The sequence below is a fragment of the Dermacentor albipictus genome, chromosome 1 (assembly GCF_038994185.2).
Source record: "Dermacentor albipictus isolate Rhodes 1998 colony chromosome 1, USDA_Dalb.pri_finalv2, whole genome shotgun sequence".
Taxonomy (NCBI): domain Eukaryota; kingdom Metazoa; phylum Arthropoda; class Arachnida; order Ixodida; family Ixodidae; genus Dermacentor; species Dermacentor albipictus.
Window position 1 is genome coordinate 227,281,043 of NC_091821.1, and position 68,350 is coordinate 227,349,392.

Sequence of the window (68,350 nt, forward strand, 5' to 3'; positions counted from 1 at the left end):
TAGCAATCCGTTTTCGCCACCACAGTTAGTGACAATGTCCAGGACCCTTGCGGTGCTTTACGTAAGGTATGTACAGCGCTGCTTGAAGCACTTTGCATGTATTCGCGCGCTTCCTTTACGCTGGGAAAACACTTTTATGCAGCACGTTTTGACCAACAGAAAGCTGTATCCGAGTTTATCATTTTTCTCCACAATTGTCTCATTGACACTTTTCACCTAATTATAATATTTGAGAGATTGATTAATTAATTAAGAATAATTATCTAATTAGGCGGAATGAACAAAATAATTTGAGTATCTCCAAGCGACGGCAAACAATATTACCTTGGTTCTATCCAGCTACGTGGCATTCGCATATTTTAAAACTCTGGCTAAAGTTAGCTGGGACACCCTGTACATATAGTATAAAGACCACGATTTTTCAAGGGTGCCAAGTATAACTTCGTGGAGAACGTTACCGTATATGCACCTTTGATGTCTAAGAAGGCTGCTTCTACTGCTCGCCGACGCCATCTATTGCTCAATGGTGGACGTCAGGTCAATGGCGTTGGTTACGGAAGATCGCTGCGTCGTAAACGAGTCATCTGCTTAGTGCACGTAAGGCAAACATGGTCATATTGCTACACAGTTTTCCAAATAGACCTTGAGTAATAAATGCAAATGTGTTGTCCTGATCTGCCTTTACTTACTATATATGGTTAAATACGGCCGCACATACGAATGCTGCATGAATTCCGAGCCAACAAGCGGATAGTCTTCTCACAGGCTTTGAGAGGTAATTGAAGCTGTTAAAACACTGAGTAAAAGGGGTCAAAGAAGCCTATCGGCACAAGTCATTGCACCGTTATTTCATGCTGAACAATGACAGTGATAGACTTCGGGTTGCTGTTCTCGTTACCAAATACATAGTCATGGATATAAATAGCCTTACGCAAAAACTATGTAAATGTCCTTAAATGCAAGTAAGAGATATGAATACGTAAACAAGGTGCGAAAACATTACATTAAACGGATAGTTCTTGTGAAAACGGGGGACCGAAGCTTCTTTTAGGTGAAGGTAGGACACACCATCAACAAACCTCAGAAACGGGACTGTCCCAGCTAACTCTGGCCGCCCTAAGCCGACTTGTGCTTTCCACTTACTTTCAAACTTTCAAACCGACTTCTGCTTAATAGAGGCAGTAAGTTCAATGCAGTTAAGCAGCCAGCACGCTTCTATACGTCCGGGTCATCAACATCAGCGAGGCGCACCTGAACAACGCTGGGCACTGATATACTACGTAAGCTCGCGTACGGAAAGTCGGCCATTTTTAAGACCGGCTTGTTCCTTCATTTCACTGCTTCGGAGTAAAACTGAAATCGTTACGTGTGAAGTGGACAAGGAGCAGGGGTGGGAGTGATTTCTGTTCCGCGCCACATGTGCAACGCAGTCGAGCGCGGACGAGTGGCGATCGAAGCAGCGGAACCAAGGCCGGACAGCGGCCGGCGCCTATCGGTGCTATACATAGCGTCCAGCGGAAGGGTGGCGATGCCATAAATTGGGGCCCTTTATCCGGGGTCTTGTTTAAAAGCACATCATTCAGGGCTCCGGTCGGCTCCGCACAGTCCTCTGACGTCAATGAGCGCCGGGAGAAGCACCTTGCCGCACAAGACACAACTCAGGGCTCACGGAGCCCCAGCCGGCTCCCTTCATCGCAAACGGCTTCGTCAACAAACACCAAGGCCCGAAATACACGTTCGACGCGCGCTCACTGGCATGCTTACTTGAACCGCGCCCAGCTCTACTGCTGGTTAGGCCACCAGACAGCTTCTTATAAAGCAACAAGTAGTCCCAGGGGCCAGAGGTCACCGCACAGCGCCGACCGTTTCTCCCAGCCGGGAGTGTGGACCGAGCCCACGTCGCATAGTTGCCACTTTGACATAACACGAACTCGCGTCGAGGACCGCAGTACCTGAATATTGACGCAATCTTCCACGCCCTATGCTGTCCACGGCGCAAAAAGCGGGGGACGCGTTCCATTGGTGCGACGCGATGCGGCGTGGGCATCATCTGTTCACCGTCAGACGACTTTAATCGCAGCACAGCAGCACACTGAAACCACCATCCTTGACTGCTCAAGTACAAGTTTAACGTCGTATTGATATATAGAAATGCTTCTGGCACATGATCGTGATCATGCTGTTGGAACACAAGTCATCATCATCATCACGGTACTGAGAAACGCATGCAAAGCAGCAGTCATGCGAACGCGTCTTGCGGTGGAAATAATGCGTCTGCGTAACCGTTGTTTTACATCTCTCATCTAATATATGCACTCGTCCAACAGAGGTCACTCCAGTACAAGTTGCCTCCCCGATGTCTGCAAGTCGTCAAACAATAGAGTATGTGTCGTCTTCACCGGCGCTTTTTCCCGAGGATCCTGCAGCACGCGGCAACTCCGCACATGCGACTCGTGTTCGCCAGCCGGCGCCTTGGCGGCAGCGATCGGTCCCTGTGGTGGAACGTGTCGTGTAGCCAAGGCGAAGAACCCCTTCTCCGCCCAGGCAACTCTTCCATAGCTGCACTGCACTCTATAAGCACAGCACCGTTTTACTGAGGACTCTTTTCGCCCTCTTATATTCACACCATGCAATAAACGTTGTTTTGCGTCGTTACTCCGAGCCCCGTCCCTGCCATGACATGCGTAACCATTTCACTTTTAGCCAAATTTCGCCTCGTGCTTCTGTCTCGGTCTAAACCTACCTGGGGAGCCATTGAGCCACGCATAACGGCCTAGGCATGGGCGACGAGGCTAAGGTTAAGCATTTACGCTGTCTGGCAAGATAGCAATTACCACCATGCTTCTAGGAAGGTGCCACTAACGTGTACACATCCCGTCTACTGTAAGAACCCGCTTTGAACCGTCCTGCAAACAAGTATGAATCTTTTAAATTGTTTTCGCGCAATTATCCTTGGGCACTTATATAGTGCCCAAGGATAAAGACGACCTACACGATCCGAAGTGTAGTCGAGTACCTTTCCCACCAAAGGTATGGGCGCATCGACGGTCCCAGGGCTGTCGTGAAGTATACACAATATATATATATATATATATATATATATATATAGTCATATAATGAGAAGCCAACACTGACACCAAGTACAACATAGGGGAAATTGCATGAGCTTAATAAATGAAATCAAGTAATGATAAATTAATGGAAATTAAAGTGGATGAAAAAACAACTTGCCGCAGGTGGGAACCGAACCCACAACCTTCGCATGTCGCGTGCGATGTTCTACCAATTGAGCTACCGCGGCGGCGTTTCCCCATCCACTTTCTTGGGTATTTATGTGTACTAGTAGAACCCTGGGAGTGTTAGCCAGCGCCCCCACTCACAAACCTTGGCGGCGGACGTGGAACGTCTTTTTTGCCGCAGGCGTCACGAGAACGTGATCTTTTTCGGGTGAAGGCAACTGGTCAATAAACCCACATATGCTACCTGAAGGCATCAATGTTGCCGGATTCGAGACCCTCGTTATGTAATAAACGAGAAGAAAAGGGGTTAACCGAGGGACCCGATAATTATTAGTCATATAATGAGAAGCCAACAAACACTGACACCAAGTACAACATAGGGGAAATTGCATGAGCTTAATAAATGAAATCAAGTAATGATAAATTAATGGAAATTAAAGTGGATGAAAAAACAACTTGCCGCAGGTGGGAACCGAACCCACAACCTTCGCATGTCGCGTGCGATGCTCTACCAATTGAGCTACCGCGGCGGCGTTTCCCCATCCACTTTCTTGGGTATTTATGTGTACTAGTAGAACCCTGGGAGTGTTAGCCAGCGCCCCCACTCACAAACCTTGGCGGCGGACGTGGAACGTCTTTTTTGCCGCAGGCGTCACGAGAACGTGATCTTTTTCGGGTGAATGACTAATAATTATCGGGTCCCTCGGTTAACCCCTTTTCTTCTCGTTTATATATATATATATATATATATATATATATATATTCTAAGGGTGAAGTTATCCCAAACTGCTGTCCATTTTCGGCATAGTTCAGCATAGTTCAGCTTCTACTTGGGCATCTATTTATAAATTTCTACATCCAAACGTACGCCGTGGGAAAGAAAGTCGAGACACAACTTCTCAATGAAGACGCCAAATTCAAGCAAGGCTGAGTAAAACTGGTGGCAATTTTCTTTTTTACTGCTGCCTGCATGGTGTCCAACGCTGACGTATTAAAGACGATGCTGTTGTGTCAGGGTAGCGAAAAAAGTTCAGCGACGATTACGCTACTCCCTAATGCGAAATTTTAAAGGGCCCCTGAAACGGCTCGGACAAATTTTGTAGACACGTAGGGTACAGCTAAGGTTAATCATTCGCACAATTTGTGTGAAGCGTCTCATATTAAGAGAGCTACGGACGATTGCAAGTTACACTGCTCCATAGTCATGCATTTTCTCCTCAACTCGTTCGCCGAGTGATCGGGACTAAGCTCCACCTTCATTGGCTCTGCGTCATGATGGCACGTCGTGTCGACTTCCGGTTCTCTAGGAGCGAGCGCGCGAAGCCTCTCCAAATTCTCCGCCAGCCGCTTGACAGTCGACCCCAAGCGAGAGCCATCAAAGCAGCGTGCGTTACGAGCATTCTGTCGTAGCGCCGAACGTGTCTGGTATTCCGGTAATCACAACCGAGCTGTGTATTTCGACAGATGGCTGGATGCATAAACTCAAGCTAATGAAGGAACTTTAACGTAGACGTACGTGAGCGGTCTGATCGGTCTGCACGATCCAGCCACTTGTTGGCGCAGAGCTTAACCAGCCAAACAAAGCGCTAATATTGCTCTAACCAAGTGTAAAACATTTTAAACTATTACAAAATGAACGTGTAGATGATTACACTCCTCTAAAAATGTACACAATCAGCAAAGAATACATTTCGTTACTGCTACTGTGTATGATTGAGCTCTGTGCCACCAGGTGGCTGCACCATGCAGGCCATTCACATTTGCGATTCTGCTCATCCCGTTAAACGGCACGTTCAAACGGCCAGGCCCTGTCCCCTTGCGCTTGCGTTTACCCGAACACCAGACTCACGAAACGCTATGGGGCTCTTGCGCTACCCAGGAGGCGCTGCGAAAATGGTGCTAAAAAGCGCCCTCTGTCCTGAACTGGGTAGTACCAAGCTCGGTCGTCTGCTTCGGAAAGCACGTTTACAATATGGGCCCGCCACTTTCGGTTTTGTTGTACCACGGCTTACAGCGAATATCGGGCGCCGAAGATTTTTTCAAGGGTGGCACGCTGCGTAAAGGCAATAAATTATGCAACGCCGAATACGTGTACGCCGTTCCAGAAATAAGCGGCGAAGTTTTAGCGGGGTGTCAATCGCAAGTGAAGCGAGTCGCGTACGAAGTTAACTTCAGGTAAGATTTGCACGCTGCTAGGTTCAGGCGCGCAAACGCGAGGAAATGCTTGCTATAAATGAATTCACAGCAGCGATAAGCAGACATGTGTACGGAACTGCTCTAGCGCACGACGGTACGCACCGCGACGGCAGCGGTCTTTCAGCATGCCGCGATGCACGAACTGCTCGAGCACACGATCGTACACGCTGCGACGGCCCCGTTCTTTCGGCATGCCGCGAAACGGCGGGCCTCCTGCAATCTTTGTTGATTGCATGCCGCTAGACAAGTAGTTATGCCTGCACTGTAGTAGCGGCCATCTGTCCCTTTAGCAACTGATAAATAAGTGATGAATGCATACGAGCTCCCAGTAACGTACGTAGGAATCGCGCTGCAGCGCGAGCTCGTGCGCTGCTCGCTTGATGTAGCTTTTAATGACAGCGCTCGAACATCGATGTACTGCAACCAATACTGCCTTGCTTCGCTGCCTCAATGTGCTGGCTTGAGGTCAAGGATGAGCACATTTAACTCTTTAACCTGTGCTGCTCGTAGTGGTGTAGTAAACTGTCACCGAATCAGCCCGACCATTTGTGGTCATTTGTGCACACACCTGGACACTTCACCACTTCATTCACCCCAGTCGAACTGTTAATTCTCGCTGTGGCCGGGTCTCGAATCGTGGATCTCCAGCCATGCCTGCTGCTATGTCGGTCTGCCACCGGGTCTGTAGGTGCAAAAGACTGAATTTTATAACACAGATAATCAAGCAAGCTTCAAGACAGGCGAAGCAGTCAACATGGCGCGAAGTTTCGCTTAATTACCCAGCGCGACGAACTGCAGATATCCAGCGCGCCCGACGCTCCGCTTCGTGAGGCCTTGAAAGAAAACGGTAGAATCTGATGTTGGGATTCAGGCCTTCTTGTTCATGGCAGCCCACGACGAAGTAACGACGGTGACGTTTTTTCGAGGCTGAGCTAGGTCTCTCCACATCGGCGTCGCCGATTCCTTCTGCTTCCAGCATTACGTCTCACGGAGAGTCCGTTTTCGTTAAACTATAGGCTGCGGCTAGCTCGCAGCGTGGTCAGCGTGGTCTGTGAGAAGTGACGAGCCCTTCCACACTCGCAACAGGGCCGAAAAAAGTGCGAATCGACGCAAAACTCGGCTAGAAACGTGCTTCGCCACAGCCAGGGTTCAATACTACCCAAGCCGGTACTACCCAGATGACGTTTCGCACGCCGCCACCAGGCGCCGCTACTATACCTCAAACTCCAGCGCAAGACGCCCATTGCGGTAGTAATTCTCCATTGTAAAGTGACGGCCGCAAACGCGCAAATCCTGGCGCCGATAGGATGGCGGCAGTCCGATGCGCTGCAACCAGTACGCTCGTCTGCTGCCTTGCAGAGGGACACGATGTCGCAGCTTGACATATTGCCAGTAGCTATGTTTGCGGCCCACAACGCAACAAATTCGAATCATGGTGCTCGCGAAAAAACTGAGACCGACTCGGACCGCGGAGCTCTTGTCAAAATGGAGCACGTTGTAATACAAGCAGACGACGCTTGCTGTGTGCCGGAAGTGCTTAAGTGTAGTGAGAAATTGTACTTGCGCATTCTCTTTGTGTTACTCTTTTTATAGAAACAAATTAACATTCCAACTATTGCGAACATCATTTGTTCACCATAAAGGTGGAAAAATTATCGATGACGCGTCCTGGGCAGCCAATCGGATAGCTCGCCCTACTGACGTCAATTGGGTGATTGACGTCATATGTGTAGGGGCGGCTGAAAATTCCGCCGAGCAGTGTGCTGCGATCGGCGGCAATGTAGGTTTTTAAAACATCATAATAAATTACACGCTTTACGCGGAGCACTTAGATGCGTCAATTAATGATCAGAAGGACCTACTCTAACGACTCGGTACGTTTGTACAAAATCGTCAAAATCGTTTCAGGGTCCCTTTAAGCAGCTCCATACGTGTTTTCATTTCGCGATTGGCTGGCGTGGACAATTGGTCTCGTGCGGCACGTTGCCAACGGAACGAAGTGTGGCGCCACTGCCCCGCCAATCTGGAGATTGCGAGAGCTAGCGCTTGGGGCCAGCGCGTGGGTGACGCGTGGGTGCGATTCACAGAAGCCGCCGCCGACAAACCTCGCAGACGACGCGCGCTACTCTGGCGCTATCTCGTAGCCATCGTCGCCGCACTACGCCCTTCTTCTCACGCTTTCACCGTACCCCCTCCGCTTTACGCCTCATGGTTCCTCTGCACCCTCTCCGCTTTCCTCCTCGCGTTCTCTCTCACCGCTTTTTTTATCACCCATCGCGTGCCGCGTTCGCTCTTTCGCTGTGCTCGTTCGCTTGGTTACGCCGACGCTCACCGCAGGAACAGGCGCCTAAAGCCTACACCACACGTACGCTTGCGGACGTGTGGTGAATAAATGAAAAATGAATAAAAAGATTAAGTGAACTTCATTCCAAGCTCGCACCACCGAGCAACCTTCGGTAATTGTCGATACATTCGCGTGCCTGCAAGAGTGGTTAACTTAGATTATTTCTTTAACGTAAGAAAGTTTGATTCAGCCACTGAGTTAAAATGCACACCATAGCTGTGTGCGTTTTTATGGCTGTAAAAATCGTTATACACACAAAAAAAACACTCCTTCCTACAAAGTGCATTTACAAATTAATGAACGGCGTATGGTAACATGTGAACTGATTAATATTACGAGCTTTAACGTCCTGAAACTGCGCCCGTAGGTTCAGGTATGCCATAGTTGATGGCTCCGGGGGTTAATTTCGACCGCCTAGGTTATACACCCAAAGAGCAATACAAAAGGTTTTCTTTTTTCTTTGCTAATACTATCAGCATTCTTTGGGAACTTCGTCCAGTTTGTGGTATGTCTCTATGTATATCCACGCCCAATCTCATTCCTGCCAACTTGGGTCACTAGGTAGTCCATGGTCAATGTGTGGAGCACCGGGCTGCTGTGCTGGGGGAACCAGGTTCAAAACCAATCGTACAAGCTTGCGTCAGTAGGTATGTAACTCTGGGTATCCGGTGCTCTTCAATTAACCTTTTTGACACCAAGTTGGGTAACTGGGTAGGTATGTGCCTCTGTGTATCTACCCCTCATCAATGGATCTCTTTGACGCCAACTTGGGTCAGACGGTATTTGGCACAGGGTAGGAGCCACTCTTCAATAAACCTCTCCGACACCAAATTAGGTCACTGGGTATACGTCCCTGGGCATCTGCCACCTTTCATAATAATCATTATATAAAACATGTCATCCACAATTACCCATCAACCATAATATACACTGTGAATAGCATTAAAGTTGACAATCATCTCTACAAGATGGATGCACAGGCAATTTCTTTTGCATTTTACATGCGCACACACACATGTGCACGTTTCCTAGCAGCTTCCCCTTCGCACTGCCCTTGTTTTGCCACTTCAGCAAGATGTGTAGAAGCCTATACGTCAGCAAAATAAATGGAGCTCACTCAGACTCATTCAAAAATTATATTTTTTGCTTAGGGACCCCCTTACTTGGACTCAGACTTGCCCAAAATTCTGCTCAGCCGGGATCACTCAGACTCGCTCCCCAGAATCAGACTCGGACAAGTCCACTTGGCCTACAGGCTATCATTAACCCAGGCTTTACCGTGAATTCAACAAATCAAATTTTGATGCACTCAAACCAAAGTAAGAAACCGTTTTTGCATTCTGCCTTCGTTGAAATGTGCCTACCACTACCAGAAATTCGACCCGCAATCTTGTGCTCGGCAGTAGAATGTCACAGCAGCTGAGTCGTCACATGCCTTCTTGGTCCTTTCAAGCTTATTAGCACTTCCAGACTTGCGCAGAAAAACACATGTGCAGTATGCCTGCATAATAACCTCTTAAACATGCAACAATTTATGCAAGCTTCGGTATCGTGACATGGTGACAGCAAGCCACTCTCACCACTTCACTGACTCACAGCAAGTCAATACCAGCAACAAATTTTACTTTAATACTAAACAAGCACGTGTACAGAAATACAAAATCTACTTTCCTGTTCAAATGAACTATGTTTCAGCCCTTTGCTTTGTTCGGTTTGGCTGATGTACCTTCAGTTCATTAATGCCTTTCTGCCTGAACTTTCCAGAAGCAACACGTTTCTTGATCTCCTCCTCTTCCTGAGCAACACGCACGTTTGCTTCCTGGGCATCCTTGATTTCCTTTAAATACCTCACAATGGTTGTCTGAAAATGTAGAAATACATATAATCAGGAGCATGCAACATCTCAACGACAAGATAAAAAAAAATGTCTGTTACATCCCCCACAATCTTGTAGCACCCAACCTTTGCAAGATTAAAGGGAACAATAATAGATAAGAATTGGCAATGAGATCATGATGCAGATGAAAAGCTCAGGCTTCACAGCAGAAAAACAAGCAAAGTGGCTAACTATATGTGAACTGGCAACAAAATAGTACTGTTGAAGACAAGAGGCAGCACTATGGTGAACCATCATAATTTAGTGTTTATATATGTATGACATCATGGCAGTAAGCCCCCTCCTCCCCTCTCTTCCCCTCATTTTACTTTATCTTATGATGACAGCCCTCTCCTTAAGGCTGCCCTGTACCTGCCCCTGCTAAAACCAGGGTAGGGATGCTGGAGAATGTGACAAAAAAAATAACATGTCAAATTCAAGTAATGCCCCTAGTCACGGGACCTAAGAGGTACTACAAAGGTTACTGTATAATCTTCGTACGTCTTGCAAAATTTTTCAAGGTCAAATTCGCATTGCTTCTTAAGAAGTTATTGCCTCACCGCCAAAGCCACACTCACTTCGTCCCAGGTCGTAAGTTTCTTATAATGCACTCATTGCCATCACTCAGATACAAGTGTCGCCTGCACTCTCATACAGTAAAATCAGCAGAGTTAATGGGTAAAAACTATCTGCTGATTTGCATGCTTTTTAAAATAATTGCATTGGGTTTAACTACTTTCGATTAAATGAAGCCAAGGCATCACATAATTTCTGCTGTTACTGGTTTCACATGGCAGTTAAGAACTCCACTGTTCCCATTTCTTTCCACTACTTTCTATTATACATTGCCTAAAACAACAGACTGTGCATGCCTCTTTTCCCATGTCCTGTTTGAACATTTCTTGTGTCATGTAAATGCATTAAAGAGATGCACCAGATACTGACTTCGTGAGATAAATTACACCCATATCAGTCAAATATATTTTATAAGAAAACCTAGTTCCCTTTCCTCTTTGCTAAACTTTCTTTTTAGTCTCGACTTCAGTAAGAAAACTTACCTGAGTGCCACTGCTGTAAATGCACGAGAATTGTAACAGCTGCTGCAACTGTAATGGCTGCTGACATTTGTTCACCTAATTAATTGCATTGCAGAACCCACCACTTGTAGCTCACTTGACATAAAACATAGGTACTCCATTAAAATTAATTTGCCTGCAAATGCCAGAAATTATTTACAAACCCATTCACCTGTTTAGACTCATGTCACTCAGAGAGGTGCTGGTAAACGAGACTGGCCAAGTTTAATCACTAAAAATCTTTCCCCCAAAAAATTTCAAATATTCTTTTACATCCCTGAGGTTTTGCATGCAGCGTGCTCATTGAAAACAATATTACTTGTATCATCTGTTCCTTGTGCTCAATAAAAACATAGAAAAACCACTTTGTGTTGAGCAACAGTTTTTCTCACAATACATAAAAGTCTTCAATAATAATCTCTCAACACATCACAACGAAACAAATGTAAGCTGCAAAATAATTTGCACGAGTGCCCAATCTAACCACTAGGCAGTGAGATGAGCAGATGTGCATCTCCTCATCATCATCAGCAGCAGCAGCAGCGGCAGCCTATTTTATGTCCACTGTAAGACGAAGGCCCCTAACTTCGATCTCCAATTACCCTTGTCCTGCGCCAACCGATTCCAACTAGCACCTGCGAATTTCCTAATTTCATCGCACCACCTAGTCTTCTGCCTTCCTCTACTGCACTTGCCTTCTCTTGATACCCATTCTGTAGCCCTAATGGTCCAACGGTTATCTAGCCTGCACATTACGTGACCTGCCCAGCGCCATTTTTTTCTCTTAATGTCAATTAGAATATCGGCTATACCCATTTGCTCTCCGATCCAAACCGCTCTCTTTCTGTCTCTTAAAGTTATGCCTAGCATTCTTCATTCCATCGCTCTCTGTGCGGTCCTTAATTTGTTTTCAAGCCTCTTTGTTAGTCTCCAAGTCTCTGCTGCATATGTCAGCACCGGTAAAATGCACTAATTATACACCTTCCTTTTCAATGGTAATGGTAAGATTCCAGTCAGGAGCTGACAACGTCTGCTGTATGCAATCCAACCCATTTTTATTCTTCTATGAATTTCCCTCTCATGATCAGGGTTCCCTTGTGATTTCTTGACCTAGGTAAACATAATACTCCTTCAGACTCTGGAGGCTGACTGGTGATCCTGAACTCTTGATCCTTTGCCCGGTTATTCATCATTATCATTGTCTTCTGCATATTAATTTCAACCCCATTCTTTCACTCTCTCTGTAAAGGTCCTCAATCATTTGTTGTAACTCGTCTGCAGTGTTGCTGAGTAGAAAAATGTCATCGGCAAACTGAAGGTTGATAAGGTATTTGCCGTCAATCCTTACTCCTAAGCCTTCCAAGTTTAATAGCTTGAACATTTCTTCCAGGCACGCAGTGAATAGCAATTGGAGAGATTGTGTCTCCTTATCTGACCCCTGTCTTTATAGGTATCTTCCTACTTTTCCTGTAGAGGATTAGGGTAGCTGTGGAATCTCTGTACATATTTTCCAGGGTCCTTTCGTAATGCCTTTTCATAATCTATGAAAGACATATATAGAGGTTGATTGTACTCTGGATTTCTCGATTACCTGATTGATTACATGTATTCGTTCTATTGTAGAGTATCCCTTCCTGAAACTTGCCCATTATCTTGGTTTACTAAAGTCCAGTGTTGCCCTTATGCTATTGGAGATTATCTTGGTGAATATTTTATATAATATAGTAAAACCTCATTAAACCGTACCCGCCTAAACAGTAGTTTCATTTTAATATAATAAAGTCAAATCCCCGACGCAGCGGCCGTTGAACATAATTTGTTTTGTATTCGCATCAACCGTACCAGCTTATGGCGTATGTATCGGTTAACACATAGTGTTTCCACTTTTCGTCACGCAAATACAACGGTGCATCGTCTCCATCGGGTGGCCCAGCAGAACAAGCCTTAAAGATCGGAACAACGGCCTCCAAGCACCCCGTATGTTTGTGCGTGAAGCCGCATCAACATCAACATCATTTCAGCGGTATGCCAGTGAATGTTGTGGAGTCATGCAAGCAAGGACTCACATCATGCCTAAGCTCGGATAAAAAAGACGCCGGATGCTTAGCATAGAAGAAAAATTAGACATTGTTCATGCTATCGAACGTGACGCGAAGAAGTCGGCGCTGGCATGCGACAGGGATCTACTGTTGACTACAGTGTGTGGCATTTGGAATGCGAAGAAGTTGCTCAGCAGCGCTGCTGTGACCGCGAAGATATATTGGCTACAAATTTCGACTTTTCACCATCATTGCTGCTGTTGTTGCCGAAGTGTCATCTAGCCACAGTGATGAGGACGACACAGAAAGCGACAGCAAGGGCAATTCAGGCCCAACAGTGGCAGAAGTTGAGCGTTACGTCAGCCTCATGAATGCAACTGTAGCGACGAGAACAGCACCCCGCAATGAAAAAGGCACCCCGCGATTTCTCCAGCGCTATCGGGCCCGTGCACGGAGAATATGCAATGCCAATGAGGAATCTGTCATGCAAGTGTTTGCCGAGAAGAGGGGGCTGGCTGAAAGGCTGGCTTGCACCTTCAGTAAGTTTGAGGCCGCTGTCGCAGCTGCTAGGCCACCGCGGCATCAAACGAAAAAAACACTTTCGTCGCGCGAAGTGAATAAATACTGCATGTCTTTTTCCCCTTTCATTGCACCCTCTCCGAGTTCCGTTTTTGACAGCTAAGTGGGCGATCTCATGCTATTTCGGTTAAGCGGTACTACCCTTTAGTACATACGTTTTCTGATCTCCGGTCAACTACGGTTTAACCAGGTTTCTCTGTACTGGGAGTAAGCTAATGGGCCTATAATTTTTCAATTCTTTATAATGTCTCCCATTTTGTGGATTAGTATAATGTTTGCATTCTTCCAGTTTTCTGGGACCCTTGCAGTTGAAAGACACTTCGTATAAAGAGCCGCCAGTTTTCCAAGCATTATGCCCCTCCATCTTTGATTAAGTTGACTGTTATTCCATCTCCTCCTACCGCTCTCCTTCGTTTCATGTCTTGCAAGGCCCTTCTGACCTCATCGCTAGTTATAGCAGGAGTTTCTGTACCCTGTTCATTACTGTTTCGAATGGAGTTATCCTGAGTCCTCTGGGTACTGTACAGGACAGTATAGAATTTTTCCGCTGCTTTTACTATACCTTCAAAACTGCTGATGATATTACCCAGTGCATATATCTTGGTTTGTCCGATGCCAAGTTTCCTTCTCACTGATTTCAGGCTGCGTCCATTTATTACGGCTTCTTCAGACTTTCTGACATTATAATTTCGAATATCACTTATTTTCGCCTTGTTGATCAGTTTTGACAGTTCCACAAATTGTATCATATCTCTTGAAATGGACGTTTTCATTCTTTGTCGTCTGTTTATTAGATCCTTTGTTACTTGGGAAAGCTTGCCTACTGGTTGCCTTGGTGCCTTGCCTCCCATTTCCATTGCTGCCTCTGAAGCCAGCCTACTTACAGTTTCATTCGTTACCCATATGTCATCTTAATCTCTCTGTTCTAAGGCTGCATATTTGTTTGCAAGTACCAGCCTAAATTTGTCTACTTTTACCCTTGCTGCCTCTAGTTTGACCTGTTTTTTCTTGACCATTTTTTTACTCTTTCTCTCTTCAAATCTAGGTGAATCCTAGCTCTCACTAACCTATGATCACTGCACTTTACCCTGCCTATCACTTCTATATCCTGCACTATCTGGGATGGGTAGAAAGTATGAATCAATTTCATTTCTTGTTTCACCATTAGGGCTCTTCCAAGTCCCCTTTTTGTTGCTACGCTTCTTGAAAAGGGTGTTCATTATTCTTAGCTTATTGCTTTCTGTGAATTCTACTAGCCTCTCTCCTCTAGCGTTCCTAGAATCAATGCCGTAGTTGCCAATTGCTTGTTCACCAGCCTGCTTTTTCCCCACTTTTGCACTGAACTCGCCCATGAAACCAATGAAAACTGCAGCACAGAGAAGTAGAACTCATCCTTGGCAATATTGGTACAAGGTGCTAGGACAGGTACAGCTTGAGCTAGAAAGCTTTAAAGATTAACAACAGTGACAGAATGTTGTCGGTGCAAGCACCAAAGCGGTTCTTGTTTTTTGCAAAGTTTCTGTTTAGCAACTAATGCCCCCTGGAGAACACTCCCACAACTATCTGCAGATTGTTTCTCTAACATTGATGGCAGGAATGGTAGTCGAACCATGACTAGTTATTTGTTGAACTTGTCAGCACTGTTTTCATCACAGTATAGGAAACAGGCATTTCAGAAATGTTGTATACCCTGGACTCAGCTGTTCACTAGCATAAGTGCCATGTCAGCGTCAACGATAGGCTTACACATCCTGCATATAAATGACAAACAATTAATGCATTCTAAATTATGCAGCAATTCATGATGTAAGTTTGAAGACATTAATATTGAGAGGAAGCCGATGTGAATTTCAGGAAACATTGCAGGATGTTCGCTCAACGTTATGCAACAGAACAAGACAGCTGAGCCTAAAACACATAAAAAGTCCATCATAGATGGCCCATGTCCCAGTTATTTGACAAGTGCAACAATGGGAGGCATTAAACCGTGGTAAACAGTGGATGAAGAAAAGAAGCCTCAGCCTGCAGCAAACATTTTGACAAAGGGCCTTGTCTGCGTCAGAGCGAATGGCCGGTGAAGCGACATATACATGCTCTCACTGTGCAAAATTGTCAAACAACATTGTGATTGTTAACTGAACAGATGGGAAAGCTGCGCACATGCGTTTGTGCAATTATCTATTTCCACAAGGCAGGTGCTCTAAAATCCAACAGCAGGGGAAAGCAGTAGTGGTGATGGTTACTGATTTTCAGTTAACTCTGTAGCAAGCTAAATGTTTTTCCTGGATTGGTTCCTGGTAGCAAGCCCAACTTAGCCAAGTTCTTTCTCACAACAAAGAAAACAGCCAGAAAACAACTAATTTTTCAGTAGACAGTGCAGTCACAGCTGCTGATAAGTGCTCCATTTTCCGAGTATCTTTCTTTGGGGACAGTTGGCAAAACGTGCATGAAAGTCTGAGCACCATGCAGAAAGCAGTTCACGTTTGATCACTCTGGTCTTGGACCTAACACCATCACACATGGTTGCAAGCCTCTTCATTCAAGCCTCATACTACCTTGCCAAATTCCCATGCCTGCTGGCAGAGTTCAAACTAAGCTGAAGGAAGCAAGTTTCAATACTGTGCCACAGTCTCGAAGTAGGTATCTGTGGCACCACGGAAAGGTCAGCATTATCTGGCTGACCACTTCATAAAGATGTTGAAATAATTTTTCCCCCATGCCTCCGCTGTCACTCTGTCCAGGTTCCATTGTGCAGTGTACTTTTTGCAAGCAGCTACAGATTATAATGTTTATCATTATAATCTAATGAATTATTGGTTACAAGCTGGTGTAGCTACGAAAATATGTAAACAGCAAGAAAAAAATGGAGGGAAGGTTGCAAAGCTTACACAATATTCCATCTGCTGGAGATATCGTTTCCTCTGCTTCCCAGTCATTGGAGTCGGCCTTCCATCTGAAAATGATAATCACTCTTACAAAGGAAATAAACATACCAGCACACGCATACTGCCTGAATTCATTACCTACCATACAACACAAAAGATACAGTAGGGGTTTAAGGGGTCAACCAATCCAAGCAGGGGTAGCACAGTCATCAGGTAACACCTCTATGAAAATATGCAGGCTTCTGTGCTCATGGTCAGAGAAGACACACAGCAATGCTACAGTTGCCGGTGCTTGCTGGAATTAAAGAGCAGTGAAGCATTTGCTGCTGCGCCCCAGCAGATTGCAAAGCCATGGAGGATGTGTCACGGCAAGTACAGCATCCCAGCCACCTGCATGTATTCCACTACACTGCCTCGTGCACGAGGACTCTTCTGTCATCGGTTATGGTACATTGCAAGATGCCACCATCGGTGCCAACCAAGGCTTGCCTCGCTTTGCTATGCCAAGAGGGGCTGACATGTTCTGCATCTCAGTGAAAGTGTGACAACTACTTTACTTTTCTGCACCTTGTTCTTAAAACTCACTTACAAATACTCTTGCATCTCCAGAAATTGAAAATAGAGTCATTGTGCAGACTCGGATCCAGCAGTTCACAATTCTTTCATGTAAAGCATTCTTTGGAATCATCAGGCACTTCGAGTGTGTCTACTATCTATCTATCTAGCCTCCTAGGCCACAGGATTGGCAGTGCCTACGAACTTGAGGCGCTAGATACAGTAGAACCTCGTTCATACATTCCGAAAAAAAAAAATGCGATAAAAAACTCACTAACCGGGAAAACGTACAGTCCAAAATAACTAACAAAATTTGACAGACTCACTATTATTGACATTTACGTAATGCGAAGCGTCGCGCAATCGTTACGGCAGAAGACGCCGACGCACATAGAGCTGGTGGTGCTTCCTGCGGCAGCCCAAGACGCGTTTTGTTGTTTTCCTCTTGCATGGTGTTTAAAGAGGGCAATGAAAAACCAAAACGAAATGCTGGGCAGCGCCGGATGCTGCCGAAGCAAAACGTGATGCCCACATCGCACCGCCTACAGCAGGGAACGGCGGTGCGTTGTATTATCGCCTACTAAAATCGTGTAGTATGCTACCAATGTCACTACACACCATGCACTTTAAAACAGATAGGGGAAGATGCTCATAGCAATAGGTTAGGCGGCGATAGCTTTGAATGCCGCATGCGACGACCCGGCCGGAGATTTGCTGGTACCGGAATAAGAAACTGTGCACGCCGTCATTTTCACGTGAGTCAGGCGGCTATATACTGCTCACGATCGCATGAGCCAATGCCTTTTGTTGTTCACATAGGATATAACGGCCAGAAAATGTATGCGATCGCAGTCTACAGCAGGGGAACGGCGGCGCGTTTCGGTTATCGCCTATTAAAAGCGTGCGCTACACTTCCTACGGCACCAAGATCTGTGAAACAGATAGGCAAAGATGCTTATTGCAATAGGACTGGCAGAGATAGCTGTGAATACCACGTGAGACAGCCCCAAAAAGACTTTCTGGTGCCAAAATGAGAAATTGAGTGCGCGCCAGCGTTTCCACGCAAGACGGCCGGGCGAGTATTGCAGTGAAGCTGTTACGGCGGGGAGCTATATACTGTTCTCGATCACACGCGCATCTGGCATTCTAGAGGCAGGGAACCATATCATACGACCGCAATATACTGAACATTGGTGCCGAATAGTCGTGTTTTCCGGGAACGAATGAACCGATAAAAAATGAGTGTGACTCTATTGCGTCCTTTGTGCTCTCGACTGCGAACCTTGGTGCAGAGAAAACATACATAATGGGAACGTATCAACGAGGTTCTACTGTATATGCTCATGTGCACGTTGCCAGCGTGGTCACGGGATCATTGTCATCCCAGCTCCGCCATACGACGCTTGCCTCCAATTCTTGTATACTACCTGTGCCAAGCCAGGTGGCACGCATAATAAGATCCAGACATGTCAGGCTGCAGAACACCAGGAAGTGGTTTTCTCAGTACAAACAGCGATTCAAGCAAGAACAATTCACAAATTTAAACATGCAATACAAAACATATTTTCTGATCACAGTGTGTTTATTGAATGCCTTTAAAGTTTCTTTGTTTAATGTCAATAGTAATGTTATTAATGTTTTATTCTGAATGTATAACTTTTGTTAATACCAGAATATTCTTATTTTTGCTGTGCTGTATTTATTTAGTTACTTGCTATTTGGCAAACGGTTTATACTTTTCAATGTGTTTAAAATCTTGCAGTAAAAAGTTTTTAAGTTTTGTGTCTTATTAGTCATACGTACTCTGTTTTATCAGTAGACTGCTACTTCTGCTGCTCCAGCGAGGAAAAGGCCTTAGTCAGGAGGATTACGCCCTCCTTTTGCCTTACCTTGCGGGCAAACCTTGTATTTGTTGCCCAAATAAATGAAGTGAAAAAAAAAATAAACTGAATGAATAAAGATTCTGCTCCCCATCCCTTACACACTAACCAGCTCCTGACACTCACATAGAACTCGCATAAGTGCACAGCTTCGTCAAGAAGCGAGTCAAGTCGGACATTGCGTTCCTCAGAGGTTTACTTGTACAGCTGGACGATAGCATAGGTAGTATTGGGGTATCATTGGGCGCAGAGGAAGGGGAACGTGTTTGCAATAATCAACCAAACCCTCTTCATGTTTGAGATCCACGATGAGCACCTGCTCAAGGAGGAGGAGGAGTAGATTTTAATGAAGAGAAAGGAGGAGAGGTCAACCTGGAGAGCACGTCTCTAGCCTGCTACTCCTCACTGGGGACAGGGGAAGTGGGAAATACAGGGAAAGGTAAGTGGCAGGTGATTATGTTATGGTACAATGAGATACTATATACATATTGTCTAATATGCGGATGCGCACTGTAGGCACAATACACGCAAGAGTAATTTTGTCCATACAAAAAGTAATCGCGTCACAAAAAGTTATTGCACAAACACATTTCGCACTGACTGCATGTCACAGGTTCTAGAGGCGATCGTCTACTAAACCAGTCTCACTCAGAAAGTTCAAAAGCGATTTTATGGCACATTGGGCATAGTCAACACTCCTCCACGTGCCCAAAAGCTTTTCTTCCGAAAAGGGGTGGGAGTCCCAGCAGTTAACAGTAGATTTGAGTGTTCTTCGTTCGGCCGCAGATTGAAGGCACACGCAAAGTACATGAGCTATTGTCTCGGGAGTGTGACAGAGGCTACAGTCAGGGTCCCGTGCTTGTCCAATCTTGTGAAGGCATCGGTGGGTGTATGCCACACCCAGCCGTAATCAATGAATGAGTGTTACCTGGCCTCTCTGCAACCGAAGTGGAAGCCGGAATTGTAAACCAGCGTCAAGTCTATGGAGGCGCTCTTGCCGATGTTCGGGATTGTCCCAATGTCGCACCATAGAAGTTTTGATGGAGTTATGGAGCAAGGCGTTAATGTCATACCGGGAAAAATGAAGTTATGGATAAAGTCAAGGAGCGGTCGAGGTACACGGCCGCAGGGTCGATGCCATAGCCAGCTACATGCAAAATTCGATTACGACAGTAGGTGGGATCCACATAATTGCCTTTTCTTCAATTTGCTGTTGAGCTATTCATGTTTCTTTCATATGTTATTGTGCACTATTTACCTCAGTGGACAGAAACAGAACAAGCTGGTCCTTTAGAAAACATGGCACAGTTTGTGGTTTTATAAGTTATGTATTAGGGAACAGAAACGTGCCAGGAAACACAGTGTAAAGTTGGGACAAAATTGCCAAAACTTCGAAATAGTGCTTTTATTTCGTAGGCAGTAAAATCAAGTTTCACAGTAATGTGAATAGAAATCAGGTGAACTGCTGGTAATGCAGTATGAAGTTGTTCCTCCATTTTCACATTTTAGAGTTGAACAAGGCACTTCAGTGCATTTTACCTACCTGCTTTAGGCACAGGCTAGCGTAAAGTGGCCATCACGACAGTGCACTGGGAAGCTGACCATTTGCTCAACAACCAACCAGGCTGTCGCTCAAGTTGCTTGAAACCAATGACTGCATCTCATGGTGTACAGTTCCTGAACACAACTGTCCTTGCACACAAAGCAGTGCAACAAAATACATGCAAACAACTGGGATGCCACACTCTCTGTGGCACATCCACTATGAATCTGCCAGATACCAGAAATGGGCAGGAAGAAAATTATTGCTCCTTCTCCTCTATATTGTCAATGCATGAAAGTAGCGGCTAAAAAAGTGCCACTGTCCAGCTTGGTGCCCACTTTGACCAAAGTGTGGCAGCCTGCTAAGTTTACACAAAGGCTATACCAGGCTACATACATAACATCTGGCACCATAAGGCATACCACAGCATTATGTGGAAGATGGAGAGCACAAAAGGGCCTGGAGGGTCGCATGCAGACGAAGTGTTTCAGATACCTGAATTGAAGGATCTGTAAATGTGGTGCACTAAGAGCCTATTTTCACACATTTCAGCCCTTCATGATCTTTGGATATGTGTGCAAGAAGGTGCATACAGATGCACCTTGTTGAAAAAGCTTCTTGCAAGGCAAACAAAAAAAATCTCAGTGCCCTTCCCCTCTGTGAAGAAGGATGACCAGTGAAGCTGTGTACGTGGGCCCCTTAATAGCGAACTGCACCTCTGCCGCGGGTCCGCCCGGCATTGCACTATCTTCAAGATCGGCCCACATATGGGGAGTGCTTAACGCCTGCTTCATTTCCGCCGCGAGTCGGCCCGGCATTGCAATACTGTATCTTCGAGATAAGCCCACGTATGGGGAGTGCTTAACGCCTGCTTCACCTCCGCCGCGGTTCGGGCCGGTATTGCGCTATCTTCAGGATCGCCCCGCGTATGGGGAGTGCTTAACACCTGCTTCACCTCCGCCACGGCTCGGGCCGGTATTGCAATATCTCCAGGATGGGCCCACATATGGGGAGTGCTTAACACCTGCTTCTCCGTCGCGGGTCGGGCCGGTACAGCACTATCTCCGGGATCGGCCCACGTATGGGGAGTTTTTTGCTTACGACACAAAAATTTCCTTGGACGGTAGAGGTATACAGCTTCACTGTAAAAAATTAAAGTCTGACATTTTATGTGCCAAAACCACGATTTAGTTATGAGGCACGCGACAGTGACAGACTTTCAGATTATTTTGACAACCTGGGGTTCTTTTAATGTGCACGCAATGCACGGTGCATGGTCATTTTTGCATTTCACCTCCATCAAAATGCAGCCGCCATGGCCGAGATGTGATCCCGCACCCTCAGGTTCAGTAGCACAACGCCTTAGCCACTATGTCCCCATGGCAGGTTTTGCTTTGATGTGATCACTGGGGTAAGATGAGTATATATTCGATGTGTGCTTCTGAAGAAAACTTGGTTTGAAGTCAGTGCCTACCGCATCCATTTCCTTTCTTAGTCACTGTCTTTCTTGCGCTGTTCATTATGCAACATTACCAATCCACCCCACCTCCCACACTTGTCAGCTGCCAGTGCTATGCAGTACTACATGGCCTATATGCAAGAGTGCTTTAAATAGTGTTTTTTCACTCTACCTAACTTGAGGCGGTGCTATAAGCAAACGGAAAGTTTGAATTAAAAATGAGAACACAGATGAAGTGTCATCCTGTGTTCTTTTTCTTGGTAGTTGTATGGTAACACACCTAAAACACACACACAAAAAGAAAGAATCCTCCTTCAGCTTCTATTGGACTGCCACATCAATGGGAAATAGTGCCACTCAAATTGTGCAGTGCATCGAGAACACTGCAAAGGTTATGAAGGCATAAATCAGAAATAAGTCACGTGCAAGGACAACACACAAATAGTTGCTATGTACCATTGAATGTCCAGTCTGGTGTGTCAGCAAATTCATGAGTTTCGTTCCAGCGCCTGGGAAGACCAGCTCTGAAAAATAAAGAGATGATTGGTTTACTGACATTAAAAGTACCATCACTATTAGCCTCTCTCATCACAGTAAAACACACATGATCTGCCTGGAAGCGATAAAAGTAAATTTGTTGCACACCATTGGCAAAGTAAACTTACACCACTTGCACCACCACAGGAGAGGAAGGTTGTAGCGGGGTGGGGGGGGGGACCTGCCTGTCCAGGCCCCACCTGAGGCATGCCATCCCTTTTGCACTCACATAATTGGGCAGTATTTGCCATAGTGTGGCCTTCAACCACTGTATGAAGCTGACAGGTGCATGCATCAGTAGTTTGTGATACTGTGTATCCACCACTTCTAGTTTCCGCTATGTACCCTTTGGCCTAATTCATGTGCAAAGCTAGACTGCCCATGGCATACATCTTGAACTGGTCACAGTTATAGATATAAGTAATAGTATTGCGTATTCAAAGATTTCACACTTCATACAATGATTACTGGGTCGACAGCTATTCCTAAGAGGTGAAAAAGGAAATAAGACTACCTAATTTTTTTTAATCATGTAACCTACTGGAATGGAACTAGAGATAGCTTTGGCTGAGAACTTGAAATGCAAACTGTCTGGCACTTATCCCTTTATGGCTCAAGAACTCAAGATTGCAAGCTGCACAAGAATAATGAAAATCGGGGTCAGAATTACCGTATTTATTTTAATATAAGGCAATGTTTTTCCCAGAATCTTAGCCTCGGAGTCACTCCCAGCCTTATATGTGAGGCTGACAGATTCAGTTACTGTCTCAATATAGCAGCAGCAGTGCCACATTTCCAGCAATCCAGGTTTTAGCCACTTTAGCAACTCAAATCATTAGTCAATCGAGGAGATAGAAAGAATTGCAATGTTGTGTCTCCATGCTGCCAACACAGACACTCTCTCCCTTTGTGTGAATAAGCATCCAAACGAGATTCCTTTCCTGCCTTCTTCCATACTAGAGCCAAGGGGCCGCGTCACATTTTTATTGTGAGCCGCCACCTTCTCCTTTCTTCTTTTATTCCTTTTTGCTGTACAGTACACTTCCAGTGGCAGTTTTGAACATACAGCATTGCATGATTTATCGAAGTCATGTGCCATGATCGGAGACATTGCAGGCAGTGCGTCTGATGCACAGGCATTAATATCTGCTACCTTTATTCTCTGGCAGGAAATGGGGCTCATTGAGAGGAAGGCCACATGGGCTTTCAGCTTTTCTATGCCATGCAGCGGTTTGATACTTTTCAGACACAGCCATCAGCACATGATCAATACACCATGTTTATCTCTTTGCAATGTCCAAACCTGGAGAGGTACCCTTTATGGGAACTTGCCATCTAAGCAGTATGTACTTAACAAAGGCAATAGTTTCAAGAGCTAGCTATCAAATGAAAATAATTTTTTTAGCACGGCATCATAAAATAAGCAATAAATGAAAAATGATAATCGCAACAATTTGAGATATAAATGCAGCAGCATAGATTATAGGTGCAAGTAGATAATATTCTAATCAAGATTTTTAAAAAGTTAAGCCAGGCATTTCATAAAATGCATAGAACACATAACTTTTGTCCTCCTAAAGTAACAACATAACAGGTGCCAAGGGATGAGAAACACAGTTGAGGGTAGCAGATGATGAGCCAGAATGATGAGGTAGGGGTATATGATAGGTTTGGCTAACACAGGACTGGGGTAATCAAAAATCTTCAGGAAAACCTATTTCTGCACTGAACTCAGATCGGCTAATGATGATCATGATAAACTATCTTTAGGCAGCGGTCACTATACGTTGACTGCTGATAGTTTGTTCAGTAACTTTGGAGGTTTAGGATGAATGCTACAGCCAGGGGCTACATGTCAGAAAATTAACTTCTTGGGAAAGTTAGCATTCGTGTAGCAAATGCACAGAGTATTTATTACATACTTGAGACCATTGGTTTGGGCATGCTTATGAGTATCCACTATAAGATTTCTTCTCAAACCCCTTCTGCATGTATCTATCTTCTGTCCCAGATGAGCAATGAATTAGAGGCAAAGATATGCTATTTGGCACTGTACGCACTATGAAGATATCATGAAGCTTTCAGGCTATGGATTGTAACGCAGCCGCCTAAAATAATCTATACTGCCCTCACCACGAAGCAGCAACAGCAAGCAAGTGGGTTTCATGGTACAAAAGTGTCTGCACGAAAGTATATACGACGGTGAATCAGAAAGCTTTTGCCCCTATTTTTTATTATCCAAAATAAGATACAGGTAATTACAAATGTATGTACTATTCTATGTGCCTTACACTACTTTTCCACATAGTCCCCACACCGGTTGAGACCCCCCCCATTTGTACCATCGCAGCACTAAACTTGAGATGCCCCTGTGGTAGAATTCATCTGGCTGACTGTGGAACCACCATCAGAGCATGAATCGTGAATCGCTGTCCTGCCAGGAGGTTCAGGGGACCGAAAACATGGAAATCACTAGGGGCAAGGTCCAGACTGTATGGTGGGTGGTCCAGACTCTCCCAATGAAACGACGGGAGCTTGTCAGCAGTTCTGATTGCCACATGTGGCCTCGCATTGTCATGGAGTCATGCAAGTCATCACAACATTTTGCGAACTCACACCACCCCCTCACACTTCTCAAAGCGAGACACCTTTCCCCATACGTGGGCTGTATTTCCCTGTGGATTTCAATGGGCATTCACCCCTTGCTCCATACAAAACGAACCACACTTCATTGCTTGTATGCAGTGGACGTGTGAAGCACAACTGTCACCTTCAACTGACAGTAGCGCCGTGCCGCGGAACTACCGGCAGCTAAGGCTGGGTTAGTCCAAGAAAGGTCCACCGCTGAGAATGGATATGTTTACTTTGCATTTACAGACATCATTTAGTTAAAAAAAGATAGAGGTAAATACTTTCTGATTCGCCCTCGTGCATTCTAGTGCCTTCAGAACGAACGCCTCTACAACAAAATGGTGTGTATAACAAAGGAATCACGCTGCCCCGGTTCTAATGTAAGCTGTACGGTGCACGAACTTTACAACGAAGTGACCTGCGAATGATTTCGGAGGCCCTAAGCACTTCTTTATAAAGGCATTCGACTGTATATGGAGCACCACAGATGTGGCGGTGCAATTTAAATGGATATGAAAGAGTTGAGAAAAAAATACAAGAGACATGTTCTGTACTTGTTTCTCGGCGATCAATATGTTCTTGAAGTCATAAACAAGTGTGATCAAAAGATATATGCTGACACTCACGCTATCCTCCAATGATGATTGCGCAGCAGTGCCAGGCATTTCTTCGGCTTGGTACGTGCACCTCGGGATGGCTGCACAACTAGTCCTGAAAAAAAAAAAAAAAGGACTGAGGCAAGTATAACTCTGCAGGAAATATTCATAGCCACATCATTCTATTTCCTCTAAATCACCATGCAAGCAACTGCAAAAGAACTGGTGAATAGGAAGACCCGCTTTTGGTCACATACTGTGAGCAGAAAACAGAAGTACTTGCTTCCTAACATCCTCCGATGGATGTCAAGAAAGGCCGTGATAAAACTGCGGCTGCACCTCATTACGTTTATAGATTCCCAACTACAATTAGAAGCATCTCATAAATCGAAGCCTTTTGCTTCTTGCTGCAGGCGCCTGCAGACGCGGAAGGCTCTGTACCACGGAACCACTGAAATGCGGACACTTCACCGATCATTTCATATCCCGTTTTGACACACCTATATTAGTGTGCTTAAGCACACTAATATAGGTGTGTGCTTCTACGAATAATTGTAGAAGTAGTAAATGTAACCGGCCTGTTCAACGACCGCAACTACCTAAATCATCTGCTTTTGTGATTCTTTTACTAAAACGTTTTCGACGACACACAGGGCTCCATGCGCACGCCTGGGGCTCGCGAGACAGGATATAGCAGAAGCCATCAACATGTGCTGTGCGCTGTCAAAAGATAACACATGGTAAATTAAGCCTGTAAGCCTTTGTCGCTACTACAGCAACAGTTTATTAGTGTCAGTTAAGCAAGGCTGTACGGTCAGCGGAGACTCCAACGCTAAGGTCAGGCAGACAGCAGATAGCTCAAATGAATCAAAATGCACATCGTTTTATAACTGCGTCACATAACAGGCGCTTCCCAACAATAGGTCATCATTTTTTACGTACCTTTCGCAACAGTCCCTTGCAAAATTTGAATGCATTTACCCAATGTACTCCGCGCACGACCACTGATGAGCGCTGCCATCTTTGAGTGCAGGACCGCAGCAATTATTAACAAAACGAATTACCAAAACGTTGGACAATCAGGTAATACATGAACCTTTGCGCCAATCTGCAATTGAGTGTTTACATCAAATGCATAATTTTTACTTACTTCAATGATATACTTGCTACCCACGATGCTAGGCGGGTGCAGGCCAGTCCCAGCACCTAAAGCGTGACGTAAGAGCCATGAAGGCTTTTAGGCACACGAAGAGATGTGTTGTAATTGGTGCAATGAGACTTGTAGAGCTCATGCATGTAATGGTGGAGTATGTTTTGCGTGGGGTATGTGTCTGTTTACTCTGGCCGTGCTCCCAAGCTCACAAACTCCGAACCGGAGAAGCGCAAGTTTGAAAAAGCAATCCGGAGCGAAAAACTCGCTCCCCAACTCTGGGCCGTCCAGCAGGTCCACGACGCCGCCAGGAAACTCAACCTCCCGGTTCCTTCGTGGGAGACGCCCACTACATGAGAGCCCAAAACTCTCGTGGCCTGCAGGACCTGAATAAAGTTGATTTCGTTCCTTCCTTTTAAGCACATCGCAAGCTCCCCTCCTCTCCTTCCTGTAGCTAACGTTGCGGAGGCAGCTAGCCATCGGCGGCAAGAGTTCGACAGCGTGGAAGAGTGCTTGTTTTAGATGCCATTAATGTTTGCAGCGGAGCATAGGTTGTCGTGGAAACAAGTACCATCATTTTCTTTCGGCATGTAACAGCATATGTCGACTGCTTTTAGCAGACAAACGAGCAGCTCGGTCATTACACTACCTTAGGGCAATAGCTGACATTGCTAAAACGCCAAAAAAAACTTATATAAGCCTGCTCATCTTCGCGCTTTTGACTAAGATATAGCTGCCTCTGGATAAACTGCTCCCAGGATAATTAAAATATAAAGCAGAAAACTTGCAAATAAGTACTGCACGTTACACAAACATATGAACCTCCATCCTTCCAAAGAATATACACTCGAGCCCACTAATAACGATCCCATTTAGAGCGAACCTTCAGCTACTACGAAGTTTCTCAACACGCGCACAGTTTCGCAAGACGCCTATGACACAGCCGTCCACTCGTAACAACCCGCTCAGTTCGGTTACAACTAATGGAATGAACCGTGGAGCGGTTCATTCCATTACTGTGTCCATTAGGTGTCTCAATGAGCTGGAGGAGGGGACAGGGCTGCACAGTGTTGCACAGGCAATCACAGCTGCTAGACATGTTGCCTTTTTTTTTCAGTTTTATTGCTTGGATTGTTCATACTCCTGAAGAGCATGGAGCAATTCATTATTCTTCTAGGGGGCTTTTTTACCTCTTGTTTTGGGCTACTGCATTACTACAATCAGTAAACCGCTTTAGTTTCTTTTCTTCGCTCGCAAATGCATTGCGATGTCAGAAGGATGCTCAACATCAAAGAAGAGAAAAGCATTTGGCACCAGATGCAATTTTTCAAAAGTGACCATCGTGCTAAGAATGGCGATCTGTGAAAGAAATACTGATTGTTGAAGTGTACAATCTAGACAAATTCATGAACATGACAGCAAAGGCCATGACGTCCTCAGGCTCTCACTTCTAGATGCCAAAAGACATTGAGGATAGAGGTCAAGCATGTACAAAAAAATGACGCTTTCATTGCACATTGCATGCTGCACATTGGCAGTTCCTTCTAATAAGGCAATGTCTATGAAGACAATGTGTGAGACGTCAACTCAGCCTTGTAGACATGGGCCACCGGTGTAGGCCTTGCCAACTGCAGGCAAACAAGGGATGACTTTGTTACTGCCAACAATAGTGCAGATGTCTCGGAGAGCACCTCTGATAAAGCAATTGTTGTAGAGGTGTGACAACTACCAGAAATGAATGCCTCCAGTGGTGAGAATGACCAGGAAACTAGCAAGCCTCCAACCATGCCTCACCACCGCCCTTACCATTGGTCAGGTGCTTCACCTACGACTATGTTAACAGACTGACAAACTTCAGAGAGCCTGATTTATCCATTTACACAACTTAATCATAACTCACTAATTTCTGCCAGTAGGCACAGTGCACATTGTTTTTCGTAATAAAGCACTTCTTCTGAGGCTTCAGTCCTTTATCAATAGTTCTGAGGAAAGCTCAATTATAGCTTCTAATATAGTAAACAAATTTTGGGGCATGAAGATGTTCATTCTACCTGGGCTCAACTGTAGAGTTGCATAAATAGGAGTGTGTTAAGCAAGACTTCTAGCTAAACTGCTGGGCAATTGCCCCTCAAATTTCACAGACGCAGCATTTTACAGAAGGTTCAGTTTATACCATGTTTGTAAGCTTTAACTGCCCACTTCATAACAAAACCCAAGTTTGTATCGTCTGCACGATGGCGACAAAAAAAAAAAAAAGATTTCACTAAAGTGGAATGGTGTCACCATGACACTACTATGGTGGAACACACCTTTCACCATGGTGATGACGAATGGAGCCATGGACACACCATTAAATTTAAGTGGTAATCAGACAGAAGTTTGACTGAAAGAGTCATGTACAAGTGGTGCTCTTATTTAAGCAACGCTCGGTACATGAAAGTTCGATTACGACAGTCAGCCAAAGCCTGAATAGCCGTGAATCAAATTTTTAAGCATGTCAATTTTTTTTTTAACAAGGAATTCACACAAAAGTTTTGTTTATTACTTTTCTTAATTCTGCAAGGTTTTTTCTACTAATACCATCGTTATGAGGCACGCTGTAGTGGCAGACAGGTTATTTTAACTACCTGGGGTTTTTAAACACGCACCTAATGCACAGTACGCAAGCATTTTTGCATTCTGCTACCGCTGAAATGCGGCTGGGATTTGACAATGCCTTCAGGCTTAGCAGCACTATGCCACCACGGCGGGTATAGAGAAGTTGCGGATCTGCTGAGGCACCCCAGTTGAAATTAGCATCTGCAAGTTCTGGGATTTTTCATATTTCCTTCAAGCTAGCTTAGAGATGAGCCGCAGAACAATGCACATGAGCAGTCGATGAAAACTGCTAGTAAACATATTTTTGTAGTATAAATATATTGCAGGGGTTACTGCCCTCGCAGCAAATCAATCATGCCTTACAAATCCTTACCTCCGACACTAACAAAAGAAAATGCAGTGGCATAATCTGATGAAATATGTAGCAATTTGTGTTTGCATTAAGGCCAAACACAATGCTCATTAATGTTGCAAAAGAGGGGAAATTACAACAGCGGTAGGTATGTGCATTCAATACGTGCCTGAACATGTGTCTGCATATTAAAGCAAAGCTTTCTTTGCCTCTTCCCTTCACTTCCCACTGCTACTGCTGCTGTGGCTGCTGTTGTCTGACGCACCGCATCAAAGGGGTGGTTCAGAGTGTGTGTATATGTGACAGGAGCAAGTCAGAGAGGAAAGGCTATGCAAGGAACTCGTTTGGACTGCACCACATCGAATGTGCACAATGCCCTCTCTGGAGCTCCCCTGGGCGTCGCCACATTAGCCTCTTCACAGCTGTAATTATCCGCGACCACCCTTAAAAAGCATTGCATAAACTGCAGTGCTTCCCTTTCTACTAACATGCAAGTAGATAAAACTACAGAGGAGGGAGCAGAAGAGGCAGTTCCCATATATGGGGGGGGGAGGTGACGCGAGATGGCAAGGAAACCCTACTACTATACGACACTGGTTGTGAAGAACTTGGATAAGCTTAAGTTCAAGGTACAGTACAGTAAGTTCTTGCTATTTCTGAAAAATAAACACCATGCAAATATGTAAAGCAGACAAATTATGCAGGGCATGCAGAAGCAGAGCCGCATTAATTGAAGCGCACCACAGGGTCCAGGCGACACTACGGAAGCAGTTCACCGTCAAATCAACACTTCTGTGCCCGCCACGGTAGCTTTGCGGCTATGGCATTGCTAGAGGTCACAGATTTGATCCCAACTGCAACAGCCGCATTTCAACTGGGATGAAAGGGAAAATGCACGTGCCCTTAGATTTTGCGACACGTTAAAGAACATCACAATGTCAAAATTAATCCAGAGCCCGCCACTACAACGTGCCTCATAATTCGATTGTGGTTTTGGCACGTACAGCCCCATAATCCAATTCAAGTTTAATACTTCTGCCACAATGCAATGTGCCATGTGAGACAATTACAATTTTCAACCCTCTCAGAGGTTATGAAATATGGCACACATCTCAAGCAGACACCTCTCCCCGTGTGTTCTGTGTACTACGCAGCCAAACAGCAGCAGTGCATGCAAGGTAACACAAGGCAACACCACTCTCGTGTTAGAGTAAATGTTGAAGAAATTAAGCTTTCATCATCAACGTAACCACTAATTACCGTCAATCAAAGCAACCAGCACAGAAAGCTTCACTTAGATTCCCACAGTGCACAGGATCTGTATAACTTTTTCTTCTCACTGCTTCACAAAAGAGAGAGCAGAGCAATGTTCTGCATAACAAGTCCCACACATGCTGCACTAAAACAGACACTTGAAATTCCCAACATGGTCGCGGGATCGAATCTGGGCCACGGCGGCCGCATTTCGATGGGGTCGAAACGCAAAAAACACTTGTGCACTTAGATTAGGTGCACCATACAGAATCCCAGGTGGTCCAAATTTCCGGAGTTCCCTACTATGGTGTGTCTCATAATTAAATCATGGTTTTGGCATGTAAAACCCCACAGTTTTTATTTAATTCACAATACACTGCTGAGCATCTCTAAAAAACTTGTAGATTTATTGTATGCAACGTGTATAAGACATGTGATGTGCTAGTGACAAAAGGAAAAAAAAATGCGGGAACCACTTCCACATGCTTTCACTTGTCCATTTTGCCTTGCCCTGAACGTAGATGGATGGAAGAATTGCGCCACCCCACACGTCACCACCAGTCCTTCTGGTCACAAACATGTTAGTCATATTGCATTGCAGAATAGATCATAATCCATGTTACCTGAGCAAAGAAACAAATAAAAAGGTCACATTTATGACAAAATGCTAGTAATACAATAATTGAGAAAGGTGGCACACACACAGAGATCAAACAACATTACACACACAGTTCAAACAATATAACGTAACGAAAAGCTATTGCAACCAGATCACAAAGAACATCTGGAGAAAGGTTAATGTTAAGATGATCATATGAGCATCCCCTTTGAAATGAGGTTTTGGCACATGGAACCAGGCTTCCTCTTTAAAAGTTTCCATTGCTTTTAAACCTCTAAATATCTTCATACTCTAAGCTGCATTCTACACAGTATAAAGCTCACTTCATTGCGTGTTAAGCGTCCCTTTGCGACACCAATCTTCTGACCGTCTATTACTAATCTCCACAGCCATTCATTTGTTTTCCCTAACAGAAACTTTTAGCTTGTCCACTATTCCAGTAAACGGGAGTGGTTTGGGCGGATTGCCGGATTTGCGGGGGCGTAAACGTGAGCGGCCAGAGCAGTGCAGCCGCCTGGTAGCGTAGAGTTCAACCAGACGAACACAGAGCTAAAACTGCAGTAACTCACTATATCCTGCTTCGCTACTCGTGCACATTTTTGGCAGCTGCATATAATCGTGTTCACAATTGCGAACACGATTATGCCACTGTCGAAAATTTACACCAGCAGATAAGCAGAATATAGTAATTAGCTTTGTGTTCGTGTGGTTGAGCTTTGTGCCACCAGCTGGTGACACCAATCTGGCCGCTCACATTTCACCCCCACTAAACCGGCAAACCGCCCGCGCTTGCTGGAATACCAGACGAGCTAAACGTATCTAATGTCCTTAAAGGGTCACTAAAGTGAAAAATGATTTCTTCTGCATCAGTAAATTATCGTTCTACAACACCAAAAATACCACTCTTACAACGATAAGACGCTTGGTAAGCCAGAAGAAGTACAAGAACGAAATACGGGTGGCGACGCCTACTTAAGTTCTCACACCTAGGGGCTGTGACGTCTTGGATTTTGATGGCATCTTCTAGGGCCTACTAATTATATATAGTAGCGACACAGATTGACTACATTGTTTTCTAAAGGAACCAAATATTAAACATGGCAAGTTTCGGGAACCTTTACTCAGCCAATGCGGCCCAAATGCGAAAACATACTTTGGAATCCCTGACATCACGCTGAGGTACCGGCGCTGGGGTTTCGGCACAAAATTAAAATACTGATACTTGGACCTTCATTTTCTCATCTAATAATCAAACTATTTTTTTTAAACGACTGCCTGCAGGGCTCTCCAACAATGCTTCATTAGTCTAAACTGATTTATTGTTTTGCTTTATTGTCCCTTTAAAACCTAACGTTGCAGCCAAGCCTAGTGCTTCCACATTTATCGATGGATGGACACCGTGACAAACCTACAGAATGTGCTCAATAGTTTCTGCACCATTTGATGTGATCCATTATAGATTATTCCTTCCTAAAGCCAGCCTGTTCTCTTGGATAGCTGAAGTGTTGCCCTTATTCTATTGGAAATTATCTTGAATATTTTATACAATACTGAAAGCAAGCTAATGGGCCTACAATTTTTCAATTCTTTAATTTCTCCCTTCTTGTGGATTAGTATACTGTTGGCATTCTTCCAGTTCTCTGGTACACCTAAAGTCATGTGGCATTGCGTATAAAGGGCCACAAGCTTTTAAAGCATGGTCATGGTATCTCCTCCATCTGTTTTGCAAGGCCCTCCTAACTTCATTGTTATAGAAGGAGCCTCTGTACACTGTTCATTACTACTTCGAATCAAAGTAGCATGGCTGCTCTGGGTACTGTACAGGTTAGTATAGAATTATTCCGTTGCTTTTACTATACCTTCTAAATTGTTATTACCCTGCTTTTCTTTCAGTGCATACATCTTGTCCTATGCCAAGTTTTCTCCTCACCAATTTCAAGCTGCATACATTTTTTACTGCTTCCTCACTCTTTCTCACACAATGATTCCAAATACCCCTTACCTTTGCCTTGTTTATCTGTTTTGACAGTTCCGTGAATTCTATCTGATCTCCTGAGTTGGACACTTTCATTCTTTGTTGATTATAAGGTCCTCTGCTGGTTGGGAGAGCTTACCTACTGGTTGCCTTGGTGCCTTACCTCCCACTTCAATTGCTGCTTCTGAAACCAGTCTAGTTAGTTTCATTCATCATCTCTATGTCATCTGCATATGTCTGTTCTAAAGCTGCGTATTTGTTTGAAAGCACCAGCCTGAATTAGTCTGCTTTTACCATTACTGTGTCCAGGTTGGCCTGCTTCTTCTCGACTAATTTTACTCTTTCTCTCTTCATACTGAGGGAATCCTAGACCTCACTAACCTACGGTTACCGCACCTTACCCTACCTAACACTTCTACATCCTGCTTTATGCTGGGATTGGCAGAGAGTATGAAATCACAGTATGGGAACTTCAATACAGAATCACAGTGAAGTGTAGTGCAACACGAGGACAAGGGCACAAGAATGAACAAATGACACACGCAAAGCAACAAGGACATAAGCGTAGTCCGCTCCTTCCCCCCCTTTCACCAGTCACAAAGGAGACAAAGTCAACCTGTCGCATTGGCATTCCATGTGTTCCCAGAATTAGCAAACAGCTTTTGATGGCGCTGGCGAAAGAAGGTGTCAAGGTTGTGCACAAGCCAGTGCCAACACTCGCCCAGTTGGTCCCATGGCTAAAGGACCGACCGTCCCAAGGACAAATGCCAGGGGTTTGTTTACAAAGTGTCATGCTCTAAGTGCCCCACCACTTACATAAGTGAAACAAAGAGTTTTTATGACAGAATCTGCCAGCAAAGGAATTACTTGCAGAAACTCGAAGCCCAGCATAGCTCTCTCTGTGAACACTGCTAGATGCATGACCACGCAATTGATTGCGGCGGCGCCTTTACAATCAATAGCGAGACTAACCAGGTGAGATGACTCTGGCTTGACTCGTGGCACATTGAAAACACTCATGGCAACATCAATCGGTCGTTGTGGACACCCTCCACCCCCCGTGTTCGCACATGACCTTCGCAATGCTACAGTGAGGAGGAATCAAAAAAAAAAAAAACAGGAGTTTAAAGGTTGCTGTTTCTTCAGCCACTTCAATCCCTCCATGAAGAAGTGACCAAGTCAGTCCCGAAACATCAAGAATTTTTAAACCTTGGCCACAGCAGTTTTCGCTTCTAAAATTTCCCCACCAGTCAGACAGATCTTTGTTGATGATTATTTTTAAGAAATTAATGGACAATACAAAGAAAGCAACCAGTGTTAAATCAATTTGGGTGTGTTATTCCTTCATTCTTGTGTCCTTGTCCCTGTCTTTCACTACACTTCACTGTGATTAAAAAATGACTGACATGAATTTTTACACAAACTGCTTACCAAAAAGCCTGCAAATGATGTGACAAAACCTTCTTTCACAAGCTCCCACACACCACCATACTCCTCATCATCCACCTTTTGGAATGAGCTCGTGTAAGCATACACAAGTACTGTGTTAACACAGAAGAACCTGCATAGAAAAAATAATAAAGAAACTTAAATTTCCATAGTTACTCTTGAGATCCCCCTGCTTTTGCTGCAAAAGAGAGAGACGGTAGATTTATTGAGGAAAGAGGATCTATTCAGAGCAGCCTGAGACACACTCCACTCTGTGCAATTGTTCTTACTGCTTGCATTACAAACAGAACATAGCTACACCAACTCAGGTTGGCACTAAGTGCAGCATAACACAATGTAATACTGAAAGGGAGAGAACAAGAAAAAGCAACAATAATGGAAAAACTGTGACCTGATCCAATAATAATTGAGGCCAATAATTTTTTTAGAACACTACCACTCAGAACTGAACACTTTTTAATTATCCCCATCATCTTTTAAGTCTTTAAAGCAATTAAATGGTGCACAGCTTCTGCATGCTTGCAGTACAGCTTATAAAGAAGTTATTCAATGAGATTGTAGGTTTGTCAGCATATTGTTATAAAATCAGATATCAATTGCAAAATCACTTCACTTTATTTTGTGGAGAGATACTGACATAATAGTGCTTCTAATAAGGTACATACACACCAACTCGGGATAGAATAATAGTGTAGTTATACATTCTGTCAAAGAAGAGATGTAGTTCCTATGACAAAACTAATAATGCTGCAGGTACATGGTAGATAAGTAAACAGACATGCTTCCAAAGCTATTAAATTATAAGAGTAAAACATTTTGTGAAGTAGCACACAAACAACAACTGGTGCAAGTCTTACCATAAAAAGTAACACTGGTTCTGTTGATGCGATGAGGGCACATATTCAAAATGATGAAGTTTAGCTGTGAAATACTCCATTAACAAAGCTAGCCATCAGGAGGTTGTGCCTATCATAAGTAGGCGAGAAAAGGCAAAACAATTACAAGCTTTGTCCCGATTGTACTCGGGTCAAAATGCCACAAAAGAAAGGAAATAAACGTGAAATGATTTTTGAGCTGCTGCGAAAAGTTGATCACCTTTATGATTTTATTTAGATAAGTAATATCAATTGAATGGGGAAGATAGGATCAGGAATAAGCAAAATTGTAATTGCAACAGAAGTGAATCAAGCTTGCATCATTACCGCAAAATTGTACCGTAACGCCGCTTTTTTTTTTGCGATATACTTACAATGCGATTCCTAAGAATCCTTTAAGTGGCACCAGGCCCCACGCCAGCCCAAGGAGAATTCCGAGGATTTGTCGTGACCAGTACAAGACGTCGAGAAATTCGTCCTGCGAATTAACCCAAGACGGCAAGACGTAAAAGCAGCAATACATTCCGTGTGGGACGGCGGTGAGGAAGCAGGGACAAGAGCCTAGAACACAGCGTTCACAATTTCCAAACCGTTCATAAATTCAGATCCAACTTTTTTTCTCTTTTTTTTTCAGCCGCGCGAGACGTGGTTAATACGAAAACAAAACAACAGAGAATCTGAACAACACTTTAGTTAGAGCTTGGGTAACAGACAATCTGACCAACACTATAGTTAGAGTTCGCGTCGTTTCGTCATATACCTTGATATCTATACATACTATTATTATTGTAGCCGCTCGTGCAAACAGTGCACAACAAACTTTGCAGCGCCCACAAGTGCACTGCTTTCACCTTAGAAAATATGTCTACAAAATTCCTTTCTTTGCAAAGACGTGCGTTGAATGCAATATGTTTAACCCGCTCTAAAGGAAAGAACACGAAGATTTCATCTCTCACCTTGTCGGGCCATTCGGAGTTCGGCGTGAACGCCCGTACCCATACAGAGGATAAGTTTTCTTTAGCATGGCCATTTCTCTCTACTTGTTTCCGTCTCTGGTTCATTTTTTGCCACTATTGTTCAAGACTATATTAAGAAAGCTTTAAAAAATTCGTTAGCTCAGAAACTTCCGCACGCTAAACACGCCGACCAAGCCATCTTGAATCATGTTGGATTCTCGCACCAAACTCGAATCCCTCTATCGGTGCGCAAATCATGTACACAAAAGTTTATCATAAAAAAAATGATGTTGCAGTAACATAAATGGCACGCAAAATTATGTTGTTTAGTGTTTTGAGTGCATAGCCCAGTTACTGAAAAATTGACTTGCCACGTTGGACATGCGCAAATTATGCACCTTCGTACGGCGCGTTATTTGAAGTGACAATCTGCACGCACTTAGAAAGGCACGTCCCACATTGCACCCACATGCGACACCAAGCAACCGCCGACATTAACCACTCATACGGACCTACCGCGACCTCAGTTAAACCCAAGTACCCATTAGATGGGCTATACGGTACTGCCTTGATCCTATGTTATTCGGTAAATAGAACACTGAGGAGAGAAGATACGTCCAATAGACTCCTACCGAAATGTTTTCTGAACAATATAGAAAATCTACGATCTGAAAATACACCATAGAATGGCGACCAGCAAAGATGTCAGCAACGCCACGTTTCCAAGTCTGACTTTAAGTCACGTCTGAGGTTTGAGCACAATTTTTACCCGCACTTAACGGCAAAATTAACATTTAGTACCTTAATTCGTTGCATGCAATCAGCCATTGTTTATAAATGATCAGTAATAAAGAGACAACTAGAGGTGAGCAAGTACTGATTTTCAAACTGAATCAAATATGAATGAAATTTTACTCGAGTTTTCAGTAGTTAACGGATACTTTCCGAATAGCCATAGCTTCTAGAACTGGACCTGCAAAGAAAATTATCAGACGTTTCTTGTTTCTCTTCTTATTTCAAATCGGACATGTATGTGCATCCCTCGACGCGTCTACGTACGCTGCTTGTTTTCGGATCTAAGCATAGCTGCAATCATTGCCTTAATCCATGTTGAGCATAAAGCGGCTTTCTGAAACACCAGAGCGCATGTTAAAGCAGTACTTCCTAATACGGGCTGATGGCATGGTAGATATAAAATTGGCAATGACTGGAAAACTTTAAGCGGTATATTCGTCAGCATTGTTATTACAAGTATCATTTAATTCCTAATCAGAAAGAACATTTCATTGGCTTGCAGGAGTGGAATATAAATTTTCCATATTTTCGCTACTCATTATGAATTGTTAAAACACAGACGAGGCTACAGATATATTTCACATCTCTTGGAACCCAAACATCGAGGCCTAAGTATAATAATCATTTATGTTATTAAGCACAATTAAACAACCAAAAGACATTACTTAGGATGTATATGCGTAATGAAATCGCCTAGATAATTTATAACGAAACAAAAAAAGAGCAATCAAAAATTAAATTCTGGGGTTTAACTACACAACTGGCTACGAGGGACGCTGTTGTAGAGTCTCCGCATTAATTTCGCCCACCGTACACGTGCAAAACTCAAAATTTTACGTCATGGGCGTTTTACGTGCAAAAACCACGATCTGATTATGACACGAGCGTTTTTGGCATTTCGCTCCGCCGAACTGCGGTCACCGCAGCCGGGATGCAACCCGCAACCATGAGCTCAGCAGTGCAACACTAACCGCGGCGGGTGCACCCTAAACACGCTGAACAATCGTTTTATTTATTTATTTATTTGTCTGTCTGTTTTCTTGGGGGGAGGGGGCTCAGATGTGCGAGATGAAAGCACCAAACGACGGCAGACTGTCTAGACGTGACAAAGTGAGTGCTTGAAAGAACTTTATTGGATGTCCGGCAAGGAGGGCGTACTCGCCGCGTACCCGGCTTGTCCCAGGTGGAGACCGGCAGGTCTAGCCCACTAGCCCGGTCACGACTTTACAATTGCTAGTAAGTACAGCGGGGCGTGGCACTTCCGGAGGCGCCGAACGTTTGCTCGCATGCGCGAGTAAGGGCGAGTGCGAGAGAAAAAAAATGGAGGACGCTTAAGCTTCGCCTTTAAGAGTGGAACGCGATAGCATTCAAAGATCCCTGTGTGCTTCTCACGCTTCCCGGCAACTGCAGCATATGCAACCATAATGCTTACCGGGAAACGCTCGCGGCGAACGCTATGCACGAAGGCTGGTAGTCAGGCCCAAACAATGAAACGTTCCTTTCCTTCGAGCGCTTCCTAACCTTACGTGAGGCCACCTTACAGAGAAGGACCGATGGAGGAAGCAAGCGTACTCTGAAAGCTCCCTTCACCCGTCCTCACGTAAGGAGCGGTCGCCGCATGCCTGGGTTCGAGATTATCTCTTAAAAGCTTTACGCGAACACCATTATTCAATAAAAAAATGTTGTATCGTCGCACAATCTTTAAATTGAAGAGCTAATATAGAGAAGCGTGGACGCTTTCTCCTAGTTTTGTTTGCTAAACTTAAAAAAAGTAGCGCATTACAGTGCAAAACTTGACGTGCTCCAGCAACGCTGGCACGCCGGCGTCGTGCAACGCCTAGCAACGCCTAGCAACGCTTCCATGCTGCACGCGTGACTGAAACGAACATGCCTTGCAAGACTACGGTACACTGTAGCAAGACGTACCGTGCTCGCGCTTCTCCGCATGTGGGCGACAGCGCGCATGCGCAAGCAAACGTCACGTGGTTAAGCAGTGAGGTGAAGCGCTCGTTCAGGGCCAGGAGTGGCGTAAGGACGCATGAAGATAGCTTTGGAGCTACCTTATGCTGAGGAAGCACCAAGGAAGCCTTCGCCGAGGGCCCCTCGGTAAGGAAGCTTTCAGAGTGACATAAGGTAGCCTCACCGCAATGAAGGCTTCCTTACTGAGGTAAGGATGATTTCATTGTTTGGCCCTCAGCCTCTCGCATGGGCCGCGATGCGGCAAAGGCGTGCGCCATCTGGAAGGGTTTCAAGGAAGCGGGCTCGCCCCTCCGTGTACTCCGAGATATTTACGCGCTGGCGTGCACTAATGTCGGTGGTAACTCCGTTAGACAGGTATCAGTAAGCTATAGCAGGAGACGAAAGATCTGATCAAGAAACGCCAATGTATGAAAGCCTCTAACCCTACAGCTAGAATAGAACTGGGAAAACTTTCGAAGTTGAAAAACAAGCGTGTAGACAGCTGACATAAGGAAGTATAATATGGATAGAATTGAACATGCTCTCAGGAACGGAGGAAGCCTAAAATCAGTGAAGAAACTAGGAATAGGCAAGAATCAGGTGTTTGCAGGGACGACATGGCCACAATTAGTACATGACCAGGGTTGTTGGAGAAGACTTTGCCCTGCAGTGGGCGTGACCAGGCTGATGATGATGATGGCGCCCAAATGGCAGACGCCGTATCCGGTCTATGAATCGCAGAAACTCTGGAAAAGGGGTTTGTTTGAATTTTCGCGTAACATAATTATGTTTTCACATATACTCAAATTACAACCCGAGAGCTATCATGTCCGTAGGTTGTGTGTAAGCCATTGTTTACTATTTTTCCACGTATTTTAGCTTGAGAAATTCAATTAGTTTAGTCAATTCCTTGCCTCACGTGGGAGGCCTGGGTATGTGCAATTCGAAAATGTTTTTGTCGACGCGACGTCCAACTTTATGAGACACGGGCTCCTTAACGCTGTCGCGTTAAGACGTATGACTCTGTCTAGGCACTACGCAGAAGTTTCTTATGGCGTTTTTCACTGGTCGATCTGGAGCAGCCGCCTGAATCCTCGAGCGAGCGCTCGGCTTTCACCAATCCGAGTCTGCCAGTGGAGCGCACGAACGCTCCGCGGGAGATCACACAGGAAGTCTGCGTGCACGTGACACAAACCGGTTCCGCAAACTATGCCCAACACAATGTTGTGCGTACCGACCGGGTACCGATTTCGCTTGAAGACGGAAGTGACGCCATGTGACACGTTCTATTTCCGCCCGAATCCGCGTCTCGGCGGCGGAGCAAGTGAGAGCGATCCGGCGCGGAGCGAGTTGATCCGAAACGACCAGTGGAACGCGCGAACCCGCTCCAGATCGACCAGTGAAATTCGGATTCGTTGCCGCGGAGCAAAAAAACCTGCTCCGAATCGACCAATGAAAAACGCCATTAGTGTTGTATGCGTTTGTCCCTAGGCATTGCGGTGTGGGCTAGAGTTTGTTTACGCTCGGACGCTGACTGCCGGCGCTGTATGGATGGATGGGTGTATGAGCGTCCTCTTTGGAACGGGGTGGTGGGTCGCGCCACCAAGCTCTTGTTATTACATTGCCTAGTGTCCTAGCTATGTTAAAAAAGAAGAAAATAAAAAAAACTAATTCCCATAACCAAACTTTCTAAACCCCTTTTGTTGTTTTTGCACGCCTCCGTTGTTTGTCGTTTCGCTACTTCCACCAATCTTCCAATCGCCCCTTACTAATCTCTACTGCGGACATGTTTACTTTCCCCCTGCTAACTGGTGAAGCACGTGAAACAGGGGAAGCAGCGCGCACTGACGCCCCATTTGGCGACCGCTGTGTCGGACAGACTGTCTCGCACCTGCGGCGCTCGTGCTAAAGTCAGTCGTGCCGGATCATACGTTTCTCGCGCCTCGATGCATCTTGAAACTGACGCCGCAGATGTTTCCGTAGGAGTAGTAGGGACTGTAGTAGAGGCCGGGCCGCATATATCGAAAAGCTAGAAGGCAGAGCGCCTTAACAAGCGCGGTTGAACGCGAGTAGCTGAAAGGCCGCCGGTGACGCTCGCCGCCCCTGCAACCGCTATGAGAATACGCCACGCTGGACTAATGCCTTTTATGCTAAACTAACCTAACGTTAACCTAGACAAACGTGGCCGAGACCCAAAGTCAATCCTCACGGCGTAACCGCTGTGAGAATACACCGCGCCACCCTAACACCATTTACGTTAACCTAACCTAAGCTAGCCTCACCTGGGCGAGATACAAAGCCAGTAATCTTCACGGCGTGACATCAGGAAATGGCATTCAATCGTGGTTGTTGTGCGTTTATTTCACTCAGAAGGGACCACTCAAAACTGCTCCAGTAAAGTCGCGGGCAGCAGCATACGAAAAGCTTGCCAAGAGTGAAGATACTTCTGGAGGAGAGCAGGCCCGGCCTCTACTATGGCCCCTACTGCTCCCTCGGGAACATCAGTGATCTTCTTCTTTTTTTGAGGGCAGGGCGCCGTAAGGGGCAAGAAAGGTTTGATCCGGCATCATTGACTCAGCACCAGCGCCGCAGGAGCGAGAAAGTCTGTCCGACGTATCTTCAGGCACAGCGATCACCAAATGGGCTTCCATGCCCACTGCCTCACCGCGCCGGCAGCCAGTGTCGGAGCGTAAACAAACTCGACCCCACTCCGCAATGCCCGCACGCCTTGGGGACAGACGTGTGCAACACGTGTAAAGAAACTTCAAGGAGCAAAAAGATTTTCTCTCTCGCACTCGCTCTCACTCGCGACTGCGCAGAAACGTTGGGCGCCTCCGGAAATGCCACGCCCCGCTGTACTTAATAATAATATTTGGGGTTTTACGTGCCAAAACCACTTTCTGATTATGAGGCACGCCGTAGTGGAGGACTCCGGAAATTTTGACCACCTGGGGTTCTTTAACGTGCACCTAAATCTAAGCACACGGGTGTTTTCGCATTTCGCCCCCATCGAAATGCGGCCGCCGTGGCCGGGATTCGATCCCGCGACCTCGTGCTCAGCAGCCCAACACCATAGCCACTGAGCAACCACGGCGGGTACCCGCTGTACTTAGTGGCAATTGTAAAAATGCAGCCCGGTCGCGGGCACGCAGGACAGCCAGGATTTGCTTGTCTAGAGCGGGGCATCTCGGGGGTATGTCGACTCGCACTCCCAGAGCATGTGTGCTAGAGCGGAGGTCTGCCCGCAGGACGGTCAGGCGTCGTCGCGATATACGTCGGGGTAAGCTTATTGTAGAACGGGCAAACACGAATATGTGCCGGTCTGAAACGGCTTGCGCCCTACTCAGCTTGGGGTGAGGGGGTGGGAAGACTCTTCTAGACATGTAGAAGAATTTCGTAACCTCGCGTTGTGAGTGGCCAGGCAGTGTTTGAATTATCAACTTTTGCCGAGACTGAATAACGTAAATAGTTCGTGGGCGCGAAACTTCTCGAAAGGTCCCCTCGTCACCTTCTTAAGGATGTGGCTAATTGTGCATACATGGCACAACTTGTGCTCTTTTTCGGGCATTGCGCTCGACTTCTTCGCCCGTGTTGGGTTTCTTGCTTCCTTTGAGCGTCTGTGAACAAGGTTTCCGCCAATGACGTCAACACCGAACGAGGAAGCCGGCTTTGAAAGGCCGCTGGACCTGATTATCAAAACTAATAGACTGGTGAACGCACGGTTCCCAAGCAGAGCGTTGCTATGCCTCATATGTTACGATCTTCGAGTGGGCGGAGTCACAGTCAAACCAAATTTCGCAATATAAGCTGTGGTAGAAGCTACGTCGGGCAAACTGGCCGCTGCGTCAAGTCATGCGAATACTACTGTCATGCAGCAAGCGAACACTTTGAAGGATATGAGTGCGCATCTCTCAGCGCATTGCAGACCCGCGTTTTTTTCTGATGCGAGAATCCTGGGCAAAAGTAGACAGAACTGCGCGGGAACTCTTAGAAGCATTTCACGTTTGAATCAGTAGTCAAGGCTGTGTCAGCCAAACCTCAGTTATTTTATGCGATGCCGAAATGCGATTACTAATTTCTTGTCGCTGATGGCACCTTCTGCAGTTCGTCGCACCTTGTTATCGCGAGTTTGCACTGTACATATGTATATAGTATAGCATGGCTTGCTTCGGAAAAAAAACAGTTGTGAGCGTAGTGCCGGTCTTTCAGTCTGCTCTTTCTTTTCACTGTTCTTTTTTTTCTGAATTTTTTGCGCTGCAAAAATCATGTCTTGCATATTGTAGCGCAGGAGGGCCAATCATTCGCCGAACTTGTTTTTTTGCGAATTGCAGAATACTTTCAAAGTTCGTTAATATTACGTCCCCGCGAGAATTAGGTCATTTACAGTCGCCTTGAACATATCTATCTATCTATCTATCTATCTATCTATCTATCTATCTATCTATCTATCTATCTATCTATCTATCTATCTATCTATCTATCTATCTATCTATCTATCTATCTATCTATCTATCTATCTATCTATCTATCTATCTATCTATCTATCTATCTATCTATCTCATAGAGTTTCCTACAATATAATAGAGGAAACTCTGGCTCTGCAGTCGTTGACCCTTGTAAGAGTTGTCGGACGATCCCACCGCTGGCATACAATTGTAGGAGTTGTCGGACGACCTCGCCGCTGCCACCATTTGTAAGGGTTGAAGGTCGTAGAGAGGAACTTGGGAGGACAGGATTAGGCGTACAGGATTTATTTACAGTATTTAAATTTTAAACAAGTGATACATTTACCAGTCTAGCGTGACTCCCAAATGGAGCCCGCAAAACGAAGCATACAGCATACGAGCACGAAGCTCCAAACAGACTGACGAGCACGACGACGAGCACACTCTAGCAGCCGACAACAGCTGCTTATAAACACTCCATTGGTCCCTAGTTCCCTAGGTGAGAGAACTGTTCGACCAGTCATCGATCCGAGCTGCCTTTGAGCGGGAGGGCTTGCACACAGACGTACGCACTGGTTTCCCCGAACCCCAGTTGAGCGCGTGCCCGTAGCCAGGTGGTCACGCCTGACCCCAGCCGGCGCCTCTAAATTCCACAGTGGCGTCCGCCGCTGTCCATTGTCTGGCGTCTTCAAAGGCCCGTGAAAAGGCACCACAAGGCATCTCCTTCCAGGAAATCCTCCTGCTTCAGTCGAACCATGAAGGCGTTGGCGATTTCACTAACAATAGTTGGTCCGCCGATCGCGTTTAGTCATAGCGGCGCCGAGGGGTTGTTGACGCGCCACCTCGTGGTCCCTATGAAACGAGACACCGATTCTCCGAACGAGGCGCCTGGTGGATTGACGCTGCCGTAGTCCGCAGTTCTCTGAAGTAAGTTCATGGTTGGTTAGCGCTGTCCTCGCTGGTTCTCTGAAGGGCGCCACCACCGCGGGTCGATCGAAACACGTGCAGCGGGCTGAAATAGCTTTGCAGAGCGGTACCCCTGCAGGCCGATCCTAACACCCTGCATGGGATTGATGGGAAGTAATACATGGTCGTGCTTGTGGATTCAGACGTTCTTGTGGCTTTGTTTATTACGCTTTATATGCGTTCATTGTCGTAAATTTCAGGGCCATCTATAATCTTCGAAGTGCAGAAGACGCTGCGAACACGCACAATCGCTACTAATTGCAACGATTGAGCTTGTCGAGGTGGCCGAATCGAAACGCGCCTAGTGTCTCAAGGCTCTGGCATGCCCGCAATAAATTTATAAGGGCGTTTCACATTACTTGTCGATGCATGTGTCCGTGGCGCAATGGTTTCAATATCAGGCGTCTGTGCGAGAGGTCCTGTACACGAATCCTGCCGTCGGACAATTTTAATAAAGTTTATGTAATTACTTATTATTACGCATTGCATTGTTGAAAATGACGAGTTTACAAAGTCACGAAGCCGGTTGAAGCAAGAAGGACGATGTTTAGGCAAATCCATGTACTTGCCATAATTTCTATGCTGGTTCAACCACTCCTGTTGCAGCTCCCATGGACACTAGCGGCAGAGTTCCCTCTAGCAATTATTGTATTAAACTTTATGATCTATCTATATAGCCTCTTATAATTAAACCAACCCAGTAGCCCAAGATGTCGACCTGCTTGCGCCACTAATTATGTGCTCCTCGTCGTGATGCTGTCGTGATTGTTCCATTGTCGCCATTCCACCTTGGTGATATCTTGCTCTCGTCATGCCGCGTCGTCACGCCTTCTACCTCAACCCAGCGGCTTAAGTTGCCTAATAGCTTGAGCCAATAGGTATGGGCTCGTGGTCGTGATGCCGTTGTGGCCGTTACCGCTCCATCGCCGTCATTACAGCTTTGTCATCCGACAATCGTCATGTCATCGTCGTCACGCCAATGTCGTCATACAGTCGTCATGCATAAGTTATCGCATCACCATGGTGATGCCGTCGTGGTCGTTCAATAGACCTCATTCCAGATTAGAGATCTGACTCTCGTCATGTTGTCCTCGTCACGCCTTCTACTCCTACCCAGTGGTCCATGTTGTCTAGGATGTGTTTGGGGTGGTCATGTAATCGTGGTCGTTGCATCGTCGTCATTTCAGCTTTGTCATCCGACTCTCGTCATGCTGTCGTCATCACACCATCGCCATCGCACACTCGTCGTCATGTGACCATCGTCACGCTTTCGTTATGTCAATTTCATCAGTTCTGCAACGCCATCCTATTGTACTCATACCGTCGTCGTGAAACCACCTTCCTCATTCCACCGGCGTCAATCTTTTTTCGTCATTGTATTGTAATAATGCTGACGTCATTCAATCTTGATTACACATCACTAGTCATGCCGTCATCCACAGACAGTCGCTACCACGCCTCCATTGTCAGGCCATCGTCGTAATGCCGTCGTAGTCGCGCCATCATCGTCGCTCCATTTTCGTCATCCCGCTGTCGTCATGCCATCGTGGTCATGCAGGTTTCGCGATACAGTCATTGTCACGCTGTTGTTATCATACACCCGCCGTCATCTGATTGTCCTCATGTCGTCGTGGTCACGTTGTCGTCGTCATACCGTCGTCATAATTTAGTAATCGACATCTCATTGTCGGCATGCCGTCGTCGTTAAACGCCTTTGTCGTTCGATCAGTCTATATCACTCCTTTTTCATCATTCCATCGTCACTGCGCAGGCGTTATACAGTCGTATTGCCTCCATGCTCGTGTGCTAATTTGACAAGCAAGTGTCCTATAGCATAGTGGTACGATGTCGGAGTATGTGGCATATAGCCGAAACAACGAAAGTCTCAGAATTAGCACTGCATACTTTAAACAAACGCCACTTCAGCAATATGGCCTGTCGCTACATTGTTCAATTGCTATTCGCATTACTGTCGAGAGCCATCTTGAGGCGAGTTCTGCCGTAATCGACACTTGCTGAAGAACCCCGGCGTGCTTTTCCGGGAAGCTGACGGGTGTGTCAAATGATAAGTGATTGCATACTGTATCACCGGCACCTAATTCTGACACTATCTTCTGGATCGGCCCGCATTTTAATTTTTATTCCTCGTTCGCCGACTACTCAACCAACCACACTGCAGCACTGCACAGCACCATTTGATTTGTGCTTTAAGAAACACGAAAGATTTGCTTGGCGCGTACTTCTTCGCGTGCAATCAGGGACAGAAAAAACAAGAAATTTAACCACCCGATTCATGGCAAGGCATCATCATCAAAAATTCCCCACTGTGGGTATGCACCACAAACACTCAGGTCAACAACAACTACTACGTTCGCAGCCGGTCGCTGCCATGTTGCGCTTGAGCTTGCTGGCGCTGCCCGCCGTGGTCAGCTGGTGCGCGTTGGTCGCCGCCGACGACACAGACGACCTGACCTACCACAGCAAGCAGGCTCGGCGCGAGGCTGTGCAGGGCCTGCACGAGGCGTTCAGTAACCTCACCCGGCTCGAGATAGTGGGAAAAGTGGCAAACAGTCCCGTGTACGTGCTCGTCATCTCTCGGACACCACGGCGGCAGTTTTTAGTGCCGCGCGTACACCTGCTGGCCAACTTCCCTGCTGGCAGCGAGCTGCTTATCAAGTTGGCGTCGTACCTTCTGCACGAATACGGCCGGAACGAGGCTGTAGCGCGCGTCGTCAACAGTAGTGAGATCCACATACTCTTTTGGCTCGAGCCGGCCACCGTCAGCGAGAACCCCAAGGATGACTGCTCGGCTGATGACCATGGTCGTGAGCTGGAAGGCTTCCCAGACTACTTCGATCAGAAGTGGGACAAGTTCACCGACCAGGCCCGCATGCCCGAACAGGTGCAGCTCGTGATGCAATGGCTCAAACGGGGCAGCTTTGTGCTGGGCGCGCACGTGCGCGGCGGCGACGGTGGCATCGCCGTGGCCTATGGATTCCATAATAGCGCCAAGGATTCGCCCAGCGAGGCTCCCGACGAGGACGTGATGCGCAACCTCTCGATTAGCTATGCAGACCACAACCAGCAGATGAAAAGGGGCACACCGATCTGCCCCGGCGGTCACCTGGGGGGCTTTCCTGGCGGTATAATCAACGCGGCAGCCTGGAAGAGGAGGCCCGGCCTCATGCAGGACTATGCATACGTGCGTGAGGGTACCCTTACGGTGGACCTGGCATTGTCTTGCTGCAGGGTTCCCAGCGAGGGCACGCTACGAAGGTTGTGGATGGAGAACAAGCACGCAATCATTCATCTACTGGGCCAAGTTCAGCGTGCCATCCGAGGTTACATCAAGAGTCCTGACGGCACTCACATACCAGGAGCCTTGCTAACGATCCGCGAACGGAACGTGGGGTTCAGGTGATCCTTCGCGCCCTATCCCAGAAAACACACACACAGCACGATTTATTTTCTTGGTATAATTGAAAAGTTCCAAATAGCACCTGTGCAAGGTGCACCGGCTAGGCAAATTTAATGCTCGCATGTCACAAGGATGGCGATTTGGGCTAGTCGGTATCCACGACGTTGTATTGGCATTGGCGCTACTATAATGAGTAAAAGAAAAGCAAAAAAAGGGGGGGGAGACGAAAAGAAACAGGAAATAGGGGTGAGGGGGGAGCGAGATAGACTCTTTTTTTACGTGGCACCTGCGAATTGCTTTTATGGCAGTGTCTATTCTCCCGGCAGCCAGGAGAATTTCTGAACCGAACTTCTCCTGGCACTCACCTCCTAGTGGCTCTCGGAAGGTTAGGTTAGGTTAGTTATGTTAGGATAAACGGTATAAATGTTATAAACAGGGATAAGGCGCCTCAGAAAGGCTGGCAAACGTTCCGATAGGAGGACCTTTTTTTGTCAAAGGCGGCGTCGTCATTCTCGGCAGGTTAGTTTTAACGGGTTAGTAGAGTGACGTCACGTGCAATTGTTGTCGGTGGCGGCTGGTTGTAAAGGTAGAGACTGAAAAGAAAATTAGTGCTGTCGTTTGACGCCTCTAGGCGTGGTTTCTAAGACGAAGGTACAAGAGCGAGAGAGAGAGAAGTCGGCAGAAAAAAAGAAGGACATAGGAGAGTGTTGGGGGAGCGAAGGTTAGGGGAGCCTTCAGAAGTGTCGTAGGTGGAATACGTTTGTGGCTTTAGAAAAGCCGGTCAACCGGTCAGTGTGCGAGTAACAAAAAGACATGAGTTGAAAGACTGACTTGAATAGCGTAGCAGCAATGCGTTGGGTACTTTTGAAGGTGTTGGCTACGCGGAGTCTGGGGCAATGGATAGGGTAGTTGGAAGGCAGCAGCTTGGTCTCTCAGAGGACGTCAGCCTCAGTAGTTCAGCGTAGCCGTCGTCACGATGGTATACAGAAGTGGCGCGACCCTGAGTGGTCGGGGCGCCGAGAAAGGAATCACGGTGTCTGGGACTTTGGAATGTGTCGGTGTGAGTCTTTAAAACAAAAGAAAAAAAATCGAAAAAAACACCCGACGAACAAATAGGAGGGTGACATCAGAAAAAAACTGGAGGCGGCGGCAGGTGTACATGGGAAACGGGCTCGTATGGTTGATATATGCGTAAAAGCGTGGAAGAAAATAATAAATTTAGTCTTAGAGGAGAGGGAGGGAAGAAATGGAAATGCTGGAATAGGTGAGGTTGAGAATCGAGGTTAGCTGGTGGCATAACGTGCTTTGTACCGTAATTAATGATATGAGTATTTTAGGTAAGTTGTCACGTGCCAAATTGAACCCCGTAAGGTGTAAGCATTTAAACTTGTGTATGGGGCATGCTTCTGTATATCTCCTCTAGCGAGGCGAACGGAAATTTGTTTGTAGTTATAGAGCCTTGCTTTATCGAATATGTGGTCATGTTCATTGAAATGGCTGGCTATACTGCTTTCGGTAAAATCTGTTTTGTATCTGCGCGATGGCCGCTGAGTCTTGTATGAAGTTGTTGTACAGTCTCACCTATGTATTGTTTGTTGCAAGCGGCACATTCTAGACAGTAGGCTACGTTGCTTGACGTGCATGTGAAACTGGAAGTTACATTGTGAAGGTAATCCGACGCTGTACTTTTAACTGTAGTAATAGATTGAGTATGTTTGCACGTAGAGCACCTGGGACGGCCACAGGGACCGGATGTTGGCTTCGTCTTTGTCCTGAGTTTGGTATGCACGAGAATGTCCTTGAAATAAGTGTTGCGTCTGTAAGCTACTCTGGGCGGGTCGGGAAAGATCTTATTTTTGGTTAATGGTGATAATTGGGTAGTATTTACTGAGGATGTAGTTCACGTTTGGGAGTGCGTTTGATAATTTAATAGCAAGAAGAGGCGCTGTTGTTTTTGCGATATTAAAGCGGGGTTTGAGGACCTCGGCTCGATCAAGTTTGGTTGCATCGGTGTAGGCTTTAAAGGGCAGTGTTCGAATAGTTCCTGTTTGATAGGGTTTCTTTAAGGTGATCGAGTCTACCTATGCAGTCATGGTTTTCAGGTTCGGATAGGTTAGGGCACACCTGCATGCAGTGTTTCCCAGCAGTTTGCCACGTGACTCCCGAGCGCCAATAGGAAGTGAGTGCCGGGAGAAATTCGTTTCAGAATTTCTCCCGGCTGCCGGGATGGTAGACGCTGCCTGCTTTTATACTCAGTGAAAAGCAACAAAAAAATAAATCGCAGCTCATGTTCGACACGTGCCCACACATTAAGAATCGTCAATTCATTGCTTGATAAAGATGGCCAACTCGCACTCGTATCGCCAAATCTTGCTGTCTGCTTTGATAAAATCACGTGTCAGCTGTTTGTGACTGCGACCTATATCTCATTTGTCGTATCTATGTATCTATAGCACATTTGTCGACCTTCACAACCACAAGTCTAGCAGTAAAGCAAGAAAACCCTGGTTGATATTTTAGATTTAGTATTATTGAAATGGCTCGTGGTAATCTACGATTCAGATAGTGCCCCGCTTGTTCAGCGTAATATTTGCCACAAGACAAAGGAATCCTACACACCATACTTTGTGCACATTGCACCAAGTTGACTGTCGTTTTTCGCAGCCAGGGACGGTATTCCCGGACGATCACTTTCGGTGACACTTTAGTGTGACTATAGTGCCTAGAATATACTGGCTAGTGTACCGTCCGCGGCCTCCCGGGTGGCACCGGATGCAATGAATGCCGGCGGCTGCCGCTAGGAGCGCTGCAGCGCAGGTGGGTGCCGCGGCACCATCGGGTCTGCGTAGCCCGCCATGTTTCCACAGCATCGGCAAGCGAGCTGCTGCGCTTTTTGTTTTTATTAAACCGTAGCAGCAGCACAGTTCAAATGTGGGCACCTGATTTATAAATCAGGGTTTGTTTCGATAATAAGAGGCTTCTCTAGCGCTTGTCGCTTGCGTGAAAAGCGTCTGCTATCTCAGCTCGGCTTCGAGCGGGGAACCTCAGATGTGTATCTAGGCTGGCGAAGAGAAAACGTAATTTTTAAGGCAAATGCCTTAGATCTCTATGTTCCAAGGCCATGTTGCGAGGTACAGAACATATCACACGATCCAAGGAAGGCCAGAAACGAACCAAAGCATGTTCAGCCGTGTATAAGAGATGCTAAATGATTAGCAAATTGAACTATTGAATATAGTGATTGGATTAAGGGGGATTAGGTTGAATTAGGGGGATTAAGGTGTATTAATTAAGGAAGATTAGGGTGCATTAAGGTGAATTACAGTAGGCTTCACAAGGCGTTCGCCTTCGTGTCTGTTCGGCGATAGCTAAGGACACTAGTTTTTTATTCTAGCCATATGATGGCAGCGTATTTTTTTAAGGGCAAGTTCTAGATTACATTTTTCATTCTAATAAAGTAAAGGAATTCTAAGGTTACATTACTGTTCCATTGATGTTATATTAATGCATAACCATTGAAAACTGCTGTAACCGATCAACTTTTGAAATGACTTGAATTTCGCTGTACTTTCTTTTTATTTTATTTGCTGCTATTTCTGCCTATTATCTTATTGTTGTCCTCATAGGTTTGAGTGTTTTTGATTGTTTGTAAACTATGTACTAGGGGTGTGCGAATATTCGAAATTTCGAATACGAATCGAATATTTTCCTTATTCGAAGGTATTCGATTCGAGAAATGCATATTCGTAAATTCCCGAATATTCGAGGATGGCCGAATAATTGTCGAAACGGCGAATATTCGGACAAACTGTGAATAATTTAGCAATTAACGAATTATATGCTTGCTCCACATTCTCCTAAGAACATGTTTATTCACTGAGAGCTTCACATGATCCGCTCATTATCTGTATGCTCCGCATCAAGATGGCATGTTGGGCCAGTTGGTTGGGATTCATAGTTAGGTTCGTTACAGCGCAACACAGAACAAAGACAAAAGAAGGTACCAAACGCCGACACAGCGTTACAGTACTGTGATCTTAAGTGCTGTAACGAACCTTACTATGAATGTGTACGCTCTGTTCCAGTCTATCTGCATCAGGCCCCGTGAGACATGATCAGTTCCGATTTTTTTTTTTTACCAAGCTTTATTCCAGGGCTCTTTCATAACAATATATGATGTACTTTCGGGCTTTGTAAGTATGCGCAATGAAATATGCACCTAGAAAATGTTACCTGGACAAATGTTGTCACAGTGCATAGAGAGCCCTTACTTTCTGAACATGTTGAGCAGTCAATTTTCCTTCGCGAAAATCTGTAACAAGCGTTTACCTGACAGAGCATTACCTGACATTACCTGAGTGCATTACCTAAAATGAGTGCCTCTTTAACCTGAAGCAACCTCGTAAAATGCAATATTATTTTTAAAAGGGTAATAAAACTATTGTTACCTCGTTTTGCAATTTTTTAGTACTACACATATATTCGATATTCGATTCGATATTCGAAGACAGTTTTTCGCCTTATTCGTATTCGATTCGTATTCGAAAATTTCAATATTCGCACACCCCTACTATGTACCCATGTCCTCATAATGCCCATTGGGCCACGAGGATAGGAGAATAAGTAAAAAGATTTGCCTGTAAAATGGAGTGCACGCGTTGTTCTGTGTACTATACATTTTTTAATACCTGGTACACACATGCAGATTTGTATTTATGTCTGATATAAGTGAACGAAAATGGGAAACAGATGTTTCATTTAAGCGTAACAAATATTTTATTCTCGCGCGACAAGTCAAACGTGGGCATATAAGACAGGCCTAGATGAGATAATGCACACATACATGAAGAAGATAGATCTAGTGGCAGTGACGCAGTTTAAAGAGCTTCTGTCGTTGAAATTTGCGCTTTCCTCTCTTTGTTGATGGCTTTTACAAAAAAACCGAAACCTCAAGAAAACATAGAACTTCACAAGTGTTGTCAAAGCTGGTTTTTCATGCTCTGGGCACCCTAGTTGGGGAAAGGCCAGTGTCTGCAGCTGACCTGAAAAATCAGCTAGACTCGCTACATGTAACTTGTTTTTGCTAAAGAACACAGTAAAAGCATCTTCCACAGCCTTCACAGCGGTTAACAAGGTCTGACTAAGATAGAAAAGGCCTCCATTGTCAAAAATGCGTAGTGCAATAGTGAAGCAGCGTCGGCACTAGCTTCAGCTTTACTTACGCAAAGGAAGCCTGCACACTGTGGTCAAGAATTTTGGGCAGTGATCTTTCGTGCAACATAACAGTAGTAGATCAAAGCACTACTGCTCCTTTTTTCTTGTTTTTTTCCCCTGGTACTCACGAAAAGTAAGGTGCATGCTTAGGATACGCAGGAAATATCGTGGGTATAGCGTAGGGTTTCAGGCGTGGTTTATCGCGGTGATACAGAACGCGCGTTCGACTAAGCTGTTTTCGAAATGTTTTTCACAAACCACAGCAGTTGGTACCGGCCTTCTGTCCGCTCTCCTGATCATTCTTGCCCATTCTGCTGCCTCTTCGTATCACTGGTGGAGTGAACAAGGATACACACCCTTTGTTCAAGCGGTAACCGCTTCGACACAACGGCACAAAGCAGGTCCTCTCCTTGCACTGTCTCTTCGGAATTCTTTCACCGCCGCCACATAGTTCTTGTAATGACAGGCACACGAACACAGTAGCGACGCACTCACTCTTTGACAACACCAAGAACACGCAACGCTGTAATAACACTGAAAACGCCAACATAGAAACCGACGCAAAAGCTGCGAAACTGATATGCGAAGCAGACGACACGCGCAGTCTGCACCCACCCGTGCGGCAGCGACCTCTGTCGGCCATCGTGGGCATTCATTGCAGGCGGCGCCACACTCCTCCATTGAAAACAGCGGGTGGACGGCACACTAGCCATTACATTCTAGACACTATAGTGTGACGTAGTACAGAGCGCGTTGAATGAGTTAGCGGTTTTGCTCAAGCAGCCAATCAGCTCAACCGGTTTCGCTCAGTCGGCGCGCACTGAAAACGATATCTCCGAAACTGATTGTACGAGAATACGTCCCCAGGACGTGTAACCTTCTAGCATTTGTAAGCTTATAAATTTTGTGAATTTGAATATGCTGAACGGTGTTCTTCATACTGTGAGAATCAATGCGAATGGCAAGGAATCGCACTTACGCTTGCAACCTGTGTGCACAGAAGCTGCGTCTGGTCTGCTCTGTGGCTGTCTGGAATCGACAAGATAGTTTACAAGGTTGTATATTTTTGTTCAACCTTTAGTGTCTGCTGTTTTCTTTTTTTTTTGAGCATCCTTGTGCTTTCACGGTAGCACAGCGTATGGAAACTTTACGAACATGATGGCCCTGCGCAAGAAATGATGTACATGTACATATAGTATTGTTGCCGCGTGTTGCGAGTACCAAGAGGCGAGTAAGCGACGAATGCTGCAAGTTACTCAGTCATCGTACAGTGTCGGTAAAGTGCAGAGTAGGAGCTTGGAAGTCATGCATATGGTTTTCCTGCAGTGTGCACTGTGCAGCGTGTGCTAGTGATTTTCTTTGGGATATTTCTTCGGTGGCTCACTCGACTGTTACCGCCGGACATTGTAGGTAGCGTTACTTTCAAGCCAGCGTCGTTCGTTTCTTGATCGCCTTTGGTGACAGGTCCACCGACCAAGGGGAGTTCTGGAGGCTCTTGCAACCCGGCACCTACACGCTCGTCGTCAGCGCCAAAGGCTACCTGCCGACAGCCGTGACCGTGAACGTGCCCGAGCACGCACAGCAGGAAGCACCCATCGCGGTCGTCATGAGGCCGTCCTTGTACCCAGCCAGGATCCTCCCGATCGACAGCTACAGCACCGAGAAGACGATTCCCGAGAAGCGCGGCGGCAGTGTAGACACGGCGTCAACGGTCGGCGCCGTTGCTGGTTGCGGCTTGTGCGTGCTGGTGCATGCTCTTGCTTTGTGCGTCGTCGCGGCTTGCCATGGCTGCTCGGCTTCATTCTGAGTATAGGCAAGAAATCGCTGTGTGCCAAGAGCGCCTGTCCTGGGAGACGACAGCTCCGTGCATTTTCCCCACACTTCTACCGTGATATGAGCATAATTTGACGTTCTCTTATTTTAGGATGTTATAGCTACGACGAACCTTGCAACGTCTGAGCACGCCCCTAAGAAATAATTCGCATGAAGCGTGTTGGGCACTGATTTTCGCGCTATTGAAACTGCACCTTACAAGTTCGTTGCAACGAGGATTTTTCCATATGTGATGATATATAATAGATCTTGCCACACTTCAAAGTTGCGCAAGGGACTTGTCATAGGGTAACATTGTTAGGACGCAACTAAACACATTAAAGACCACGTGCACGAAGTATGGCTCGGTGCATTCAGTCGCATAACAAACGCAAGTGTGCGCATATGCTTTCATTTTTTCTCAGTTCGCTTTCAAAATATTATCGTCAGACACACGTTTGCAGAGCGTCCTCCATTCGAACAAAGGCGTAAAAGTTACGGAGCGACGCTCTCCTCGTTAACTTTCGGGTTAATGAGCTAACAGAAATAAATGCCTGTATACAGTATCCTCATCGGTGGTGTTCTCTATCGAGAGCGAAACGATATCAGCCACTTTTTTGTTATGTTGTTGAACTATTTGCGAAAAAGGAGGGCATATGTAGAGTACCGTAGGGGCATTCGTCAAAGGCACATACAACAGAAACAAGCAGAAAAGCTGCGGTTCTCCAGAGGTTCAAAAACAATACGCACATGACGGTTGTGTGGGCGCTGCATGCTGCAGGTTAGTTATATGTGAGCGAGGCTGGGGAAGCGCTGTGACGTGACATCATGCAGTGTTTGCTTCATTTTATTATTTTATTGCCCACCACTGCATGAACTGATGCGTGCGCGCATGGTTCTCTTCGAGTATAGATGCATGCATGCCATTCCCAAAACGTTTGGGAATGGCATGCTTGGCAGTTTTCTATGGGCTCCCTGCAATGGTCAGGCGGCGCGGCGATCGGCTCAGCCGTCAGCGCCACCGTGTCAGTTGCGCGAAACCCCGAGGCGGCCGCTGCTACGGAGGCATGCTTTTGCGCCACTCGTTTGAAAGGTTTCGGACGTTCTAAATTGCGGTTTTAAGGCAACCGAAAACGTCGAGGCCCATTTTGGACCACCGACGCTTGAGAAAGGACGTGAAATATTTCACTACAACCACGTATACCGTGTCAAAGAAGTAAACAGCACGGACATCCCAGTGAGGTGCTTAAATTAAATTGTGGTGTTTTAGGTGCCATAACCACGATCTGATTAGGAGGCACGCCGTGGTGGGAGACTCCGGAATAATTTGGACCGCCTGGGGTTCTTTAACGTGGACCTAAATCTAATTACACGGGTGTTTTAGTATTTCGACCCCATCGAAATTCCACCGCGGTGGCCGGGATTTATTCCCGCGACCTCGCTCTCAGCAGCCCAACACCGTAGCCACTAAGCAACCACGCAGGTAGCGAAGTATTTTTCACAACAAAGTAAGTATGCTTACGACGTCGATTTCGAAGTGCGTTAACAAATCATTATTTTATGCCACTTAAGTGAGCAAATACTGCCGTGGACGTCTTTGAACTGTCATTTGTCGCTTCCTTACTTGGAGCGTGCCTTGCACCTCACATTGTAGAGGTTTTGGTGAATAGGCAGGTAAGTGCTTTTTTCTCCGTTGACGAAGTGCCTCGAGCATATTCTGGTATTGTCGTTCGGGCTCGAATGTCAGAAGGTATTACCGCTGAAGAATCATAGAGAGCAATCAGCTGAGACTAAACAACTTTAAGATTGAACAAATATGCTCTTGTGTGCACGAGGGAAATGCTAATTTTCGAATACTCGTCGTGTTCTGCAGTGTACTCCAACCTTAGTTCTGTTGTTCTAAGCGCGAGAAAACATCGGCACGAATGAGCTCGGTTCCAGCATTCGCGTCTTGATATTGGCGCAGGAGCTAGGAAGCAAGCGCATGCAAAGCTCCAGCACGGAGCGCTTACGAAGCTAGATTTGACACCTAACAACCACTGCGAGTTTGTTTTGGAGCAAGAAGAGCTAAACGACTATCAAAACTGATTTACAACAGCAGGAATCAGTTCACGCATTTTCATGCAGTTGACGCTTTATTGTGTCTTTTTACAGATGCCGCTCCTGGCTCTTTTTCATTTCTTTGTCTTGTTTTTGCACTTACGTCTTAGTTCGTTTAGCAGAAATTCGCAAGACCGACACGAACCGCGACGATCCACTTCAGCCGCCGGGTTGCTTCCCCCGGTTTCGAAGGGAAGCGGTACAATTTGATGCCGACATCCCCTTCGCGGTTGTGACAGTGCTTAACGCAGCAGTATCTGCGCTTGTTCTTTTTGTTCACACTTCTCACAAAGGAGCTGCCAAGAGGCCGCGGGGAATCTATTGGAAAATTGGAAAAGCAGGCTTGCAGGCGCGCCTGAGCGCACCGCGGCCACTGGTGAAATGACGGTGACGGCCTACCCGCGGATGCTCACCGCCGCTGCCAGGTGGCGCGACATGTACAGGCAAACTAGGGTGCCTAAGGCAAACTGCATTGCAGGATGCCCATAGCCCGTTTTTTCGTAGGCGCCGCCATATTGTGAGCGCAGTGGCGCCGCCTATGAGCCGCGCCATACTGGCTTGGGTGAAAGCGGTGTTTTGCATGACAGGTATACGCTCGGCGGTAGGTTCTGGCGTTTGTTTTCGCGGTCGTGCGGTCTGTTTAGTATGGCGTGCGTGTTCTACGTGGTAAACGATTCTGTGAGACGTGCTGAAGTGGTTTAAGGCGTCATGGCCGGAATTTCTGCTGGCGTTGGGGTGGACGGAACACGCAGCGCGATGTGTGCGCGCATATTCGAGTCTACAATCAGCCTCGGAGATCAATTGTGCATTTCTGAATGTTTTAATCACTAATGTGACCTTATTGCAGTATTATCCTCTATTTCTAAGCTGCGGTTTAGGAGCCATGAAACATACGCGACGATCGTAACAGCGTGAGCGTGGGTACCGTTCTGCTGCGATAGGAGCTGTGATGTTATACTTTGACAAGCGTTCAAAGTGTTCGCTGCAGCTTACATTGCGTGACTACTTGGTTCGATGGATGAGGTTTCCGCCCCTGAATAATATAGTTTTGGCAAGTAATAGCAACATACCTTACAGTCTGAATTAAGCTTGTCCAGCAAAGGGACTGTTTACGAACTGCGTGAGCCTCCTAAGCAGTGGTAGTGCTGGATTACATATATCTTTGTTCTACATACTGCATGGTTCAAGCATACGGCATCAGCGGTTATATATTTATAAACGTTGTGCGGCGTGACTGTGCGAGGTCCTATTGCGGCGTTAGCCCGTTCTCTCTTGCTTTTTCGAGAAAGAGGATGATAACCGAATTTTTTTTTTTTGGTTGTGTTCGTTCCGTTCTCTACGGCGCACTCACACGTATTACGGAAATTTTGTCCTCAAAAACAGGCATCGCATTCTTTTTATGCGATCTCTCATATATTATGGCTGTATGCAGGCCAAACAGGCAATGCCGAAGCGCACAGCTTACATATGTACCTTGCTGGTTCACCAACCGCAGTTATCGCTGTGTTGAGCAGCGCCATCAGCCTCATGCAGGAAGGCTAGCGTAGACATATGGTAATTTGAAGCCTACTAGACTTGAAATGCGCGAGAACGATGCCGGTGCATCACAAATATTTGATAGCGCCTGCCGCTTAGATGTTTCGGGTTTGCCTTAGGTTGGCCGTGCACGAGCATTCGCTCTTATGATTTATGTTTTACTCCCTACGCCAAGCGATCAGATATTGAGGAGATTTACCATTTCATGCTGCTAATACAGAGACGCCGGTTTTCTTTGTTGAATTAAAATCGATATTAGCAAAACAGTAAACAACACATACACGCACCGCGACTGATAATGCGCGTACACTGCGGCTGATTATGCGCGTCACATTCTTGCGCCCCCAAGACATATTTCCGCCTACTGTAGTTACCGATGTACCGAAAAGCTTCCCTGACGACCTTATATGAACGGACACGGCGTAAATTTCACAGAGTACCATCTAAAACATCTCGAAATCGTTCCGCAGCACGCGACAGCAATACTTTCAAGCAGCGCCGCGCCGGATCGCCCAAGCCAGAGAGGAGGAAAGGCTCTCCGCGCGCCCTATCCTCCTCGCCCGATGAAACGGTCTATAGCACGCCCCAGTATAAATTGCGCTATAGAATTGCAGTATGCGTGGTCGAGTTAAGTGAGACGGCGGCTGCACGTGCGGCGTTCGTTGCGGGGATTCCCGTTTTGTTAAGAGCACCATTCCGCGAAAAGATAAAGGCCAGGCTACGGTTGCCTACAGCGACAAGATGACCTTCGTTTTTTGCGATAGGGTGTACGTGCGCGTTTATTGTGGGCTTCTGCGAGTTAAAGAGAGGCTTCATTACGGAGCAACATATATGCAGGATCGAGTGCCGAGTCATCTGCTAAGGCGGCCCCACTACTATAGATCTACCAAATGCAACTAGGGAAACAATGGAAAAAACCTATATCACCAGCAATTTTTTTTAATCCTGCATTTTTTGGAATCGTATACGCGCAAGAAATTGCGGAAGTTGGACTTTCTGGCGGATTCCAGCACCAGTACGTGTAGGTGGAATCGGGTTTACTCAACAGTAATGATACTAATAGTTATCATATGCCAAGACACTAGAAACGGCGTACTCTGTGGCCACTGTGTACGATATACTAAAAGCAAAGGAAATTTAAACAAGCTCGACAGGGAGTAGGTTGAGACCGATATATAAGAGTAAAAGATATGAAGAGCGCCAAATTGTTCACATGCCATTAATGGTTACTTTGATGTTGCATGGAATGGGTATTGCAAGCAGCGAAATTCCAGCTGCAGGAGTGACCAAAGAGGTCACCATATTTGAGGAATTGCAGAATGGCTTGTTCACTTGAAACCAGTTCACTTAAAGACTCAATGGTTAAAATGTTCACACATTTGTGGACGCGCTCTTTATTTGGAGACGAGATGGATAATTTGGCCTGGCTTCTCGTCTGTATAGTTTTCTTTATATATATATATATATATATATATATATATATATATATATATATATATATATATATATATATATATATATATATATACGATTATTTTTTTATTGGTTCCTGCTACCGTACTTTATTTCTTTGTGATTATTTTACTTCAGTCACAGTGACATGTCACCCTGTTCTTTGTTTCCTTCCCTTCTACACATCTTCAATGTTTATGCTTTTATCCCCTTCTGCCTGATCTGCCACTTCCAGCATGCGTTTCTCCTTCTTTCCAACGGAGAGATTGTAGAAGTCGAGGTTGCAGACCTGCCCTGACCCGCGTCACAGGAAGAAACGCGCCGGACGGCGACACCGAGAAGACGCGTTTGCCCTGGCAAGCAAGGAGGCGATTCTCGGCACTCGTTCGGAGCACCTCGTTCTCCGCCCCGATGAGCCCAAGCTGCAACTTGCTTGGTGGTTTGGCTGAGTTTTGGGTGGATTTGACCTAGTTATCTTACTTATTTTTGTAGGGCTTATCTAGTGATTGAAGCAGCGCTGATGTCTAAAAACTCTCCTGGACAAGGGCTCAGCCCTTGGTCAGCCTCCCTTTCTCCTGATGATTTGCCTTTGCAATCTTTCTTCTGCAGCGATGTTAGCAGCATCCCTGTCGTGCTGGTGCCCTCGAACGGTGGAGTCATCCGGCTGAACAACCCACAGGCTGTTCAGGCCGAGCTCCAAGCCATGACGCGTCATTTCCAGATGATAAGCGATATCCGACAATTTGGAAGAGGTGGGATAGTTTGTAGGTCATCAGATTCAATCTGTGTTGCAGACCTCCTAAAGTGTAAGACTTTCGCATCTGTCCCGGTGAGTGCGTTTATTCCTTCTCACTAAAGGCATTGTCCGGGGGGGGGGGGGGGGGTGGCGTAGACTCTCGATTGAGAGCAACTGAGACTCCGGAGAAACTGTCTGATGCTGGTGTCATAGCTGTATACCGATGTAACCCACTCGTAAACGGGAAAAAAGTTGCCACTGAATCGGTTAGTGCTATGTTTGCTGGCACGTCCTGCCCATCTGAACTAAAAGTGCGGCCACTTATTTCTGGAGTGGAACCTGTCGCTTCCCATTCACTTCAGTATGGGAACTGTTGGCGTTTTGGCCACAGTGCAGGAGGCGGCAAATCAAATGCACGCAGTCGCGTTTGTGGTGAAGATCATTCCCCCAATGAGTGCGCAGCTGAAGCCGAAACGTGCTGCCTATGTGGAGGAAACCGTGCGGCTGACTATGGAAACTGCTCGGCAAAAGCTATGAAATACAGGTACTCGAGGTAATTGACAGGCGACGATGTTCGCGGCGAGAAGCTATTGCAGTCGTCAAGAAAAGAGCCTTTGGATACGCTGGCGTCACTGTGAGGCAATCTACTTTACATGGAGAGAACTTGTTTAAACTCATTGAATCAGCAGTAGAAAGAGCAATGACGAAGGGTGTGCAACATTTTGTCACAAGTGTTACCGAATGTATTTCCCAAGTGTTTACTGCGCAGATGACACAGCTGTTGCAAACAGCTGCATCATAAATCACCAAATTGATTGCTTGTGCTGCAGAACAGGTAACCAGTTCAGTCCTAGCGCCGAGTACCAGATCGGACCCAACATTTTTTGGATCCGATCCTTGTCCTTCGCGTCAGTCAGACTCACAGGTTGACATGGAAACAGGTCAGGATACCAGGCCGCAAAAGCGAACTAAGTCTCCACTAACTGCATCTTGTCCATATACCAAAAACAAAAGGGTAATCACATTTCTCATTCTGGCATCCAAGAAAGTACATTGCGACGGTAGTCGCTGAAGTAGTTAGATCAATTAGATCATCACCATAGCTTTTTTTTAAGTATTACAGTAGAACTGTCGTTCCTTGTTTTCTGCTTCAACAGACTTAAATTACTTAACAACTCATCTGAATCCTGACGTCATAATCTTACAAAAAACCTGGCTTACTCCTGATAAAAAAAATTATTTTAAAGATTTCCGATCTTTTCGATTAGATCGCCTTTCACTAGGAGGCGGTTTAATGATTTTGTTGTCATCTAACTTCTCTCATAAGGCGAAAATAGCTTTCAAGTTAATGCCTCCGGAATGTGAAATTTTGGCGTTGCACCTAAGCATATCAGGCTACCGTTCATTTTCGATTATAAATGCTTATTTCCCTACGGGCGTACACAGTACATACCAATTGGATAGTGCGCTTGCCAGCTGCAAAAATGAAGTCATCCTTACTGGTGACTGCAACTCGCATCACGTGTCATGGGGTTACAGAACAGATGCATGTGGGACACGTCTATAGGACTGGACCATAGATAAAAATATTTCATGCCTTAATATCAGACGACCTACATTTGTCCGTGGGAAATCTCGCTCAGTGTTAGATTTGACGTTTTCTAGTACAAGTGTCGCCTTGACATATTGGACTACGATTGATTTCTGTACAAACAGTGATGATCTCCCGGTGTACATTGAAATTGCATGCCCTTTAACATCAGTTGAACGACAAGGCAGAATATTTGTGAGTTGCAAAAAAAATTGACTCCTTGCGCTCCACCATTGTGTCATTAACTAATAATAATGACGAAGAAATTGGCTTGAATATTTGTTCAGCATTACAGATGTCCCGACAAAAGTCTGAATTCGTAATTCAGACAGCTAGGCGTACCTAATCTAGTCCCTGGTGGAACAGTGACTGCACACGAGTTTATCGAAGAAGGAAAGCTGCTTGGACAAAGCTTCTACATAACCAGAGCCCACAAAATTGGAAAGATTATCAACTTATATCGGCAACCTTCAAACATACTATTAAACAAGCAAAAGATGAGTACGATAAAAACATTTCGATTATCTATCTAAATCCAAAAACAAACGTGCTTTATTTAGTCACCTTCGTTTTAGAAACAGACTCTTAATGAGTGTTTCGTTCTCGTGTGCAACGAACAGACTGGACCGCTGGGTTGTCTGTTCGCTCCAGTCTGTTCGTTGCACACGAGAACGAAACATGGTGTCAGAAGTGGGATGCAAGGCTACCAGCTCAAGCGAATGGTACCTGGGATAGGCGAACGTGAGAAGCATCGACATGGAGCACCTGAGGCGACCTGAACCGCTACGCTTGACAGCGGATGGCGGAAGGAACTGGAAGCGGTTTCGTCAGCAGTTCGAGTTTTTTCTACAAGCGACGGTATGCAAAGCCAATCCAAGGTCGGAAGCGGCGAAGCGTGGCGGGGGAGGAAGCCTTGGACGTTTTCAACAATTTTGTGTTCAGCGGACAAGAGAACAAGGAAGACTACAATACCGTGATTGCCAAGTTCGAAGAATACTGCACGGAGCAACAGAATGAAATCCACGAGCGATACGTTTTCCGCTCTCGTAGTCAAGGTGAGGCGGAGCCTTTTGAGCAGTTTCTACGCGAGTTGAAAAAACTGGCTGTGGCTTAGTTAAGGTTAAGCCCAGGATGCGAAGCATACTAGCCTTTATTTTAACGCGACAGCGTTGAGGAGCTCGTGTCGCAGAAAAGCCGGTGTCGTCGGCGTCGGCTCAGGCGTGCGGCGCTTGCTCAGGCGCTTCGTTGTCGCGCCGAACGCTGCGTTGCTCGACGCTCACCGCGTCCGATGCGGGGCGCGTAGTCGCTGCGCCGTAGCAAAGCCACCTAGAAACAGTCTCTGTAGCACGCCGCAACCTTCGCTTCTCATTCCAACGAGCAGCTCTGTCTCCAGGAGGCATCTCACCTCGTGAGTGTCTAGCAGAGGCAAGCGCAGCTGCTTATATACCGCCGCGACGCCGCGAGCGACGGCGCGAGTTGGAGCCCCGTTTCTCCACTGTCGTGACGTCACAGTGTCACGTGGTATTGAAGGCGACACCGCCGCGCCTGAGGAGCTGGGTTGAGCTCTCGTAATATGCTTCGCATAAAAACAAGCGCAGTACTGCAACTTTGGGACTATGGCAGACGATATGGTACGAGACCAAATTGTCTTTGGAACAAACTCGCCAAGGCTTCGAGAAAAGATGCTCAGGGACAAAAACCTGACCTTGGAAAAGGTTGTCATCCTATGCAAGGCGGCTGAAACATCAACACGCCAAAACGAATTCTGGCAGAAAACAAAGGAAGAACAAACGCTGTCACTGCCAGCAAGAGCACTCCTAGAGGGTCCAGGCACGACCTAAAATGCAGCCGCTGCAACCGAAGGCATGCCGTTAGACGCTGTCCAGCTTACGGCAAAGTCTGTTACTCGTGTAATGGGCGAAATCACTTCGCATGTTGTTGCAGTGAGAAAGAGCGCGTATACGAAGTACAGCATCAAAACGACGACTTCGAAGTACTGAATGTCGCCAGCAGCAGCGCAAGCAGAGAACGAGACTGGCATGTGAACGCATGCATTGACGGCAAGTACGTCTCCTTTAAGGTGGACACAGGATCGCAGGCAAACGTATTGCCACTTTCAATATTTCGCAAGTTCAAGATGACCAGTCTGATGCCCACTTGCGCCGTTCTGAGATCCTATGGGGGCAACATGATCAAGCATGTTGGGAAGTTTTCAGCGCCAATCAAGATTGGCGACCGCGAGGCGTGCGCAAGTTTTTTTGTGGTAAAGAAGGACCACAGCGCTATCTTAGGCTTAGAAACCAGCGAGAAGCTAGGAATCGTACAGCGCGCTGTTGACTGCGTGACGACGAGCAACACCGAAGCAATTGTGAAGGAGTTCCCACGTCTTTTCCATGGAACAGGGCGCGCTCCGCGTGAATACAAGATTGCGCTGCACAAGGATGCCGTGCCAGTCGTCCAGCCAGCTAGAAGAGTGCCCCTGTCCCTGCGAGAGCCTCTCCGTACTGAACTAGGCAGAATGGAAAAGGAAGGCATCATCCAGAAGGTCAGCAGCCCCACAGATTGGGTAAGCCCCCTTGTCATTGTACTAAAGAAAGACGGCAAATTGCGAGTCTGCATGGACCCACGACGCATCAACGAAAACATCAAGAGGGAGCACTACCAAATGCCGCGCAGAGAGGATATTGAGGCAGACTTAGCAGGCGCGAAGTTTTTTTCGCGTCTCGACGCAAATGCGGGATTTCATCAAATCGCATTAGACGAACAGTCATCGAAGATATGCACATTCGCGACGCCCTTCGGCCGCTACAAGGTAAATGTACCTGGTAGCGAAGCTTCCATAGGAGCCCATACGTTCAAAACATGGCGGTCCATCGGCGGTTCATGGGGCTTAGCGCCATCTGTATGTGGTGGGAACACTTTTGGCGGAAGAAAAAATAATGTGACGCCATGTCCGTTAAAAGCAGAAGTGACGTCATTTTGTTTTCGAAGGCGCGAAATTTGTTTTGTTGTTCTTCCTTTGGAGCTATATATTCAAATGCCCTGCCATTCGACTGGATGGGCGTTTCGAGCTTTCAGCGTGGAAAGCGATGCAGGAAAAGGCCAGCCGTACGGTTGTCGAAATCGCATCCCTGCACAGAACATACTTTCTTTGGAGGCGGACGAAAGCTTTAGGTGTAGAGTGCTGATCCTATTGTTGGATGCCAAGCCCGTCGGTCAGCGTGGTCGCACGAAAACAACTACACAATTATCTGGCGGTCGTAACTCACTACATTTGACTGAACAGATTAAGAAGCAATGAAGCTACCCACGTCACCAAATTCAGACAAACTTTGACAAGCAAGAAAGCACAAACTGTGAGGGGGGCGTATTTCAACAGGTGATACGAGTGCGCCTTTCTGCCCATTTCAAGACGTGCGTTGCATTGCGAGTGATAGTGGCGTCAACGCCCCCTCTAGCGATGGGCGCTTAAAAGAAATGCATTTATTAAATGCATTAATTTAATTTATTTTAATTTATTAATTTATTAATTTATACAAGTTTAATTTATTAAATTAAACTTGTATTTTCTGAACTCGTCAAGAATGTATAAAATTGTCTAGGAATTTTATTTTCGTTCAATGAATCTAACTGTGTCTCGTTTGAATTAAAAAAACGCGTTTTTCTTTCCCAATGTTTGTTCCCTCCAAACATAGTCGCGCTTCAATCGCTGCTCCCATAACCCCCCATGCTGATGTCGGTGACAATCTGTACTGAACCGCTTTTCGCCCGAAGCTTCGCGACCTATTTGGATCGACCTTGGCCGCTATCGCTTTCTTCGGCTACCGTTCGGTATAGCTTCGGCTAGCGAAGTGTTTCAAAAAGCCCTTAACGAGGTTTTTGATGGCCTGCCAGGTGTACGCGTGTACGTAGACGATGTGCTAATCTGGGGAGGGACCAGGGCTGAACACGATGAGAGGCTGCGCAGATCGAGTATTAGAAGCAGCTGAAAAGGCAGGCCTTACCTTCAATGCATCCAAGTGTCGCTTTGGCCTGCAAGAAGTACTCTTCCTGGGTGACATCATTAGCGACAAGGGCATTAGGGCAAATCCAGATCTCGTTGACGGTCTTTTAAAAATGCCAAAACCTCAGGACAAATTGGCGGTACAAAGACTGCTGGGAGTCGTTAACTACTTCAGCAAGTACCTACCGTCACTCTCGCAGCGCACGTCTACTTTACGATCCCTCGTCAAACAAGGTGTCATCTTTGATTGGACACCAACCCACGAAAAGGAATGGCAGGCTATATGTCGGGACTTAAGCAATGCACCATTGCTTGCTATATTTGATCCGAGTCTGGAGACAAAAGTAACTGCAGATGCCTCTCAGAGTGGCGTTGGTGCGGCGCTTATGCAACGTCATGGGGACTGCTGGCAGCCGGTCGCCTACGCGTCAAGAGCTTTGACAGAATCGGAGCAAAGATATTCGCAGATTGAAAAAGAGGCGTTGGCTTTAGCTTTCGGTTGCGAAAAGTTCAATCATTTCGTTTATGGCCGGCCCCTCATCCTCGAGAGCGACCACAGTCCACTGATAAACATATCAAAGAAAGGCATAACTGATATGCCACCCAGAGTGCAACGATTTTTCTTGAGATTGATGAAATATGACTACACGATAACATATATTCCTGGCAAACAAATGGCCCTTGCTGATATGCTGTCCCGATCACCTGTTCCAGGACTCAAGGCAGCTCCAGACACGAGGGACGTCGAGATCCATGCCATCACGGTCGTATCAGCACTCGAAAGTGAAACGACAGCTAGGAAACTTGCACAGGAAACGGCTCTCGATCCACATCTTGGCACTGTGTTAAGAAAGCTTGCGAAGGGACAACCTGTCGACGGCCCCCTGAAACCTGTGGCCGCAGAGCTTTCCGTAGTAAATTGCATATTATTGAAAGGAACGAAAGTAGTCATACCGACAAGCATGCGCGGCGACATATTGAAACGGATCCACGCAGGTCACCTGGGCCAGGTTAAGTGCAAAGCTAGAGCAAGGCAAATGGTCTATTGGCCGAACATAAACTCTGACATTCAGTCCCTGATTGAAAGATGTTCAACCTGCAAGACATTTGCTTATAAGCAGCCATCGGATCCTTTAATCATGCAACCTACGCCTACGCAGCCATGGTACCGTATCGGCGTCGATCTTTTTCAGTACTCGGGAAGGGATTATTTGTGTGCATACGACTCGATGTCCAATGTCCCTGAGGTAGCGCTACTGTCCGAGACAACAGCCAGTGCCCTTATCGATAGGCTGAGTGAAATATTTTCAAGGTACGGTATCCCAGTCCAGGTTTGTACAGACAACGGCCCACAGTTTAGCAGCCAAGAGTTTATTATTTTTGCAAAGCGTTACGACTTCAAACACGTGACATCAAGCCCGCAGTATCCTCTATCAAACGGGCTCGCTGAGAAGGGTGTACAGGTGGTGAAACGTATTCTAAAGAAAACAAAAGCTGCAGGAGAGTGTTTTTGGTTGGGCTTGTTAAATTACAGGGAAAGTCCTGTTGAAGATGGCCGGTCTCCTGGGGAACTGCTGCAAGGAAGGCGGCTGCGCACACCACCAGTCTGTTCGTTGCACACGAGAACGAAACAATGAGCATTAATGTAGACTCAGTCGTC

The 68,350-nt window shown here is 46.0% G+C and overlaps 3 protein-coding genes across 4 annotated transcripts; 1 reads left to right on the plus strand and 2 right to left on the minus strand.

Moving 5' to 3' along the window:
- Positions 1 to 9,385: 9,385 nt before the first annotated feature.
- On the minus strand, positions 9,386 to 26,488 carry mRpL52 (mitochondrial ribosomal protein L52). Its single transcript, XM_070530956.1, has 5 exons — positions 26,378 to 26,488; positions 25,466 to 25,550; positions 22,128 to 22,195; positions 16,238 to 16,302; positions 9,386 to 9,640 (listed from the first exon to the last, which is right to left on the minus strand). The coding sequence occupies exons 1-5, from the start codon at positions 26,454 to 26,456 to the stop codon at positions 9,464 to 9,466; spliced, it is 474 nt and encodes a 157-aa protein (XP_070387057.1). The 5' UTR covers positions 26,457 to 26,488; the 3' UTR covers positions 9,386 to 9,463.
- A 4,689-nt stretch (positions 26,489 to 31,177) lies between these two features.
- On the minus strand, positions 31,178 to 36,903 carry LOC139054244 (GEL complex subunit OPTI). Its single transcript, XM_070530957.1, has 4 exons — positions 36,664 to 36,903; positions 36,082 to 36,185; positions 34,815 to 34,944; positions 31,178 to 31,412 (listed from the first exon to the last, which is right to left on the minus strand). Exons 1-4 carry the CDS (start codon positions 36,766 to 36,768, stop codon positions 31,371 to 31,373), a joined length of 381 nt encoding a protein of 126 aa, XP_070387058.1. The 5' UTR covers positions 36,769 to 36,903; the 3' UTR covers positions 31,178 to 31,370.
- A 10,269-nt stretch (positions 36,904 to 47,172) lies between these two features.
- Positions 47,173 to 56,138, plus strand: LOC139054245 (carboxypeptidase M-like). 2 transcript variants are annotated; one of them, XM_070530958.1, is made up of 2 exons: positions 47,173 to 48,245; positions 54,925 to 56,138. In XM_070530958.1, the coding sequence occupies exons 1-2, from the start codon at positions 47,218 to 47,220 to the stop codon at positions 55,265 to 55,267; spliced, it is 1,371 nt and encodes a 456-aa protein (XP_070387059.1). In that variant the 5' UTR covers positions 47,173 to 47,217; the 3' UTR covers positions 55,268 to 56,138. The 2 variants fall into 2 exon arrangements, 1 of the variants encoding a protein (XP_070387059.1); XR_011511093.1 differs by lacking the exon at positions 47,173 to 48,245 and adding an exon at positions 54,332 to 54,515 and having other exon boundaries at positions 54,925 to 55,063.
- Positions 56,139 to 68,350: the final 12,212 nt, after the last annotated feature.

Excerpts from the sequence above, each read along its gene's own strand:
- mRpL52 (XM_070530956.1), bottom strand. The coding sequence starts at position 26,456 with ATGGCAGCGCTCATCAGTGGTCGTGCGCGGAGTACATTGGGTAAATGC. Across the intron at positions 25,551-26,377 it reads GCAAGGGACTGTTGCGAAAG|GACTAGTTGTGCAGCCATCC; the intron begins GTACGTAAAAAA and ends TTTTTTTTTCAG. Across the intron at positions 22,196-25,465 it reads AATCATCATTGGAGGATAGC|AGCTGGTCTTCCCAGGCGCT; the intron begins GTGAGTGTCAGC and ends TTTATTTTTCAG.
- LOC139054244 (XM_070530957.1), bottom strand. The coding sequence starts at position 36,768 with ATGAACCAGAGACGGAAACAAGTAGAGAGAAATGGCCATGCTAAAGAA. Across the intron at positions 36,186-36,663 it reads ACTCCGAATGGCCCGACAAG|GACGAATTTCTCGACGTCTT; the intron begins GTGAGAGATGAA and ends GTTAATTCGCAG. Across the intron at positions 34,945-36,081 it reads GGATTCTTAGGAATCGCATT|GTTCTTCTGTGTTAACACAG; the intron begins GTAAGTATATCG and ends TTTTCTATGCAG.
- LOC139054245 (XM_070530958.1), top strand. The coding sequence starts at position 47,218 with ATGTTGCGCTTGAGCTTGCTGGCGCTGCCCGCCGTGGTCAGCTGGTGC. Across the intron at positions 48,246-54,924 it reads GAACGGAACGTGGGGTTCAG|GTCCACCGACCAAGGGGAGT; the intron begins GTGATCCTTCGC and ends CTTTGGTGACAG.